The sequence below is a fragment of the Megascapheus bottae genome, chromosome X, assembly GCF_031878675.1.
Source record: "Megascapheus bottae isolate mThoBot1 chromosome X, mThoBot2.hap1, whole genome shotgun sequence".
NCBI lineage: Eukaryota > Metazoa > Chordata > Mammalia > Rodentia > Geomyidae > Megascapheus > Megascapheus bottae.
Window position 1 is genome coordinate 66,916,906 of NC_143547.1, and position 60,948 is coordinate 66,977,853.

Here is a 60,948-nt window from a genome sequence, read left to right on the forward strand (position 1 = left end):
ATCAGCTATAACTATCTGCCTTCCCACTCAGCTTGTCCTCTTCCTAACTCCAGGTTCTGTGAGAGACACAGGTGGCTTTCTTAGCTCAGGCAAGAAGGGAAAAGGCAGTAGGTCCCCGATGCTTACATATAGATACCAGCTCAGGGTATCTATAGGGTTTATGGGACAGGGACAATAAGCCTCTATGCCCAGGCAATATGTGACATGTACAAGTTTGGGAAACTGAGGATTTGGAGGGTTCTGCTGTGGAGTAATGTTAAAGTACTCAGACTGCTGTGCACTGATGATTCAAAAAATCCCATGAATCTCACTCTCATGCCAGTCACAATTTCCAGGAACTAAAATAGACCTTTAGTACTAGGACACAGCAAAGCCTTTAGGTCTGCTCAGAAAAACCAACACAGTCCTAAGAACATGGTGCTATGTTTCAGCAGTCTAGGAACAAGCAAGTATGTGCGCTGACCACAACTGCAGAAAGCACACAAGGCAGAGGACATCTCTAAGAATAAAGATACCATTGTTCTTTTAAATTTTATCTCCCATCCCCCAACATGGTTTTCTTTTCCTTCTCTTTTTCTTTTCCGCCTTAATCTTTCTCTCTTTTTTTTGCCAATCCCAGGGCTTAAACTGAGGGCCTGAACACTATCCTTGGATTTGTTCAAGGCTAGAGCTCTACCACTTGAGCCACAGCACCACTTCTGGCTTTTTCTGTATAAGTGTTACCAAGGAATCAAATCCGGGTCTTCATGCATACTAGGCAAGCACTCTACCACTAGGCCAAAATCCTGGCCCTTTAATCTTTCTTTCCTTTCCATTTCTTCTTCTTCTTCTTCTTCTTCTTCTTCTTCTTCTTCTTCTTCTTCTTCTTCTTCTTCTTCTCCTTCTCCTTCTCCTTCTCCTTCTCCTCCTTCTCCTTCTCCTTCTTCTTCTTCTTCTTCCTTTTTGTCCTCATACTTGGTGGTTAGAGAAAACAGTTTCATGGACCTCCTTTCCTGGGTTAGCTTTAAACCATAATCCTCAGATCTCAGCCTTTTAAGTAGCTAGCATTATACACAGGAGCCAGCAGTGTCCAGCCTTGTTTTTCTTTTTTTCTTTCTGTTTTAAAAGACAGCCTTACTATATATAGTCCATGCTGGCCTCAAACTTGCTAGGTAGTTCAGGCTGGCCTTGAGCTTCTGATCCTCCTAACTGTAACTCCTGTTGAGGTATTAGAATATTCCACTACTCTACTCCTGACTGACAGCATACTTTCAATACTTTTTAAAAAGAAAATTGTCATGCTAGGTCATAGAGACATCTCCCTACCTTATAGCCGACAGAGGAGTTAATTTCAGATAATTTGTTTCACTACCAGACATGAATTGAATACTAAAGAGTTTTGTTTTAAAATGGTCCCAAGTATTCCTCTCTGTATAGCTGCTTACATTCAGAGAACCTACTGGAATGTCACTGACATTTCCATGATGATATGAAAAACTTCTTTGTACCTTAGTTGTATAAGGTGATGGTCACTATGACATTACCACACATGCAATATATCTCAATCAATCTAACCCTTTCTTTCACTCTTTCTCCCCTTCATAAACAACTTCATTGTTCTATTTTCATATATGCAAATAAACTACTTTATCCCCTTTCTTGTTGATACTCAACCCTCACAGAAGATGTTTTACTCTCTTATCATTCATTTTTTAGCATGTATTAGTTGTACCAAGGGATCTCACTATGGAAGTTCAGTTGTTATGCTTTGCTCAGAATAAATCTCTCTGGTGCTTGCTTGCTTCCTTTCTCTGTCTCTGTCTCTGTCTCTGTCTGTGTCTGTCTCTCTCCTGTTGTTCATAGGGCTTGGACTCGGCCTGGGTGCGGTCCTTGAGCTCTTCAGCTCAAGGCTAGTGCCCTACCCCTTGAGCCACAGCACCATTTCCGGTTTTCTGGTGGGTACTAGGATTACAGGCATGAGCCAGCGGGCCCAGCCTAGCTCTGATTTTTGTAGCATTTGCTTTCAACCAGCATGTTTAAGGTTGGGGGGGTATTTTTTTTTCTGGTTCTAGGGTTTGAACTCAGGGCCTAGGTGATGACCCTGAGCTATTTTTGCTACAGGTTAGCAGTTTGCCACTTGAGCTACAGGTCTACCTTCTTCCTTTTTGGTGGTTAACTGAAGATCAGAGTCTCATGAGCTTTCCTGCCTGGGCCAGAAGTTTGGCCCTGTGGTAGAGTGCTTGCCTAGCATGCATGAAGACCCAGTTTTGATTCCTTGGTACCACATATATAGGGGGAAAAAAGCCAGAAGTGGTGCTATGGCTCAAGTGTTAGAGTTCTAGCCTTGAGAAAGCCCAAGGACCTTAGCTCAAGGCCAAGGACTAGCCAAAAAGAAATGCTGTTCTTAGACTGCTGGGCAGTTAGTATTGTAGGCATGAGTCCCAAGCACTCAGCTTGTTTAGAGATTTTAAAATACTGTGCCATGTGTGTGGCCTAGTGGTAGAGAGCTCACCTAGAATGCATGAAGCCCTGTATTCTTGGTATCACATACACAGAAAAAGCTGGAAGTGGTGATGTGGCTCAAGTTGTAGAGAGCTAGTCTTGAGAAGGTCCAAGGACAGTACTCAGGCCCAAGTTCAAGCCCAGGACTGACAAAAAATACATGTAGGCTTTTTCTTCTAACTTTTCATCTTGAAATTGATTTTAAATTATCAAAGGGTTGTAAATGTAGTAAGAATTGTTTATACCCCTACCATCTTAGTACTTATGACATATTGATCAAAACTATCACATTAACATTAACACAAGACTAGCTACTAGATAATTCAGATGTCACCAATTTTTCCAGAAATGCCCTTTCTCTGATCAGGATCACTAAAAACATGGATTTTTTTTTGCCAGTCCTGGATTTTGAACTCTGGCCCTGGGCACTGTATTTGGGCTTTCTCAGGTCTAGCACTCTACCATTTCCAGCCTTTTTTGTGTGGTACTGAGGAATCAAACTCAGGGCTTTGTGCATGCTAGGCAAGCATTCTACCACTAGGCCATGCTCCCATCCCACAACATGGATCTTATGTCTCATTTTTAAACTACCCCATCCAGAAAGATTTCTTGATTGGGTTGAAAGGGCAAGCTAGTAGGTGTAACAAGCAATTTATGGTGCTAAGCTACTACACCCAGAAGGGAACTCCAGCACTCAATACCAAGCCCTTAATCCACGACACTTTGCCATGGTTATTTTCAGGAAACATGTCTTACATTAGCACTTCTCACCATAGTACAAAGGGATTTGACACATGGGTTATTTTTAGCAACCAATATTATGAAGGTGACAAAATGAGAGGGCGGGCCTTCCCTGTCTGTTTTCTATGCTTCTCTCTTTGTCAAACTGTATTTAAACTTTTCACAAGAAGCTGGAACATTTAACTCTAACATAAATGCTGAGAAAACTCCCACACTAACAGGGAAAAGACTTTCCAACATGTGTTGGGTTTCATTTGCTTGAAATTAAGAGTACCAACCTTCAATGGTTTGACTATTTCTCAATTTAATGGTGGGTATAGAAACCATAATTGAACCTGGAATTTAGACTACCTTAGAGGTATGTGTCCCACAGTTTAATAGATACAGGGCAGTTCCAATTCATCCATGCAATGGATCCCAAAGATCAACAAATGATGCTCAACAGTGGTCCATGATGCTAATCTACAGTGCCTACTAAATTAGATGCATTATTTGCATTTTTAATTAGTAATATTTTTCTTGGCCAATTTTCATTATTTTAAACGTGATGTAAGTCAAGTAAAGAGTACATTTCTTTTTGGACAGTATCATCCCTTCCCTCACTGTCTCGCACATTTTCCCTCCTATCCCCACCCAAGAGCTGTATAGTTCATTTTCAACATAGGGTCCAGTGAGTATCACTCCTGCAATGGTTCACCCTCTGTCCCACCATTTTATTTTTCAAATTATGATAGATTTATAGGGAAGGAATTCTATCACAGATTAAAGATCATTTACACTAGCATGACTTCTATTTTATAGGGAGAAAAGAGGGGAATAGAGTAGTGTTGGGAGCAAGAGTGGAATCAAACTGTACTTTGATTTGCATCAGATAATTGCTTGTTTGTCTTATTGTTTTTTGGCCTTCTCCTGTTCAATTGATCTGAGATTTACCATATGAATGTAACCCCCAACAGTTCCCTGATTAACCATCTGGATGTAACACCTGGCAGTGCCCTGGTCTCAAGAAGGGATATAAGCTTTGAGTTGAGAATAAACGGGGCGCGGCAGTTTTTGCCTGGGCTGCAGACCTCCCGGACCCGATGTGTTTGTCTCTCTTCTATTTTTTCCAGTCCCTGCCCCCTATTTCAGGAACCCCAATTTGCTGCCGGTAGGCCCCGGCAGAGTAGAAGAGGGTAAATAACTTGTCCATGGTCATGTAACACCTAACGGAATGATGGAACTAGAATTGCAGCCCAGATCATTGAGTAAGCTGGAGCCTCTATGCACTCCCCTTACAGGTATAAGTGATGACTAAGATTCAGCCCTTATCCTTTCAAGCCCTTTAGTCCAGTGGGAAGGGCTATAATACTGAACACCAAAGTATAATATATCCCTCTCTCATTCAGTACATATACATGGAGATGTCAACACCTTAAATATTTTAAGTTCCCACGTTCAGGTTCTCAGAGTAAATGTCTCTGCCTTCCAGAAATCCTAAGGATCTCTGACAGTTATGAATATTTATACATTGCTCCCTGACAGTAGGCTATATAACATGTTCCATCACAGTATGACTTTGGGACAAAGATAGGCATTGCTCAGTTTTTTTTTTCCCTGTGGAGAAACAAGAGATCTAAAGTGGGAATGTATATACTGATAGAAGATAATCAGCTGGTGGAAGTATTATTAAGTCTCAGACATAATAGTTATATTCCATTTCAAGTGTCCTTTTGCACTTGGATTAATTGGTGAACTTTGAAGAAACATCAAATGGTTCATGACTGCACTTTACAAGCATGCCATTTTGAATTATATTCCTTAGGAAAATGACTAATGATCCTGTAAGTTATAAATTGCAATCTGATCTTAAAGGTGAAGGGTTGGAAGACTTACATCTCAGCAAATGACAATCATTCTCTTCTATTAAACCCCCAAACCATCAACTTGCATTATCACATACTGGAACTCTGTAGGGCTTTTTTTATTTTTATTTTTGCCAGTCCTAGGGCTTGAACTCGGGGCCCAGGCACTGTCCTTGGGTTTTCTCAAGGCTAGTGCTCTATCACTTGAGCCACAGTGCCACTTCTGGCTTTCTCCGGGTATGTGGTACCAAGGAATTGAACCCAGAGCTTCGTGTATACTAGGTAAGCATTCTACCACTAGGACACACTCATAGCCCAACTCTATGGTGTTTAAGCTCAGTTTACCTTGGAAACATCAATGCTCCCTCCCACTCCAAGATCAGAATGATTTAATTGGACTGGCTGTGGACTGGGATTAGGAAAAAATGGAGGACCTAACAGTAAGCAGAACTTCGTGGTCCTTAATCAGAGGAGCACAAATGTGGCAATCCATTCAATCACCCTGGAGATCTTTTAAATTTCCAGACGCTAGCCAGGCACTGATATAATAATCTGAAATTCTCAGATGGCTGAGATGTATGAGTTTTGAGGTTCAAAACCAACCTATACGGAAAAGTCTGTGAGACCTTTTATCTTCAAGTAACCAACAAAAAGCCAGACATGGAGCTATGATTCAAGTAGTAGAGTGCCAGCCTTGAGCAAGAAAACATAAGCAAGAGCACTCAGGCCCTGAGTTCAAGCCTCAGTACTAGCACAAAAAATTCAGTTACTTGGATCATACATTGCACCAATTAAATCAGAACCCTTGGGGGGGCAGTCAGGGCTACAATCCTAGGAACTAGGAGGGGTTCTAAAGCTCCACAAGTAATTCCAATGTGCAGAAATAACCCGTGTGGTGGGTGAAACCCTAAGCCTGAGATAAGAAAAATGGCAAAACTGGGGTTCAGCAGATTTCACAATTTTTCAAGATGGAAGTTTTGCTATATAGCCCAGGGTATTATCAAAACTGAGATCCAGGGCCAGGAGTTTGGCCTAGTGGTAGAGTGCTTGCCTAGCACACACAAAGACTGGGGTTCAATTCCTCATAGAAAAAAAGCCAGAAGTGGTACTGTGGCTCAAGTGGTAGAGTTCTAGCCTTGAGAAACCCCAAGGACAGTACTCAGGCCCTGAGTTCAAGGCCCAGGGCTGGTAAAACAAAACAAAACAAAAACAAAAACTGAGACCCTCCTATCTCAGCCTCACCACTGATGGGATTACAGGTATACATCACAATGCTCAGACTTGTTCAGCAATTTTAAGATGATAAAGTAGCCAGTTATGGAAGACAGGAATTACAATAAGAACAAACCTTTAAAACAGCAATGGTCAACTAGGTGCCAGTGATTCATGTCTGTAATCCTAGCTACTTAGGAGGCTGAGATTTGCAGAACACAGTTCAAAGCCAGCCTGGGCAGCAAAGTCCGTGAGAATCTTGTCTCCAATAAACTATTCAGAAAAAGCCAGTAGTAGAGCTGTGGTTCACGTGGCAGAGCACTAGCCTTGAGTAAAAGAAACTGGGACAGAGTCTAGGCTCACAGTTCAATTCCCAGGACTGGACACTGGAAGTGAAGAAGGAAAGGGAAGGGCAGGAATAGCAACTGGGTTTTCTTTTTGAGAATGTCTAACTATGTAGCCCAAGGTAGTTCATCTCATGACATTCCTGCCTCAGTTTCTTGAGTACTGGGACTACAGCTCTCAATGCCAAATCATATTTTAATAATAAAGAGACTTCACTTTTCCCTGATATATGAGGGTTAACTTTATGGTTGGGCTAGAAGTATAGCAAGTAATGGTATTTATATGTAAGTCTGCTTTCTATCACACCCACCAACTATAGAAGGAATATGAGAATAATACTTTAAAAGGAATAAAAAAAATAACCTTGCAAGAGATTGTAAACCAGTAATTGGAGTGTCTGGTCTAGACAGAAGAGAAAGAAGAAAACAAATTACTTGGCCTACATGTTACCCAATTAGATTATACCTACAATCTGACATACATTTGTATTCATCACACCAACATTGGGCCTTGGAAACAAAAAACTTGAGAGAGTGATTTTCATATTTATCTATGCATCAGTCATCAGAGAAGCTTTTAAAATAATGATGTAAGGGTCACACTAAAATGAATTAAGTAAGAATCTGAAGGCATGATGATCAGGACGGCTCTGTGATTTAACAAGGTCCTCAGGTCATTTGCATGCGCAACCCAAGGCTGACAGTCCTTCTTAAATCAATGTGCTTAAACTTGAATGTACACCAGAATCACCTGTGGGGAGCTGGCACTGTGGTGTAATTGTCTAATCCCAGCCACTAAGGAAGCTAAGTTCACTCCCCAATACCACACACACACACACACACACACACGGGGTGGGGGTACAGAAAGGGAAGGAGAGAAAAAGAGAAGATAAGCACTTCCAAGTAATGTTAACACACATACTGTTGGGAACCAGTGGTTCACACCAGAATCCTAGGTACTCAGGAGGCTGAGATCTGACAATCATAGTTCAAAGCCAACATAGGTAGAAAGTGTATAACACTCTTATCTCCAATTAATGACCAAAAAGCTAGAAGTAGAGCTAAGGCTCAAATGGTAGAGTGACAGTCTTGAGCCAAAAAGCTAAGGGACAACACCCAAGCCCTGAGTTCCAGCCCCAGTACAAGCAAGAGCACACACACTGATCTATATTGCTGGAACACAGGCAACTAAGGCATAGTCCAAAAACTGACATTTCTAAGAAGTTCCCAAGTTTTGCCAAAACTGCTGGTGCAGAGAGCATCATGTTTTGTCAAGTATAGCCTGACCTGTAATGTACTGGTTCTCAACTCTAACTGCACCTTAGCATCACAGGGTTGGTGAATTTTAAGAATAACAATATCTGGCCAGGAGCATAGCCTAGTGGTAGAGTGCTTGACTAGCTTGTACAAAGCCCTGGGATCAATTCCTCAGTACCAAATCTACAGAAAAACATGGAATTTGCACTGTGGCTCAAGTGGCAGATAACTAGACTTCAGCAAAAATTGTCAAAGACAGTACCCAGGCCCTAAGTTCATGCTCTAGGACTGGCAAAAAAATAGCAATACCTGAATCGCTCCCCAAAAGCAATCAATTGCTATATCTAGTGACAAAGCATTAGTAGTTTTTCATTGCTTTCCAGATGATGCTAATGTACATTTAACTTAGCACTCTATTGCCATGGACCTAGATATTTTATAACTAGAAGAGATCATTAGTACGAAGTTTCCTGAGAATTCATAGCTACTTTAGTTATACTGGTCCTCATGTCCTAGCTCCAATTTTTATTATTCCTCTCTAATCTTTAATATGTATTAACTAAGTGACCAATTTAGGGTGAACAATTTGTTTCAGCTCGCCTGAGATACTGAAGTCCCATGTCCCAGGGAAATCAGGACAGTTTTCTCAGAAACTGGAAAACTCTATTTAAAATGTGCTTCTAACTCCCAGATTCCAATTCTTGATTTCTAACTACCATTATCCACTGAAAGAACCAGGGCTCAGGGGAAAGGGCTGAGTCCATGTCTAGGGCAGAGAAAATGTACAATAAGCCTGGGAATTGTGTGCTAGAAATCTAAGGAAGGGATCAGACAGTAATGAAGGTATGCTAAAGGAGGTGAAAGCCAGCCAGAGAAAATTTGAATATCAAAAAGAAAACTATGTGAATTGACTATAAAACATAGAGAAAAACATTAAGTGATATTTTTTTAAAAACTGCTTTGCAATACTGGAAGTAACTATTGTACAACTTCTTGCTCTAAAAATTGGTAAAGGAAGAAATTAAGAAAGGGAAAAATGACATCTTTTTGACTGAGCATAGACCATAAGCAGCAGATGAGGAAAGCTCACTTTTACAGAATTAGGGCAAAAACATACATACCTGAACGATAGCATTAAGAAATAAACATTTTTTATAATCACAAATTAAGTCAGAAAATTAAAAAATTAAAAATTAAGCCAGGCTCTAGTAACTCATGTTTATAGTACTAGTTACTCAGGAAGCTGAGATCTAAGGATCACAGTTTAAAGTCAGTTTGTGTAAGAAACTCCCTGAGGGTCTTTATCTCTAATTAACCACCAAAATGCCAGAAGTAGCACTGTGGTTCAAGTGGTAGAATTAGGCTTGAACAAAAAAGAAAACTCAGATAAAATGCCTAGGCCTTGAGTTCACTGGTATCTCATGCCTATAATCCTAGCTATTCAGGAGGCTGAGATCTGAGGATCACAGGGAAATCAGCCTAGGAAGAAAAGTCCATGTGACTCCTATCTTGAAAAACTACTAAGAAAAACCCAGAATGGCACTGTGGCTCAAGTGATAGAGTGCTAGTTTTGAGCACAACGAGGCTCAGGGACAACACCCAGCCCCTGAGTTCAAGCCTCAGGACCAGTAAAAAATATATGAATGAATATATTAAAATGTCAAGAGGGGCCAGGAGTTTGGCCTAGTTTGGCAAAAAATTCAGATACATCAACAGAGCAATTCTATAGCCAACCAGGAGCCTTGTTACCTCACACTTAGACAAATGTACAATGTAGAAGAGACCTAACCTCCAATAGGTCAGTGCTATGAAAATAAAATGGGGAAACCACTCTACATTAAAAGACTAATAAGATATAATTGTCCCATGTATCATGTGAATTGGCCCTAACAGACCTTTGGGCGGCAATTGAAGAAAATGCTATTCCACAAGTACATAGGTATAAAGGAACAACATCACTAAGTACAATTTAATGTCACCTGCATTTTTTTGACAGTCCTGGGGCTTGAACTCAGGGCCTGGGCACTGTCCTTGAGCTTTCTCAAGGCTAGTGCTCTACTATTTCACAGTACTACTTCTGGCCTTTTTTGTGTATGTGGTACTGAGGAATCAAACCCAGGGCTTCATAAATGTTAAGCAAGCACTCTACCACTAGGTCAGAGTCCCTGCCCCCTGCATTTGTTTTTGTTGTTGTTTTTACATGTTTTTTTTATTGTTGGGGTTGTTTAGAGGGGGTTTCAGTTACATCCGTTAGGTAGTGAGTACATTACTTTTTGAACATTGATACATTTGTTTTTGTAATAAGATTTCTACATAAAGAATGTGGCACTCTGACCCTCATTATACAGTAAGCTTTGTACCTCCATGTGAAACATTAGGTGGCCTGAAAATCATGCTTTTGGAAGCACTGGACTATAGATTAGATGTCATTTGTAATGATTAATTTTCTTTTCTGTGCTTTCAGTATTATAGATTTGTAGGAGAAAAAAATCCTTATGCTTATGTATGCTGTGTATATAAAGGGGAAGTGTCAAAATGTCCACAACTTGACGTTCAAATGGTATATTAAACACACACATAGGTATGGGGTTGTTAGAGTGCTAGACAATGAATGGATGTGTCAAGTATGGAGTTCAAGTCCTGATTCTTGATTTAAAAACAAAAGAAAACATATACACAGGTAAAGCAAGTAAGGCATAATGTTAACATTTATTGAATCTTGGTGGTGAATATATACTGGTATACAATGTTCTAGTCTCTCAATTTTTTTTACATATTGAACTTTTTCATAATAAAAAACATAATTTTAAAAGCATAATTTTCCTCTATTTCTTTTCTTTTTTTGTCAGCTGTGGGACTTGAACTCTGGGCCTGGGTGTTGTCCCCGAGCTCTTCAGCTCAAGGCTACCACCCTACCCCTTGAGCCACAACGCCACTTCCTAAAAGCTTAATTTTAAAATAATATAACAACATATAAGGGTCGAAACTTATAAGAAATCTGACTGTCCACTGTCTATCCTATATGTATCTAGTAGATATTCCCAGAGAGAAGAATACCTAAGTTGAAAACAGAACAATGAACAGTTAACAAGAGGTTGGATGTACAGGTGCAGACCAGAGGATAGAAAGGTTTCCTTTGTGGACGTTGGCCGTCTCCCCTACTTAAAATCTCCATTTGGGTCTGCCAACCCTACAGGTGAATTGCCTGAAGAGCTAGAGTGGTAGTCAATGACAGGTAAGATGCCCAGAGGGGGACAAGCTAAGACAGGCACACCCTCAAGTAAGGCAAGCACCTGCTGATGAAACAAAAAAGGGAGAGATGTGGGGCACGTCATATCAGGGAAATGGAAACCTATGCTGTAGAAAAGCAGGCCTAACTCATGGCCCAGTGCTCACCTCCTGGACTTGGGACCGCACCTGGCTGAGATGGCGCCTGCTACCCAGTTGGAAGGTGTGGCTATGGTTTGTGATGTAAAGTAAAGGCCACCTCTGGGATAGACCCCGAACCCTTCTGCCCTTTCAGACAGCACATGCTTCCCCTTCTTCACATAACTGCTAACTCTCAAGTTTAAGGAGCAGGCAATCTACAAGTTCCTGCCACCACGAAATGGCCTCTCAGCGACACCGCTGCCAGCCGCAGCCAGTTGACCTGAGTTCTGCCTCCACCTTTGCGACCTCACCAGTACAGCCCAGGACACCAACCTATCCAGGAAAACCACCCTGGATGACTGCTCTGCCAAATATGGATTCCACAGACGCTGCCTTTCACTCTCCTCAAAGCTACCTCATCCTATGTCTACCTCGGCCTGGAACCAGAAGAAACAGGAACTGTAGAGGCCCGGAGTAATAAACTTGACTCCCAAGCATGGGACCATGGTAAGATTATGAACAATACAATCAGAGAAACTGCAACCCTATTGCCTTCCCTCAAAGCATGCTGGGGAGGACATGGGGGCTGTGATTCCCGTTTACTCCAATCCCATCTGAAACTCACCTAGCCCTAGTCCTCTTTGGCCCACCAAGCTCATTTCCACAGCAGCAGGACCCATGTTTGCTTTAGCTAAGTTGGTTGAGTTTATCCAGGCTTGCCTGGATGCCATCTAGCTAATGTCTTTGCACACCATTTAGGCCCCATCCTACATTCTGTTATGAGTGTCCATAAACAGAGAAAAAGGGGGAACTGTAGGGACTCCAACTAGTGGTGTAGGAGCCCCACTGCTCGCCACCTGTGCTTCAGCACGTACACACTCAGTGATGCAAGCAGTCTGGAGCCAGAGTGCCCCTGGCCCCTCCCACCTGGAGTAGGAGTTCCTGGATACCCCAGGCAAGCAGGACGTGTCTCAGTACACTATTGCCTGACGGTCGCATTCAGAGAGGTCCCTATTTGCTGATGTGGCGGCCATCGCTAAATTGTATTTAGCAAGCGCATTTTCTAAAATCAAGTTAGATCTGCATCGAGAGGCTGGTCTCCAGAGTCTGTGTTACCAGGATTTTCATGGGCTCTGACACCAGCTTACCTCCCTCCTAGATGTCTGAGAAGGACCCCAACACATTCCAAGCTGAGGAAAAGGAATGAGAAAAGAAGCCAGGTACAGTGGATGTTATTTGTAATTCCAACTTCAAGAAAGGCGATGCTTGAGGAGGGTGGGGCAGATCAGCGGTCTAGGGTATCTCAGGAGAAAACTTTAAAAAACATTTTTTAAATTTTTATTTCTGCCAATCCTGGGGCTTGAACTCAGGGCCTAGGCACTGTCCTTGAGCTTTCTCAAGGCTAGCGCTTGTTTGTTTGTTTTTTTAAATTTTTATTGTTGGGGTAATGTATAGAGGGGTTATAGTTACATTTGCCAGACAGTAAATACATTACTTCTCATACTTTGATATCCCTTCTCATGTTTTTAGTGCTCTACCTCTTGAGCCACAGCACCACTTCTGACCTTTTTTGTTTATGTGGTAGTGGGGAATCAAACCCAGCGTTTTGTATATGCTAGGCACGGATTCTACCACTAGGCCAGGCTTCCGGCCTCCCAGAAGAAAAATTTTCAAGATCCCACTTCAACAGAAAAAACTGCTGTTGTGATAAATGCCTATCATCTCAATTATGGCAGGAAATAGGAGGATCATGGTCCAGAAAGGCTTAGGACAAAATGTAACCCACTAACCCCAAAATGACCAGAATAAGGTGGGATTTGGGAGAGATGAGGGAGAACAATAGAAGAGGTAACACTGATCAAGATGCATTACACAAAAGCATTTGACAAAGCGGGGAAGGGAAATGGGGACCAAGACATGTGAAAGGGTATCAATGTATGGGAATTAATGCACCATTTATCTGGCAAATATCATGTAACACTTCTATTAATTACAATAAAAATATATTTAAAAAAAGCATTTGACAAGATCCAATACTCCTTTATAATAAAAGCCCTGGAGAAGCTAGGGATACATGAATATTCCTCAATATAGTAAAGGCTGTATAAGACAAAGTACAGCTACCATTATACTCATGGTGAAAAGTTAAAGCCATTTCCTCTAAAATCAAGAACAAGGCAAGGATGTCTACCCTCTCCATTTCTCTTCAACATAGTAGTAGAATTCCTAGCTAAAGCAACAAGGCAAAAGGCAAACATGAAGGGTATACAAATAGGCAAAAAAGAAGTAAAACTATTCCTCTTCACAAATGACATGATCCTGTATTTAAAGAACCCCATAGACTCTTCTCCTAAGTTAACTGAGCGGATACAAAACATAGGAAAAAAGTAGCAGGGCATAAAATTAATCCACAAAAACCAGTACCTTGGGGCTGGGAGTTTGGCCTAGTGATAGACTCCTTGCCTGGCATGCACGAAGACCAGTGTTCGATTATTTGGTGCCACATATATAGAAAAGAAAAAGCTGGATGTGGTGCTGTGGCTCAAGTGGTAGAGCTCTAGCCTTGAGAAAGCCCAAGGACAATGCTCAGGCTCTGAGTTCAAGCCCCAGGACTGGCAAACAAACAAACAAAAAAGGAGTACGTTTTCCTCATACCAACAATGAAAAGAGCGAAGATGAAATCAGGAAAATAACTGCTTTTGTAATAGCCTCAAAAAAAAAAAACCCTGGGATTTAACTTAACCAAAGATGTGAAGGACCTCTATGAAGAAAAATCAAATTTAAGGAAGTGGAAAAAACCTCACATGCTCCTATGGATTTGAAGGATTAACACACATATGGCAGTATTGCCCAAAGCTATCTACAAATTCAACACAATACTCATCAAAATTGCAACAACATTCTTCAATGATATAGAAGAAACAATTCTAAATTTCATGTGGAATAGTAGAACCTGAATAGCAAAAACAATGCTTAGCACGGAGAACAGTGCTGGAGGAATATCAAGCTTCAAATTCTATTACAAAGTCATAGTAATAAAAACAGAGTGGTACTGGCACAAAAATAGGCTTGAGGACCAATGGAGTAGGACTGAAGACCTAGAAATGCACCTGCAGACCTATGGCCATCTATTTGATAAGGGAGTCAAAAACACAGGGTTGAAGAAAGACAGCTTCTTCAACAAATGATTCTGGCAGATGTAGCTATACATGTGCATAAAACTGAAGTTACATCCATTTTTTTAATTGGTCATGGGGCTTGAACTCTGGGCCTGGGCACTGTCCCTGAGCATTTCAGCTCAAGGCTACTGCTCTACCACTTGAGCCACAGGGCTACTTCATGATTAATTGAAGATAAGCGTCTCACAGACTTTTGTTTCCGGGCTGGCTTTGAACCATGATCCTTAGAGCTCAACCTCCTGAGTAGCTAGGATTACAGGTGTCAGCCCCCAGAGCCCGGCTGTCTTGATTTTTTCATATATTAAGTTGGTGGGAAACTCAAATTGATAAGGATGAAATATAGGAACCATTACTCTCTAGAATTTATTCTGTGAGATGAAAACTCAACAATTTGGGGGATGATCTACCTATCCAGGTAAACATGGCAGATGGGACCAATGAGGATATCTTTTTAATCCCATAGGTGTTTCTCTTAATCTGTTGCCTTGCGTTTTTCAGTGTTCCTGTCCCTTCTTGATCCAACCTTTCTTCTCTCCCCTAAAGAAGAAAATGGTGTGAACTGTTGGATGAGAAGAACTAAAAGATCCAAACTAAACAAATACAAATTTATTCTTCACAGCAGAATTCAAGGATAAAGGGGAAAAAGCACCACTGTGAGTAGCAATCAAAATTACCTAATATGCTCCAGCCCCGCCTAATCATCCCAAATCTTTTCTACAATTGTCCATCCTTGCCTAGTTCCTTCCTCAGTTCTCAACCTTGTGACCAGTTCTTGAAGCTTCAGTTTGCCCTTAGTCCTTAGGTTGAAACTTCCTAAGTAAAAATCCAGAATCACAACACATCAAAGAAAGACTGGATAAATGGGATTGAATCAAACTGAAGAGTTTCTGCATGGTAAAGGATCTAGCTAGCAAGATAAATAGAAAGCCTATTAAATAGGAGAAGATCTTTACTACCTATGCATCAGACAAGGCTTCATAGCTAAAACATACTTAAAAGCTCAAAAAATTAAGCCCCCAAAAAGCAAATCCTCAAAGAGACAACAGCCCAATTAGTAAATGGACTAAAGACTTAATGATTTCTCAAGAGAAGTATGAATGGGCAATGGATACACGAATCCATGGTCAATATCTCTGGCCATAAAGGAAACGCAAATCAAAACAGCACTGAGATTTCATCTTATCCCAGTTAGAATGGCCTTTATCAAAAGAACTAACAATAACAGAGCTCAATGGTGACATAGCCAAAAGGGAACATTACTACACTGTTGGTGGGAATGTAAATTTGTTCAACCACTCTGGAAAGCAGTATATAGATCCCTAAAAAGACTAAACATAGAGCTCCCCTATGATTTGGCAATCCCACTTCTGGGCATCTATCCAATTGACCATAAACTGGGCTACATTAAAGCTACTAGAACGACCATATTCATTGCAGCATTGTTGACCATAGCCAAGGTATAGAATCAATCCAGATGTCCCTCGTTGGAGAAATGGATCAAGAAAATGTGGTATATATGCACAATGGGATTCTATGCTTCAGAAAGAATGATATTGTCTCATTTGTAAGGAAATGGAAAGGCTTGGAAAAAAATCATACTAAGCAAAGTAAGCCAGACCCAAAGAAACATAGGCTGCATTTCCTTTGTATGTAATCTACAAGCAAATCCAATGGATAGTAAAATACAAATGATATCTGGACTTGATTAATTAAACAGCAATGTGAACATTCACACAAGGAGAATAAAGGACATTCTTAGGAGAGGTTCACAAGGGCTCAATAACTATGTTCAGAAGATCATGTACAAAGGACAAAAGGTATAACAATATAACAGCAATATTCACAAGACAATATGTTGGAAATAAACTTTACAATTTAGGAGGGAGAGGGGGAGGGAAAGTGGGAGAAAAACATGAGAAAGTATAACAATGTTCAAGAAATAATGTACTCACTACCTTACGTAACTATAATCCATCTATACATCACCCTGACAATAAAATAAAATTTTTAAAAATGATGCTTATATGACCAAGACACGAGAAAGGGTATCAATGTTTGTGAAGTAATGCACCTTCTATCTGGTGAATATAATGGAACCCTTCTATTAATTACAATAAAATATATGGAATAATGATGCTTATCGAAACAAACTCCAAGACATGGAAGAGCGTTTTGTTTTTGTTTTTTTGTAGTTTTCAGTTCTCTTTATTTTCTTTTCTCTTTCCTTTGGTTTATTCCCTTCTGTCACTGTCTTTTATTTCTATACCCTTTGTCTTGTATATAAGTTTATCTGGGAAATGGAGCTATGGCTCAAGGGGTAGGGCCATAGATAGTCTTGAGCTGAAGAGCTCAGAGACAGCACCCACACCAGAGTTCAAGTCCCACAACCAACAAAAAATGTACTATAAGTTTGTCTGTTTGAGGGAGGGGAAGGGGAAGCACAGAAACAGTGGTTCAAAGGGTGAACCTGGGCTGGGAATATAGCTTAGTGGTAGAGTGTTTGCCTAGCATGCATGAAGCCCTGAGTTTGATTCCTCAGTACCACATAAAGAGAAAAAGAAGAAGTGGTGCTGGGGTTTAGTAGTACAACACTAGCCTTGAGCAAAAGAAGCTCAGGGACAGTATTTAAGCTCTGAGTTCAAGCCCAAGAACTGGCAAAAAAAAAGAGGTGAACCAATTCAACAGAGAAACCCACTTATACTATGTTGGAAATGATCTATACAAGCTTGGCAGGAGGGGAAGGACTGAGAGAATGAGGGAGTGGATGATAAGTGTTCAGAAAAATACTCATTACCTGCTTCATATAACTATAACCCGTGTGCACATCACCTTTTCAATAAACTTGAAAAACAATATGCATTATAATCATAAACTGACATGATAGGCTGAAATCCCTTTGTACAACAACTTAAATATTTTAAAAGGCTGATTTTCCTCTTCTTTGCCTCTCTCCACCTTCTTCCTCCTCCTTCTCTTCCTTACCCACTTCCCCTATCCTGCCTCAGGGTACAGCAATGGGTGCCCACCCTATCTGAGAACAGCACTTCACTACCCAAGGCCACTTCCAGACTGTAGATGTACCACTCAAACACCTACCCCAGTTCACTACCCAGCACCAGAGCCAAGTACAATATATTATTGCAGAGGCAGCTTGCAATCCCAGCCACCCCAAACAAAATAACTAGAGATTTTGTAGCTTTCTAAGAAAATACAAAACAATTGTGTTGGCATAAAAGGAGGTTCAGGTGTCTAGGGATTGAAAAAAATTGCTTTACTGGAGCTTTTAGAAGGACTGCACAATGGACCTATTGAGCATCATTCACCGTGATAAAGAAGAAGCCCATGTTGCATCTGTATACTGCGCTGCATGTGTAGCTCACGTGTGCTCAGTGTTCTCAAATTACCCATTCTACAAAGATGTTAGCAAGGAACAGTTGAGTGCCTCAAGCCGATAAATCTCATAAGAAAACCATGGGCTCTCAGCACCAGGTGCATACCATTGAGTTTGTTTGCTTAGAAGAAGGTTGTCAAACTAGCCCACTTACATGCTGTGTTTGGAAAGAATATGAAAAATGCCAAGGCCACAGACATTCAATATTGGAACCAGAGGTTAACCCAGATCAGAGCATCAATTTTAGATATGACTCACTGCATAAAGACCTTCACTGAGGAAATCTCAAATTATCCCAGAAAATTACTTGTAATTGAAGGAGAACAAATAGTGGAAGATGGGAGTGGAATGGCTCATACAGAATATTTTCCAGGTACTGTGGGAAAAGCCTGACTACACTTATTCTTTTTATCTATATGAAACTCCATGTCATCAGAAAAAATGGCTCCAGCAGCAAAAAGATATGACTATTTTGTTGTCTCAGGTTTTTAACAGCCTGTCTCCATGGTGAAAAGACTTTACAGCAGGATGATTTTAGAGTTGTCTTGACAAAACAAGAACTTACAAGATTGTTAGAAACATTTCAGAAACAGCATGGACAGTTTATAGAGGATACAGATCATACTCAACTGGATGCCAACATTCCTGTCACTTTTTACCATGACAATAGTGTTCACATTGGACCCCAAAGGAAATCTGAGTTGTTGCACTATGATTAGATGGTGCTGGAAAATCTAATGCTTTTGTTTTTGTTTGGGGGGGCTTTTTTGCCAGTCCTAGGGCTTGAACTCAGGGCCTGGGAACTCTCCCTGAGCTGCTTTTTCTTAAGGCTAGCTAGTGCTCTATTACTTGAGCCATAGTGCCACTTTCAGCTTTTTCTGTTTATGTGTTATGGAGAACTCAAACCCTGGGCTTCATACATGCTAGGCAAACACTCAACCACGAAGCCACATTTCCAGCCCCAAACTACTACTTTAAGTTAAAACAGGGTTTGTTCATGAAGCTCGCTCCTGTAATTTGACTTAATAAGGAATTGCAGAATATAAAAATCTAAAATTCAGGGGCTAGGTGTTTGTCCAATGGTAGAGTGCTTGCCCAGCATGCACGAGGACTCAGGTTTGATTCCTCATACCATATACATAGAAAAAAGCCGGAAGTGGTGCTGTGGCTCAAATGGTAGAATATTAGCCTTGAGGAAAAGCCCAAGGACAGTGCTCAGGCCCTGAGTTCAAGCCCCAGGACTGGCAACAAAATCTAAAATTCAGGAGTCGGGAGTTTGATCTAGTGATAGAGTGCTTGCACAAAGATCGGGGTTTGATTCCTCAGTACCACATTCATAGAAAAAGCCCAAAGTGGTGCTGTGGCTCAAGTGGTAGAACTCTAGCCTTGAGAAAGCCTGAGAACAGTGCTCAGGCCATGACTGAGTTCAAGCCCCAGGACAGGCAAAAAAGAAAAATCTAAAATTCAGAGTTGGTACAGTGCTAACCAATGAGCTAAAGAATCAGGTACAGAGTCTGAGTCCTGGTCTCAGACCTAAAGTCCAAAATTCACTACTTGGAATGATGGTGAAACACTCAGATTAAGACCATCGTGGATACATTATCACCATAATACCCAGGCTGTTGTATTTGTTGCTGACAATGTAGAGACAGAATTAGTGAATGACAGTGAATTTTCAAAGCTATCAATGGAAACAAAAAACTATGGGATGTTTTGCTCCTGATTTTTACTAACCAAAAGGAACATAAAGGATGGGCAGAGAGACTTAAGATATGCCCATTAAACTAATGTACCTTATGAACAAAGCCCTCCACAAAGCCCTCCATCAGTCATCTTGAAAGACAAAGGAAAATAGAGTAATAGACTTAAGAGTCAGACCCTACTTCTGGGTCTTTGCTCCGCAAAGGAATGATGGGAGCAGAGCACAAGGCATGAAGAAGGGTTGAGGATGAAAATGGGTAAATATGAATCAGCACCACAGCTGGACAGTGACAGGTGTCAACACTAGGCTTCCTCTTCGTCATTATGCTCCCTGGTCAGTGTCACGGACAAGAAAGACCAGTACCCTATGCAGGCCATACTCTATTTTCCTTTGGAGGGGAAAGGTACTCTGTATTCGGTCCTTCAACTGTGATAGCAATTGACTGAGGCCATGGTCTGGAATGCTCAAGTTACCTGAGAAGACTGGGAGAAGATGCCAAGTATGGAGATCTAAAGTTATGACCCAGAGCTTGCTTCTTCTACCTACCCTGGAAGTCCCCCCCACCCCCGACACACACACTGAAGTCATCCGCCCGAGAAAAGGTACATCTTGTCCTCCCAAAGTATGGCCAGATGTTTTGTGGTCTGCTAAGGAAATCCAGGGAGGCAGTTTGCTTGACCAAGTTTATCCCATAGCAATCATTCAATGTCAAACTGTTCAGCTACATCACACAGCACAATCTTGCCATCACTGCACATCCATAGAAAACACAAGCAAGGTGGGCACGGTGGCTCACGCCTGTAATCCTAGCTAGTCAGGAAGTTGAGATCTGAAGATCACCGTTCAAAGCCAGCCCGGGGACTAAAGTCCGTGAGAGTCTTACCTCCAATTAGCCACCAGAAAACCGGAAATGGCACTGTGGCTCAAGGGGCAGGGAGCTAGCCTTGAGCTCAGGGACAGTGTCCAGGATCAGATTTCAAGCCCCATGATCGACGACAAAGAAAGAAAAAGGAAAAGAGAGAGAAAGAGAGGTGGGGGAGGGAGGGAGGGAGGGAGGGAGGGAGGGAGGAAGGGAGGGAGGGAGGGAGGGAGGGAGGGAGGGAGGGAGGGAGGGAGGAAGGAAGGAAGGAAGGAAGGAAGGAAGGAAGGAAGGAAGGAAGGAAACACATTTGACCTGGAGAAATGTGCATATGTGCCAAAAGCACACTGAGTCTGCCTAAGAAATGCCCATTCATCACAGGAGCCCAAACTGAATAGAGATCCTTTAACCAAAGCAACTGGGTTCATTTTAGGGACACCACCTCTGCTTGTTTGGTCATCAAGAGAACACTGAAGAACAGGACCAACAATGAAAGATAACCACTGGATCCTTTTCCCTCCAGCTTGTATTCACCATGGCTGCTTTCACTTATTTTTCAGCTCCCCTCCATATTTCCTCGGGTGAAGTACATCTCCTCAAGGTCACCTTGACTCCATCTGCTCATTTCAGGCATGTCAGCTCAAGTATCCTTGTAAACTCCCTCTTGTCCTATCACCTCCACTCAGCTCATCTCAGCTGGACTTTGTATCTTCAGTTTCACCTCTATTCAGTCTCATTCAGGTCACCTTAGCTCCAGTCTATCTCTTTCAGAAGGCCTCAGCTAGACTCTGTCCCCTCCAGGTACCTCAGTTTAATTTGTTTCCTCCATTTCAACTCAACTAGAGGCTTTCTCCTTCAGTTTGCCTCAGCCAATTCTGTCTCCTACAGCTCAATGCAGCCTGAGTCCTTAAACTCCAATTCACTTCCTTCAACTCACGCTGGCTCTAGTTCACCTTTTCCAGCTCAGCTGAGCTTGAGTCTTCCCCCACCTCATCTCAACTTGAATCCATCTCTTCTAGCTTGGAGTCTAAACTCTCTAGCTTACCTTGGCTCCAGTTCATCTCTTTCAGCTCACCTCAGCTTGAGTGCCCTTTTAGCTCAACTCAACTTTAATCTACCTCCTCACATCTCAAGTTATCAGCCTCCCCGACCCTTCTGCCTTGCACAAACTTATCTAAACTCTCAAGCCTATTATTCTAGAATGCTGCAAATAATCATTAATTAATAACAAGAAAACTGACAAGTCATTCCTCCTAAGGTCAAAGCAAAAATGAGGAAATGGCGCTGTGGCTCAAGTGGTAGAGTGCTAGTCTTGAGCTGAAGAGCTCAGGGACAGCATACAGGCTCAGAGTTCAAGACCCACAACAGATCCAAAAAAACATGGCCCAGAAACAACTAAGATGTTAAAAGAAATGAAATTTAGGAATCTTCTGTCCACCCATCTTCACCAAACAATGGAAAGCCAACAGCTGCAAGGCCTCCGATCCCCTTTCCAAGCAAGCTCAGTGTGGTGTGTAACCAACTCTCTAAAACCATTCAATCATTGGTTTTCAGATAGTTCTGAACTGAGCCCTTTTTAAACTGAAGTGAATTCTCTAAAATTTAAAAATAAATAAAATTAAAATAGTTAAAAACCAGATCAAAAAGCCTGGAGATATATGAGTCATGTAGTAGCGTGCCTGCCTACTGAGCAGAAGGCAGAAGAGTTCAAATCCTAGTACTACCAACAAATAAAGAAAAAGAATTTGAAAAAAATCAGAATAAGATGCCAGGGATTTGGCCTAGTGGTAAGAGTGCTTGCCTAGTATGCACGAAGTCCTGGGTTCAATTCCTCGGTTATACATACAAAGAAAAAAAATGGTGCTGCAGAGCTCTAGCCTTGAGAAAGCCCAAGGACAGTGCCCAGGTCCTGAGTTCAAGGCCCAGGACTGGCAAAAAAAAGCATTTGTGACTTCATCTTAAAAGCAGTAAGAAATGGAAGGGCACCAGTGGCTCATGTCTGTAATCCTAGTATCAGGAGGCTGAGATTTGAGGGGTTGGTTCAAAGTCAGCCCACAAAGACATTTCTGTTGACTGTTACATCCAATTTACCATCCAAAATAACCACAGTTGGAGCTGTGACTCAAATGGAAGACTGCTAGCCTTGAGCAAAAGAACTCCAGGACAGATCCCCCAGTCCCTGAGTTCAAACCCCAGGACTGGCACAAAGACAAACAGTAAAAATCCAATGACAAATGTTTACTAGTAGAGAAATAAAATGAAATCTATAATTTAGAAAAAATTTTGGAGGTGGGAGAAACTAAGGGAAATATGAGAATGGATGCAAGCAACTCTACGTGGGAAGATGAGATGATGGCAGCCTGCAGAAATTTGGTGATAAACTATTTGGGACAATAGTACAAGACCACTCAGATTCTGCATAGACTGCTATATTCATTCAGGCTGAGAACAAAGAAAGAACAGGGCAGAGAAAAGATAAAGAGTATCCAGTATTAGATCCAGTGCTTGGAACTTCTATAAACAGGAGTGGGAATCTATTTTCTGCCAAAGGTCATTTGGATCCTTATACTATCATTCAAAGTTCATGCAAAACTACCAATACAGGAAAATGAAGCAGTGAAACATATAGGTCTGTCCTGTCATGTACCAAATGATTTTAAAGGCCTTATACGGCTCTTGGGTGATATTCCTCACCCCTGATTTAGAAGAAATCTAGATGGCTTATACCCCCCTATAGGAAGTTGGACACAGAAAGGACAAAGAACTATCTGTTTTCTAATTTAGGTAACTGATAAATGGTCTTTGTCATCTAATAATGGCAAAACTCCATGTGCCGCAGTGCTACTGCTCCCCTTCCTCAAGCCATTGCTTACCCTGGGGTCTATGGAAGTATTGGAAGGCCCCTTCAGCCTGGCTATCAACAGAACAATGAGTAAGACTATTAGATACAGAGAAATAAAAAGAGGCTATATTTTTCTTTTATTATTGTTATTGTAAAGGTGAGGTACAGAGGGGTTACAGTTACATAAGTCAGGTAATGAGTACATTTCTTTATGGACAGGGTCACCTCTTGTTTTTTTTCTTGTCATAAAAGTGTGTAGAGTATCTTAGTGAGGGCACAGTGTAAGCAGACTCCTTGCAAAGGGATAACCACATGAAACAACTCCCCCTCATCCAGATGTGGAAAAGGGAAAAGCGAGAGGAATGAATGAAAGCTCAGCAGAACACAGACATGGACATGGTTACTCATCTTCAGACACCTTACAAACTATCTACCAAGGATGAAGAGGGTCAAAGCCCCCTTCTTTCTCACCAGTACAGCCCTTCTGAGGAGAAACATCTTTCTAATATTCATGGCAACTTTGACAGACTATTGGCACACTGTTTTTGTTTCAGCCAAACAGTGAACCAACATATAGTGTAGTTGGAAGCAAAGCCCCAAAAGATGATAAAACAACTGCAGAGGAGCAGGCAACCCAAACTGCAGATCTAAAGAGGCATGTGAAGTTCCTTGTTGCTAAGAATGAAAGATTAAGGAAAGAAGATAAACAACTAAAAGCTGAAAAGTCCAGATTTCTAAAAAGTCCAATAGAACAGGAGCTGGATGTAGATGTTGATTTGTAGAAAAGTCAGTTATGGAGCTTGCTACCACAGGACATTCCAATAGCCAGTCTTCCTTCCTTGGATTTTCCATCTTTCAAACTTCCACTGATAGAACTCACTAAAGATATTCTGAAAAGACTTGTGAATAATTAAAATGAAAATCACTAGAGAGGTCAGAGGAAAAAAGTAGCCAGTAACAATTCAGTAACATAATTACTCCAGAAATAAAAAGGGAAAACCACATCTGAGGGTAATCATGGAAATGCATCATCATCTTGCATAGTGTGGGAGAAGAAGTTTGCCAGGACTTAGAAACAGTCACTGTGAAATGTGTTGCATACCTGATTCACTGACTTAAGTTAATGATTCCAACTGGGCAAATACTAAACTTTTTGAGGTTTTCTTCTTATACAAACCAAAAGGAAACGTGGTATGATTTACTACATACAGTTCCTATTCTATTTCATGCTGAAGAACCGCTCTCAGAGCTAGCTCATTTTTGTTTACCATTCCTGGGCCTTGAACTCAGAGCCTGAGCACTGTTCTTAGGCTTTCTCAAGGCTAGAGCTCTACCACTTGAGCCACAGCACCACTTCCAGCTTTTTTTCTAAGTATGTGGTACCGAGGAATCAAACTCGGGTCTCTGGGCATGCTAGGCAAGCACTCTACCATTAGACCAAACTCCCGGCCCCGAGCTAGCTCATTTTTACAGACAGTAGTATATATCCAAAAGATGCACAGTCATCATCTTTTCATTACTGTAAGATATTGATGAAAAACTCAAGGAAAGGTTCATTTAGGATCTTTATTCAGAAGTTTCAGTCCACAGTCATGTGGCTAATTGCTTTTGGGCCTGTGGCAGGGCAGAACATCATGGCAGGGACAGATCACATGGTGAAACAAAGCTGTTCACCTCACCGTGGCTGGGAAACAAAGAACACAAGAGGAATGAACTAGGAACCCAGTATCCCCTTTAAGATCACACTCCAAATGACCTAATCCTTCTACTCAAGTCTACTTCCTTCCAACACCTAGCAACAGCACCACATTTTAAGGTCAAGCTTTCAATACATACCAAAAGCATATTATAACAATGCCTTTGATAAAATTAATTAATTAATTAAATTTAAAAATGAACCAATGCAGAGCCATACCTCCTGTACACACCAGGAGGCAATAACTTCAGCAAGGAAACAACTAAGGATTAGCCACATAGCCCAAAGCGATCCAAAATTTGTCAAACTAGTCAAATCTAAACTTTTTACTCTTCCTTGCCTTTTCTGAGGAAACTCCAAATCAGGCTTACACCCTCCCCCTTGCTCTTGCCTTTGATCACCTGCTGTCTTTTCCACATGACTTACACAGTATTCTGTGAATCATATAACTCAGGTGTGGGGCTGCACCTGCGTGACCATCTCAGAAATGAATACACAGCATTATACAGAAGCCTTTACAGCTACCTTTACTACATGGAGGTTACTCTAGAACTACTTAGGATTAAGGATGAAAAACACCAGTTGATCTGGCAGCATTTTCTAAACCAGGCAATGCTTGTTAAGTTATACATCTTTAGCCTTTTGAAGATTCCAAATATAAGCTACATAGATGCCTGTCGTTCACCACTGCAGTTCCAGCTACTCAGGAGGTTAAAACGTGTATGATATCAAGATTCAAAACCAACCTGGGCAGAAAAGCCTTCAAAACTCCATCTTAAATTAACCAGCAAAAAGCTCAATTGGAGATGTGGTTCAAGTGGTAGAGTGCCAGCCAAACAAGCAAGTTCAGTGTGCATGATGCCTTGAGTACCAACCTCCCTAAAAAAGATTTAAAACATAGTCCAAATTGTTGGACAGGTATTCAGCAAAATTTCCAAAGATTAAGAAATATCATGGTACTGTTAGATCACTGTAAGATTTGGGAACATTCCTTCTCCATACTAAACAGTACAAAAACAGGTACAGTAGTCAGTCTTTTGAAAATCTCCTTTCCCTTGGGATCTGTCCAATAATGAGCTCCCCCTGTATAAGTGACAGTAATATTGTTTCTGGAAAGGTCACATTTTTCAAAGTGCATTCTCAAACCCTAGAAGCCTAGAAAACCCAAAGGAATGGATTTCTATCCATGATCACTTAGTTTCCTGCAATCATGTATACCTTACTCTGCTTTTTCTGAGGCTAGTTCTAATCCTCAGCTACCTCATGAACCTGAAGTACTAAAACCTTTAAGCAGATGCACAGATACAAGTCCATGTAAAAATATTTTACAGTTGCTTAAAAACCCAAGTGGTCAGGTGCCAGCTACTCACACCTATAATTCTAGATTTTCAGGAAGCTGAGATATGAGGATCATGGCTCAAAGCTAGCACAGGTAGGAAAATGTTTGAAACTCATCTCCAATTAATCACCAAAGAGCCAAGTGTGGTTCAAGTTGTCGAATGCTAGCCTTGAGCACAAAAGCACAAGGACAGTGTCCAGGCCCAAGTTCAAGCCTCAACTGGCTCATTGCATATGCACAAACATGTGCTCTTGCTCACACACACACACACACACACACACACACACGATCATCACAGCACAAGCACAATGAGATAGGAAAAATGACACTGTACATTAAGACCATGACAAACATAACAAACAAAAGAGCAGTCTCAATATAGAGCTAATGAGTTAGGAATGGTTGAAACAAGGCGCTCAGACACAATCACAGTGGAGTCTGACAGCTAAGGTTAATGTGGCTCACACAGGAGACCTACTATGTTCTTTTAACACATCATCTTTACACTAGTTTCCTTAGTAAATTTAGATCCCAGGGTCTGAAATGCAACAGTATGGCTAACCTGGAGGTTTTTGAAACTTCAGCTTTAACAGTCTACAGTCTCCTACATGGCTTAGCGTGTGAAGAGGAGCACCAGCTCACAGTGTGGGGTGTGGGGAAACAAATCCACAGGAACAGCTTCTCTTAGGACAAAAGGCTCGCCTAGAAGATTCTTTGCAGAGTCTGGAGGACAGCACAATCTGTAGAAAGAAATCATATTATAGCTTCCTAAAAACAAGACCTACAGAACATAACTATCAAAATGGAAGCTATCCATCCCTCTGCACATCTCCTGGAGCTTCTCATTATAGTTAATGGAATGTTTTTCTCCCCCATCTTCCACAATTTGGCACTAGATGCTCAACTTAGGATAGGGCTCCAATCCTAATAAACTCACACTAGCTGAAAAAAGAAACAAGTAAATGTATTTGTGAATCAGAGTTACAGCTTCATAGCTAAAGCACAACCTTAGCCTCTAAACTATCCTATGTTTCAACCCCAGGACCACAGCATGGGTTTAACAATACTTACTTTCCCAACATTCCAGCTTAGCCGTGTGACAATGCATAATACCGGCATGAATTAATTCATTTATTTATTTCTTCATTCACTCATCCATTTATGCCAGTCCTGGGGCTTGAACTCAGGGAGTATCCTTGGTCCTTAGCTTTTTTGCTCAGGGCTGGAGCTGTACTGCTTAAGCTATAGCTCCACTCTTGCTTTTGGTAGTTAATTAGATGAAATGTTTCATGGACTTTCTCACTTGGGCTTCCTTTGAACTTTGATCCTCAGATCTCAGCTTAGTAGCTAGGCATCCAGTGATAGTTTTTATTCTTGCAAGTGGTGGCTGACAAGGAGTTCTGTCTCACTGTTTCTGACTAGCAACTTGTTGTCTGGCTTCCAAAATTCAAAGTATAGTTTCTACTAAACATGGATTGCTTTCCCATAGTTGCAATGGCAAGAACATAAGCAAAGTCATCAGAAGTTGTGCATAGGAATATGCATTCATATTCATGATAAAAATTCATTCTACTGAAACTTTTCAAAATAGATGACTTTTTCCCTCTCATTTCAAAGATTTATTATAGAAAGTGAAGACAAGCAAAAAGAACAAAGTTCATGGGGTCAGGAGTTTTAACCTAGTGGTAGAGTGCTTGCCTAGCACTCACAAAGACCTGGGTTCAATTCCTCGGTATCATATACATAGGGGAAAAGAAGCCAGAAGTGGTGCTGTGGCTCAAGTGGTAGAGCTCTAGCCTTGAGATAACCCAAGGATAGTGCTCAGGCCCTGAGCCCAAGCCCAGGACTGGCAAAAAATTCACCTACCGGGTCACCTACAATATCACCACTTGAATTACTTTTTGTGTGTATGCCAGTCCTGGGGCTTGAACACAGGACCTACAACTAAGCTTTCTGTTTTGACTCAAAACTAGTGTTTTACTACTTGAGCTATAGATCCACTTTAGGCTTGTTGGCAGTTTATTAGAGATAAGAGACTCATTCATGTCGAAACGGAAATAGTTGGAAAAAAGTTATATTAAGCAAAGTAAGCCAGACCCAAAGAAATACAGGCTACATCACTTCCCTCATTTGTGATAACTAGAATATGTCTAAGATATTCTTAGCAGAGGATGACAATGGCTCAATACCTATGTGCATATGACCATATAAAATAATGTTTATCAAATTATCTCTAAGAAAAGGACACAAATCTTTCAGTTATTTTTTTTCTTTCCTTTGGTTTATTTCCTCTTGACCCTGTATTTGATTTCTGTACCCACTGTCTTGTATATAAGCTTATCTGACTTGGGGAAGGGAAGGAAAATCACAGAAATGTTGGAAAAAAGGTAAACCAATGCAACAGTGATATTCATTAGACACTATGTTGGAAATGAACTTTACAACTTGCGGGAGGAGGAGATGCGGATGGGAAAGTGAGATAAAATTAGAGAGGGGGTAACACTGTTCAAAAAGAAATAGGGCCAGGAGTGTGATCTAGTGGTAGAGTGCTTGCCTAACATGCACAAAGCCCTGGGTTCAATTATTTGGTACCACATACACAGAAAAGCTGAAAGTGGTGCTGTGGCTCAAGTGGTCGATCACTAGACTTGAGAAAGCCCAAGGATAGTGCTCAGGCACTGAGTTCAATCTCTAGGACTGGCAAAAAAAAAGAAAGAAAAATAAATGTACCCATTACCTTACTTATGTAACTGTAACCCCTCTGTACATCACCTTTACAATAAAATTTAAAAAATAAAAAAATTAAGGGACCAGGAATATGGCCTAGTGGAAGAGTACATGCCTAGTAGGCATGAAGCCCTGGGTTGGACTACTCAGTACCACATACACAGAAAAAGCCAGAAGTAGTGCTGTGGCTCAAGTGGTAACGTGCTAGCCTTATGAAAGCTCAAAATAGTACCCAGGCCCTGAGTTCCAAAAAAAAATTAAAAGCCTTCCCATTATCACATATTACACAAATATGTACCTCTAGAGAACCACAAAGAAAATTCTAGAGTAACTGAGTAGATGATACATATATATTTGGATGGAAAAATATTGTAAACTTTATAATTCCCAGCCATGCACTGTAACATTTGTAATCCCAGCTTCATAAGAGGTAGAGGAAGGAAGAATACAAGTTCAAGGCCAGATTGGGCAAAGTCAGAAAAAGGGAGACCCTACCTCAAAAGTAAAAATTTTTTAAAGGCTGGAAGAGTCACTCAAGTGGTAGAGTACTTGGCTAACAAGTGCATGGTACCAAGTTCCCCTAGTACCATTAAAAAAGGGTGTAGTTTTCTTCTAAATTACTTACATATTATTTCCTAGAAGGATTGTAAAAGGATATATTTTGTAAATGACTCTATAGTCCTATTAGAAAATGTGATTATGCAGAGTATCTTCTAATTCCATAATTCCACAGTGAAACTTTACCTAATAATTGCACATACCAATTTGTTACAAATACATATATTTCACATGTATGTGCAAACACACGTGAAAAGTATGGAACATTATAGTAACAACAGAGCAAAATTTCATTCCAGGACAGATCTATTGCCTCACATCCGTAATCTGAGGATGGTAGTTGAAATCCAGCCCAGATAAGAAAGTTCATCTGACTTTTATCTCTAACCAGAGTTGAGTAAAAAGGCTAAGTGTGAGAATGAAAGGCCCTGAGATCAAGCCCAAGTACCAGAGCATGCACATATACATACACAAACTGGATTAACTTAAATTCATTAATGAGTAGTGTGCAATTTCAGTGCATATATATTATGTATAGTGATCAAATAAATGTAATTAATATTTCCATCTCCATATCATTAGTTTATGTCTAGAGTCTTTGAGTTTCTCTCTTCAAGTTATTCATGACATATATAATAGGGGATTATAAACTGTAGTTTCCCCACTGAACTGTAAAACATAGGAACATATTACTTCTAAGCAAACTGTGTTTGGTACCCATTATCCATCCTTTTATCACACCCACTCTCCCCAGCCTCCCAGCATGTCTACAGAATAAAGGAAGAGACAAACTGAGAGAAGAGACCCACCTACAGGATAGGAGAAAATATGTGTAAAGCACTCATCTGGCAAAGAGTCTATATCTAGAATATATATATATATATACATATACATATATATGAATGGATACAAAATAATTTAAATGGACACTCATTGATATCAATAGATAGTTCTCAAAGCAAATTCTCAAATGGCAAAAAATGAAAAACTTCTCACTATCAAGGAAATGCAAGCCAAAATCACAATGAGGAAAAATAATATTTAATTTAAAAACAACTAAAAAACACAGTAAAAAGGCCAAAGGAGAGGATAATGAGGATGAGTATAATTGAATATTTTATATACATGTATGAAATTAGGCCAGTGGCTCACACCTGTGATATTAACTACTCAGGAGGCTGATATCTGAAGGATCAATGTAGGAGGGCCAGCTCAAGCAGATGGTGCTGGTAATGTTGCCTAGTGGTAAAGTGTGTAGCATGCACAAAACACTGGGTTTGATTCCTCGGTACTACATACAGAGAAAAATAAAAAGATATTAACTGAAATAAGGCAGAGAAAGAAAAATATCATATGTTCTCTCACATGTATATCACACTCCTTTAAAAAAAATTAGTATTTGAGCCAGGTACAGTAGTTCACACCTGTAATCCTAGCTGCTCAGGAGGCTGAGATCTGAGGATCATTGCTCAAAGCCAGCTGGGCACTAAAGGCTGTGAGACTCTTATCCCAATTAACCACCAGAAAACCAATAGTGGTGCTGTGGCTCAAGTAGTAGGGTGGTAGCCTTGAGCTGAAGAGCTCAGAGACAGCACAGAGACAGCACAGAGACAGCACCCAGGCCCAAAGTTCAAGCCCTATGACCAACAAAAAAAATATGTAGTATTTGAGGGGATGTCGTAGTTCTATGGTTTGAACTCAAGGCCTTGTGCTATTGCTTAGCTTTTGTTTTCTTTTCTTTTTGAGCTACGAGTGGCCATTTCACTTTGGGTTTTTTTCTGGTTAACTGGAGATAAGAGTCTCATGGCTTCAAAACTCAATCCTCATATCCCACCTGAGTAGCTAGTCTTACAGACATGAGCAACCAGCATCCCACTGAAAATGAGTACTTTGTTCATCATTATTTTGCAGGGTATTTTGATTTTTTTGCCAGTTTGGGGGCTAGAACTCAGGGCCTGAGCACAGTCCTTGGGTTTTCTCAAGGGCAAAACTCTACCACTTGAGCCACAGCACCACTTCCTGCTTTTTCTATGTATGTGATATCGAGGAATCGAACCCAGGGCTTCATGCATCCTAGGCAAGCACCCTACCACTAGGCCAAACTCCCAGCCCATATTTTGATATTTTAAAATATTGTACTAAAAATGTATCTTGAGGACTGTAGAAAGATGACTCAAGTGATAGAATGTTTGCCTAGCAAGCATGAGGCATTGAGTTCAATCCCGTTTCATTTTTAAAAACAAGTATCTTGATCACTGAAATATCTGGTGTCCTCTTACAATGTTGGAGCTGTTAGGTGGGCCTGGAACAACAGACTACTCCCTGATCCTCTTCCTGAAGGACAGCACTAGCCTTAACAGAAATCACCTGCTTGAAACCAAAATCATCTGCAACTGTTTTTCACCTAACTGTCAATTACCTGACTGGGAGTCAGCAAAAGGATGTCCTCCTCTGAAGTCACTTCCACATTTGCTGTGACCACACTTCCTCCTCCACTTTTCCTATATAATGTCTCTGCCATCAGTTGAGCTACACACTGTTCCACACGATACTCTCAAGTGCCACCAGGCACAACTCTCTGGTAAAGGTCAGAAGTTTAGTTCTCCTAATAAACTCTCTTCTGCTTAAACTGCATGGTAGTCTCCTTTAGGCAACCAAGTACCCACAGGGAATGCCTGACCTGCCTCACTCTAAATCTAGTCCTGCAATTAATTCCTGAAAGGGATAGAATTGTTTTGTTTTCCTTTTTCTTTCTTCTTCTGTATACTTTCTAAATTGTGCACACTAAACATGGATTAAAATAGGCATCAGGGGCTCATGCCTATAATCACAGCCACTCAGGTGGCTGATATTCTGAGCATCACGATTCAAAGCTAGCCTGGGCAGAAAATTCCCCATAAGGCTATAAATCCAGTCAACCCCTCAAAAGCTGGAAGTGGAACTCTAGCACTCAAAGTGATAGAGTACAAGTCTTGACCAAAAAATAGTTTAGGTTCTGAGTTCAAACCCCATAACCAACAAAAATACAAACTATGAGCTGGGTGGGGTGGCTCAAGCCTAATCTTAGCTACTAATAATCCTAGCTACTCAAAGAGGCTGAGATCTGAAGATCACAGTTCAAAGCCAGCCCAGGCACTAAAGTCTGTGAGACTCTTATCTCCAATCAATCACCAGAAAACTGGAAGTGGCACTGTGGCTCAAGGGGAAGGGTGGTAGCCTTGAGATGAAAAAACACACAAAAAAATCTATGGATTATTTTGACAACTGAAAAATGGTAATGACAAAAAAAAAAACCTAAAGACTCACTCAATGAGGTTCCTTGTGGTCTCGCCATGAGGCTTGCAGGAAACAAAAATTAGTGTGTGGATATCCTGGCAGTTCCGGATGGCTCGAACCACCTTGTAATCTAAGGGAATAAAAACTGTTATTAATACAGTTAACATATCATGGTCCCCATTATAACATATTCCCAACTAACCCTCACTCAGGGCTGGCTAGGAACATAGGAAAAGTTGGTTCATAGATGGCACACTGGGGGCCCCCATAGCAGAGTGTGGGACTCAGGAAGCAAAGTTCATTAGAAATAATCAATTAACCACTCCTCCTTACGTAGGCCAGCACGGGCTGGGTTCACCACAGCAGTAATTGACTGCCCATCTTTCTTTGACTTTAATAGCTGTGGCAAAATCTGCTCTGCTCTGCCAGCGTGAAATTCACAGTTGGTGATACCTGTGGAAGAGAGGCCCACATTACATATCTTAGCCCAGCAAAGGGATGCTTCAACTATACAGAAACCTACAGATGTCAAGGCTCTGCAATCTTCCCTTTGGTTCTAGCAAATCTCTGAATAATCAGGAAAGAATTACTCTTAGATCTACTTGACTTATCCCTTGGCATATCTCAGTAAGCCCTTCAGGTTTAGAGACATACTAGCGTATGAGTTAACTACACTAAGACAAGAATCTTGAGTTTTCCTCAAGTGGTCTTCCTGCTGTATCAGAAGGTTTCATTCCGTGCCCAAAGAGCTATCTAGAGGTAGGATAGAGATGAGAAGTCATTTACTATAGTGCAATTTAGCATGGTTTTATTTGAAGAAAACGTTCCAAGGCTGAAATTATATATTTGAAACCTTTTGTATTAGGCAGTGATACTTCATGAGCCTAGCTCTTCTATTCTGTCAGAAATTTTAACCTTTCCTCCCTATCAGCTAGGCTTGTTCCTTCTGTTAGGCTTGTCTTTTGAATAGAACAATAAAAGTTATTGGAAGTGGTACACAGGGGCTAAGATCTGAGGATTTAGTTTTTGAAGCCAGAAATGCTTATGTCTTATTAACCAGTAAAAAAAAAATTCAGAAATGGAAGTGTAGCTCAAGTGGTAGAGCACAAGTCTTAAGCAAAACAGGAGTTTGGCCTACTGGTAGAGTTCTTGCCTAGCATGCACATAGACCCAGGTTTGATTCCTCAGTACCACATTGATAGAAAAGGCCAGAAGTGGTGCTGTGGCTCAAATGGTAGAGCTCTAGCCTTGAGAAAGCCCAAGGACAGTGCTCAGGCCTTTAGTTCAATCCCCAGGACAAGCAAAAAATAGTTAAGCAAAAGGAAGAAACCCTGAGTTAAAGTTCCAATATTCTTCTCCCTCCCAATCAAGGTTATTAGAATTTTTTCCAGAAGGCCATCAATTCCAACTCTGACCATTTTAGAACCCAGCCTACCTACTGATCATGGATATAATAGTCCTTCCTTCCTACACAACACTTTCCATGGTACAAAAACAATGGCACCTTCTGTGTGCTTGTTTGTTCACAGGTTATAGTGCTGAAAATGGAACCCAACATATTGTACATGGTAGGCAAGAACTCTTTATCATGCCCCTCAACTATATCTCCTAATTTTTGTCTAGACTGAGTTGTGTACCATTGAAGGCTGCTGTCCACCTAGCATCCTCTACTGCCTGCTCCACCAGCTCAATCCCAAGAACCTGGGAAGCATGCTGAGCCAGAGAAAGGCCAATCACACCTAGAGAAAAGAGAGAGCAGGGTACTTTAGAGCTTTAAGCCAACAATTTTATATGCATACCACTACCACCATCTCCTCCCTCCCAACCAGGCAAGGGTCTTAGTTTCTGGGCAGATGCTAGGTGAGAGCTAGGCAGCATGTAGAATCTTCCATGGGCAGCTACTTGCCAGTTCCACAGCAGATATCAAGGAGAAGCGTATTAGAATTCACTCCAGTCAGCTTCCCAATGGTCTGATAGAGCACCTCGGCACCAGCAGTGTTAATCTGGAAAAAGGCATCTGGAGAAATGCGGACCTTCAAGCCTAGAAGTTCTTCAAAGATGTGGGGTTCCCCAAATAACAGCTGGTAAGGGGACTGCTGATGACTGCAACGGGTCATGGTACTAGAAAAGAAAGCATCTTGGAATGGCAAGCCATTGCATTGCTAGTGTTGACTGGAAGAAGAGGTCCCAGCATCTCAGTTAGAAGACACCACTTCCTTGCCATGGCTCTCAGCTCCATTTGAATTGCCTTTGCAAAAGATGGCAGTATATGCATTCATTCTTTGACATTCTGGCCTGGCTTCAAAGATACAGCGGGTTTAACAAGAGCCAAGGCAAGTTATACCAGAGCTGCCATTGTTAGCAACCCTTCACCAGCAATCCACACACCCAGGCGACCAGCCATAGACTCCTACTTGCTTTCTGACTGCCCCAGGTTTACCTTTCCTGGAAATAAAGGGAAGTCAAGTCGCAGACTGCTCCAGGGCCTTTGATGAAGAATTCCTTTATGGTTTCCTTCTGAACACAGAGCTCCTCCTGTCCAAACCATTAAATCAGGAGTCAAGCATAGATTCATCTCTGATAAATTTTTCTCTGGCCCTGAAGTAGCCAGAGAAGAAGACATATTTCTTCAATTCTATTATGAATAACACTTAACGTAAAGCAACATTTTGTATAACAAAAAATAGGCTATTTTCTCATCTCAGTAGAAGCACAGATTGGCTTTTCAGCTTTTGACAAATCCTATACAATACATTTGGCACTTTTTCTACTTTGAAGCTCTAATAGTTCTCTAAAGGAAGTGCGAGTTTTTCTTGTAAACAAGAAGCTAAACTAAGCTGGCATCCCATCATGCTGAGGCAGTAACCTTTCAGTTCCCTTCACTGCAGCTAGCCCAACCACCTACTCAAACATCACCTCACAAGATGTGATCCTCAGAGAACTCAAACAGGATACACAGAAAAGAATTAGCATGATAGCTTCCTTTTTTTCCTGGAGCTTGAGCTCAAGACCTAGGCACTGTCCATGAGCTTTTTCCAGTTCAAGGCTAGCACTCTACCACTTAAGCCACTCCCCCACTTCCAGCTTTTTTTTTTTTGCCAGTCCTGGGCTTGAGCTCAGGGCCTGAGCACTGTCCTTGGACTTTCTCAAGGCTAGAGCTCTACCACTTGAGCCTCAGCAGCACCACTTCTGACTTTTCTATGTATGTGGTACCAAGGAATCGAACCCGGGTCTCCATGCATGCTAGGCAAGCACTTTAACCACTAGGCCAAACTCCCGGCCTACTTCCAGCTTTTTTTTCTAGTTTAATGGAGATAAAAGTCCCGCACACTTTCCTGCCTAATATGGCTTAGAACCTTGACCCTCAGATCTCAGCCTCCTGAATAGCTAGGATTAAAGGTGTAAGTTAGTGGATCCCATGAAGTAATTCCATTTTTTTAAATTCAGAACTTTAAAAAAATCTTTACATCATCATAGAAAGCCTACACATTAGCTTGGCATACAAATATTGGACAGTTACCCTGAAGATATACAATTAAAATAGCTAGATTCAAGAAGGAAGTAGAACTCAAGGACTTATGCTTGCTTGCCAAAAAGGTACTCTACCACTTGAATCATGTTCCTAATTCCTAGCTTTGCTTCGGTTATTAAATGGCTTTTTTTTTTGCCAGTCCTGGGGCTTGACCTCAGAGCCTGAGCAGAGTCATTGGGCTTTCTCAATGCTAGAACACTTGAGTCACAGCACCATTTCCGGCTTTTTTTTCTTTTTTTCTTTTTTGCCAGTCCTGGGCTTGAGCTCAGGGCTTGATCACTGTCCTTGGACTTTGTCAAGGCTAGAGCTCTACCACTTGAGCCTCAGCACCACTTCCGGCTTTTTCTTTGTATGTGGTACCGAGGAATTGAACCCGGGTCTTCATGCATGCTAGGCAAGCACTTTAACCACTAGGCCAAACTCCCAGCCCGCGGCTTTTTTTTCTATATATGTGGTACCTAGGAATCAAACCAAGGTCTTCATGAATGCTAGGCAAGCACTCTACCAGTAGGCCAAACTCCTGGCCCCTTCTTTTTTGACCAGTACTACAACTTAAACTTGCTCTCATACTCATTCAGCTTGCTTGATAATAGCTGGAACACTATGGCTTGATCCTCATCTCCAGCCAGCTTGTGCTGGTTAATTGGAGATGGGGTCTCATAGACTTTTCTGACATGCTGGCTACAAATCACAGTTCTCCAAGGAGTTCTCAGTGAGCCACTGACACTTGGATTACGTGGTTTTCAAATCTTGTATGTCTCTATCTCCATTTATTTTATCTGAAAAATTAGAGTGACAGCCTAGTGCCTGTTCCTATAAAGATTTTGTGATAATAATACTTGGGAGCCAGGCACCAGTGTTTCACACCTCTAATCCCAGCTAGTCATGAGGGTGAAATCTCAGTATCGGGATTCAAAACCACCTCTGGTAGAAAAGCCTACAACACTATATCTCCAATTAACAAATTGTAGAACTGGAGGCACAGGCAAACGTGGTAGAATTCCAGCAGGCAGCCAGAACGCCGAGCAGTAATATAAGGTTCTGAGTTCAAGTACTAGGACTGGAAAAAATAAAATAAGAAATAATAATTGGGAATACTTATATAATAAACTAACATGATTTAACCAGAAATATGGCTAAATAGTATTCTTACCATCTTCTCCTTCTCCTTCTTCAATATTCACCTCAGTCCACACAAGTATCCTGTGGATGGGTAGTTCCTACCTTCTAGCCAGAAGCTTCTAAAAACCAACTACAAAACAGCAACAGGGCCTCTACAGAAGCTGCACGACCCCATGAAACTCACCTGACTTAATTCTTGGGGATGGAAATTTATGATAGCCATGGTGTGTCCCTGGCTATTGGTTCGAACTGTCAGCTCACGCCAGTATCCACCTTCATGGAACACAAGGCAGGGATCCATCGGAGACTGTCGAAGGAACATTTCATAGTACTAAGAAGAAAACAATAGTATTACACACACATAATTAACAAGCTCCACAGCTGAGTTTTCATACTGGATAATTATTTCAGGCTGTACTGGTATTGTTCAAAATTTATATATTGAAGCCTTTATCCCCAATACCTGAGGATGTGACTATATTTGGAGAGAAGGCTTTTAAAGAGGTGATTAAGCAGTCAAACATGGTACCATAAACCTGTAATTCTAGTCCTAGAGAAATGGAGGGGAATCACATGTTCTAGGCCAGTCTGGGCTACACAGCAAGACCCTATCTAATATAATCTAAATAAAGAAAAGATTCAGTTAAAATTAGGCCATTAAGCAGGCTTTAGTCCAGGCTGACTAAGTGTCCTTAATAAGAAAAGGAAATCTGCAACCCCAGATACTGAGAGAGTAGAGGCAGGAGGATCACCAGTTCAAGACTCTGTCTCAAAAGAAAAAAAAAAACAGGGCCAGGAGTGTGGCCTAGTGGTACAGTGCTTGCCTAGCATGTACCAAGTTCTGAGTACAATTTCTCCATACATATATGGAGAAAAAGCCAGAAGTGGTGCTGTGGCTCAAGTGGTAGAGAGCTAACCTTGAGAAAGCCCAAGGATAGTGCCTAGGATCCTAGTTCAATCCCCAGAACCAGCCAAAAAAAGCACAAAGGGCTGGAGAATAACTCAAAGCTGAACAAAGAGCTTTACTACACAGTTTTACCAGGGATAAATATGCACAAAGGAAAGACCCTGTGGGGAACACAGCAAAAAGATGGCCATCTACACCAGAAAGCAAGGTTGCCAACATTCTGGTCTTTGACATCTAGCCTCTTGACAGTCACGAAATAAAGTCAGGTCAATGAGCCACCCAGAGTATAGTATTTGCTGTAGTATTCCAAGAAAACAACACCAATAGGCAATATGTCCTGTGACCTTATAAAAAATACTATCTACTGTATTCTGACTTAGAAGCTCCATGAAGCTCTAGCACTGCAAAAAGATAATGTCCAGTACTTGTGAAACATGGTATGAATACATGAAAAAGAAGTAGAACCTGTTTTCTCTATACACAATGAGGAGGAATACAATCAGCTTTCATTTCTGTGAAATCTTCCTGGCAGGAATTCCTAATGTCTTACTAAGCTACCATGAGTCATTCTTACTTATAACTTCCTGACATAATCTTGTCATTTCTATATCGTATAACCAGGTGCCAACTACACTATACCTTAGTCAGATCCTACATTTCCTTCAGGGAAATAAACAATCTCGCAAATGCAATCCCAATTTAATTGTGATCTCAACTATCTTTAAACCCAGGAAGAGTAGGGTAGGGGAGAGTCATAGAGGGGGTGGAGATTTATTGAAATAGATTATGTACATGCAAAGAAATGTCAACATGAAATTCCCTCTTGTACAGCTAATGTATGCAAATAAAAAACATAAAAAATCTTTAAGACCAAATCCTTCAAGCAAAAGCCATTCTATTGAACAATATGCAGTCAGATTTACAAGGTCTTATTGTTTTTGTTTTTCGCCATTCCTGGGACTTGAACTCAATGCCTGGACAGTGTCTCTAAACTTCTTTTGCTCAAGGCTAGCACTCTACCACTTGTGCCACAGCACCACTTCCAAGTCTTTTCTGTTTATGTGGTACTAAAGAATCAAACCCAGGGCTTCATTTATGCTAGGCAAGCACTCTTCCACTAAGCCACATTCCCAGCCCCTCCTTTTGTTTTCATAATGTGTACAATCTAAGTATTTAGGGTTTTTTTTTTAATTACTGCTTGGGGAGAAAAGTAAATAGAGAAATAACATCGTCCTGAAAAAGAAATGTATTTATTACTTGACTTATGAAATAGTAACCCCACTATACAACACCTTAATAATAACAATAAAATTATACTAATTTTTTTTGCCGGTCCTGAGCTTGAGCTCAGGGCCTGAGCACTGTCTTTGGGCTTTTTCAAGGCTAGAGCTCTACTACTTGAGCCAAAGCACCACTTCAGGCTTTTTTCTATGTATGTGGTACTAAGGAATGGAATCTGGGTCTTTGTGCATGCTAGGCAAGTACTCTACCACTAGGCCAAACTCTCAGCCCTCTTCTTCTTTTTTTTTTTTTTAAATAAAACAAGTACACGGCAAAATAATAAGTATAATTTTATACTAGCACAAAAAAGGTTTTGAAGAAATATACTGTCTACACTTTATGACCAAAAGCCTTGGTTTCTTCACTTTTAAATGGAGGCAGACACATAACCCCCTTGGTGAGCTATCCCCAGGATTTCAATTTTAAATAAATAACATCTATACACTAACAATGCCTACTCTGTGAATTTCTCTCTCTTTTGTTTAACCAGTCCTGGAGCTTGAACCAAGGGCCTGAGCACTGTCCTTGAGTTTGTTTGTTTGTTTGTTTGTTTTTCTCAAGGCTAGAGCTCTACCATTTGTGCCATAGTACCACTTTTCTGTGTATGTGGTACTAAGGAATGAAACCTGAGTTTTCATACATACTAGGTAAGCACTCTATAGTAGGTCAAACTCCCAGCCCAAACTTATTGTTGTTGTTGTTGTTGTTTTGCCGGTCCTAGGGCTTTAACTCAGGGCCTGAGCACAGTCCTTGAGCTTTTCAAGGCTAGAGCTCTACTACTTGAGCCAAAGCACCACATCTGGCTTTTTCTATGTATATTGTACTGAGGAATGGAATCTGGGTCTTTGTGCATGCTAGCCAAGTACTCTATTACTAGGCCAAACTCCTGGTCCTAAATTTCTTTCTTCAACACTCCTTCTCTCCATATTATCTCAGTCATGTGCCACATAGTATCTAGGTCAACCACTGTTATGAGGAAGCTGAAACATTACTATTGTTTAATGATGTCATAGCCATCATCAGTATACTGTAATATCATAATGTATTACTCCCATATTTGTAGTGATGCTGGTATAAACAAATCAACTAGGTTTCTAGTCATACAGATGTATAGCACATATGGTAGGGGCCAATGGCTCATGTCTATAATCCTAGTAACTCAGGAGGCTCAGATCCTGAGGATCAAGTTTTGGCCTAAGTCTCAGCAGAAGTCTGAGTGATTCCATCTCCAATTAACCACAAAAATGTCAGACTGAAGACATGACTCAAACAAAGCACAAGGCTCTGAGTTTAAACCCTAGTGACCATCAAAGAAAATAAAGCACAGCAATACAATTATGAATAATATATAATGCTTGATAATGACAATAAGCAACCATTACTGTCATACATATTTACAGACTATACTTATTATTTTGGCGTGTACTTCTTTTATTTAAAAAAAAAAGGAGAGGGCTGAGAGTTTGGCCTAGTGGTAAGAGTGCTTGCCAAGCGTTCACGAAGACCTGGGTTCAATTCCTTGGTACCACATACATAGAAAAAGCTGGAAGTAGTGTTATGGCTAAAGTGGTAGGGCACTAGCCTTGAGAAAGCCCAAGGAAAGTGCTTAGGCCCTGAGTTCAAGCACCAGGACTGGCAAAAAAAAGAAAGAAAGAAAAGAAAGAAAGAAAGCTAACCAGATCCAGTAGATCACACCTATAATCCTAGCTATTGGGGAGGCAGAGATTGGAAGGATTATTGCTTGAGACAAGACCTAGTTTTAAAAAAAGGCCGGGGGGGGTGCCGGGAGTTTTGCCTAGTGGTAGAGTGCTTGCCTAGCATGCACGAAGACCCAGGTTTGATTCTTCGGTACCCCACATACATAGCAAAAAGCCGGAAGTGGTGCTGTGGCTCAAGTGGTAGAGTTCTAGCCTTGAAAAAGTCCAAGGACAGTGCTCAGGCCCTGAGCTCAAGGACCAACGACTGGTCCAAAAAAAAGTTAGCAAGACCCCATCCCAATGTTCAGGATTGAAGTTCAATCAAGAAAAGTAAGCAAGAAAAGTAAGACTCTATATGAAAAACAATTAAAGCAAAAGGGGTTGAGGATGTGGCAGAACTTGTAGAGCACGTCTTAGTGAATAGGATGTCCACCATTGAAAACCTTGTACTGCCATTTGTAAAAAAGAGAAATTTTTGTCAATTGCCAGTAGCTCATATCTGTAATCCTAGTTACTTAGGAGGCTGAGATCTGAGGACTGCAAATTTAAAGCCAGCTTGAGTATACAAATCTGAGTGACTTCTTCTCCACTAAATTAGCAAAATGTCATAAGGAGAGGTATGGCTCAAGTTAGCAGAGTACCAGTTTTGAGGGCAAAGTTCAAGCAAGGGTGTAAAGCATTGACTATACTAGCACAAACACATATGGAAGTTTACTGTCAATGTGTTGACCTACATTGGCAGCAGCCTCATTTCTTGATTGTAGGTAGCATTATCCCTTCTGTTTGATTTAAACTTGTTGTTTACCCTAGCCTATAAACAGTAGATCACATCATAAATCTATACCACATACTATAGGTGCTTAGTAGACTATGTCATAGAAGTTTGAGCACGCACATTCTGATGTTTTATCAACAATAAATTCACCTAGAAGGCATTCTCCATAGGTAACCCTGTCATTAAATGACCCATGACTGTATTACCAGATAACTACTTCACATAGTTACTCAGACAACTAACATATATCTCAAATGCAGTATGCCCAAAACTAAAGTTAAAACAACTCTAACATAAATCTTCTGTGCCAGCCTTTCCCATCTCAGCGAGGACTAACTCTTTAATTCCACTTGCTCCACTCAAGCATTTGTAACCTGTCTACTCCTCTTTCTCCATTGTCCTACCTTTAAGATATTCCACACTGCTACCACTAGTCTAAATCATCACTCACCTGGATTACTGTAACTGCCTCATAACTGCTCTCCCAGCTTCAATGGTCCTCCTTCATTATTCTATTTTCAACATTACAATCTGAGTAAACTGTGTGTTGGTTGATCACATCTGTAATCCTAACTACTCAGAGAGCTGAGATCTGAGGATTGTACTTTAAATCCAGTAGAAAAGTCTATAAGACCCTTATTGCCAATAAACTACTCAGAAAGAGCCAGAAGTGGTGCTATGGCTCAAATGCCTTGAGCACAAAGCAGTTCAGGGACAGTACCCAGGCCCTGAGTTCAAGCCCCAGGACTAAGAAAAAAATACAAAAATAGAGAAATTTTCAATTACAAGGAAGAAGAACAGATGGATAAAAACATAGATATTGGTAATATATTAGTAAAAAATGAATGGTATATAAAAGGAACAAATAAGGAAAGGGTTCTGTAATTAAAGACAGTATAAGAAAACATCAATAAAGATGTTAGTATTTGTCACAGGAAACTAAGCATGGTTACACACCCTTGTAATACCAGCTACTTGGGAGACAAAGATAAGAAGACACAACTTTTAGGACAGCCTGGTTAAAAAGTGTAAGATCCTCTCTGAAAAACTAAAATTAAAATGGTTGGGTGGTGGTGGCTTAAGGGATAGGCAAGTGCATAGCCCTGAATGCAATACCGTGTATAACACACACACACACACACACACACACACACACACACACACACACAAATATAAAAGGAAAACAAAAAAGCTATGATATTGAAAAATAGGAGGAAGGAATGAGTAGATTATAAAAGCAATCCATGAAATCCAAGATCTAAATAGTAAGAGGCCCAAAAGAACATAGACAATGGGATAGAGGGGTGGGTTATGAAAAAAAGGCAGAGCCAGCACCGGTAGCTCACGTCTGTAATACTACCCACTCAGGAGGCTGAGATATGAGCATCAAGGTACAAAGCCAGCCCAGGCACAAAAGGACCTGTTATTCTTATCTCCAATTAACCTCTAGAAAACGGGAAGTGGGGCTTGGCTCAAGGGTAGGGTGGTAGCCTAGAGCTGAAGAGCTCAGGAATGACACTCAGGTCCAGTGCTAGGGCGATAGCCTTGAGCTGAAGAGATCAGGGACAGTGCCCAGGCAAAGATCAAGCCCCAAGACCCACAAAGAAAACCAAAAAAAATGCAGAAAATTTTCCCATATTTGAAGGTATTCATTTCCAGGTGGACAAGCCCTACCAAGTGCCCACTACAATGAAAAGTCCCATGGGATCAAGATGTTTCAGGGATAAAGACTGACACCCTACAGGCTGGGAATTTGGCCTAGTGGTAGAGTGCTTGCCTAGCATGCACAAAGCCCTGGGTTCTATTTCTTGGTATCACATACATAGAAAAAGCCAGAAGTGGTGCTGTGGCTCAAGTGGTAGAGCACTAGCCTTGATAAAGCCCAAAGACAATGGCTCAGGCCCTGGGCCCAAGCCGAGTACTGCCCCCCCAAAAAAAGATTGACACCCTAAAAACTTGTGGAGAAAAAGAGGACACACTGCAAACAGTCAGAACTTCAAGTAGCATGTAGACTAATACATCCAGAAGCCAAATCTCAATGAAATAGTGTCTTTAAATGTATAAAAACAAATGATGTCAAACCAGGAACTTTAAATCTAGAAAATGACTAGTCCTTTCTTGGAGAGGAAAAAAGTTGTTTAAAGACGTTTGAAGACTAAAAATTGTCCTTCAAAGCACTCTTTCTCAGGAAGCTAATGTGCTGTACTCTAGCTAAATAAAGGTGTAAATCAAGAAGGAACCCAGGGAACCTAAGAACAGGAAAGTAAGTCTGTGAAACAGCAACAACTGTCAGGACAAAAATGGCCTAGTAATCTAGTATGACCAACTCTAGCAACTACATCATGGTCCAGGCCAGCACATGTTATTATAAGGAGGAGCTGGGGGCATGGTTCAGCATTAGGGCACCTGCCTAACAAACACAATGAAAAGTACAAAAAAATCCAAAGAAAAAGACCAGGATGTACCAGCATGGTATGAAGAGAACAGTCATGGGAGGAGAAAGGGATAAACAAGTGTAGTAGTGGAGCTCACTGGACATTGTGATAAAAGTCCTTAACTCTTGAGTGGAAATGGGAGGGATTGGAAAAAGAACTGACGAGAGAAAGATATCATACAAAAGAAAATGTACTCATTACCAGACTCTTTTTTTTGCCAATCCTGGGACTTGAAGACAGGGCCTGAACACTATCCTTGGGCTATCTCAAGGCTAGTACTCTACCACTTGAGCCACAGCACCACTCCCAGCTTTTTTCTATGTATGTGGTACCGAGGAATCAAACCCGGGTCTTTGTACATGCTAGGCAAGCACTCTACCACTCGGCCAAACTCCTGGCCCCTCATTACCAGACTCATGTAATTATTCTTATCACACTTATAACAATAAAGTAAATTAAAAAAAAGTAAAGAAAACCATCAGGGAACACCTTCAGCCATCAAAGACATATGTCAGGAGGAATAGAAAAATAAGGTAACAAGCAGAAAACAAGAGAAAATTCAAACTAGGGTCAAAAGTTTCTATTCCATTTGTAGCTACTCAGAAAGCAGGGATCTGAGGATTGAGGTTTGAACCCAGCTTGTACAGGAAGAAGCCATGAGACATTTATCTCTACTTAACCAATAAAAAAGTCAAAAGTAGAGCTGGCTCAAGTGCCAACCCTAAGTGGGAAAAGAGAAGTGAAGAGTGAGAACCCTAGGGCTAGGAATGTACAACACTTGCTTGACTAGCATGCATAAAGCCCTGGGTTGGATTCCTTAGGACCACATACAGAGAAAAATCCAGAAGTGGTGCTGTGGCTCAAGTGACAGAGCTCTAACCTTGCAAAAAATGTGTCCAAGGACAGTGCCAAAGCCCTGAGTTCAAGCCCAGGACTGTCCAGGAGTGTGGCCTAGTGGTAGAGTGCTTGCCTAGCATGCACAAAGCCCTGGATTTGATTCCCCAGTACCACATACACAGAAAAAGCTGGAAATGATGTGGTGGCTCAAGTGGTAGAATGATAGCTTTGAGAAAGCCCAAAGACAGTGCCTTAGGCTTGAGTTCAAGCCCCAAGACTGACAAAAAAAAACAAGTTTTGAGAAGTGTGAGACCCTGAGATCAGTCCCAAAACTAAGATCTTGGGGGCCGAGTGTGGGGTCAGAGTGACCTTGGACCTGCACAGCTGAGTACACAAGGAAATAAGCTGTTATCATGACTTTGGGCTCACTTCTTTAACTCATCTGAGACTTGATTGCTGTTTTGTACAAATGTAACACCTGGCAGTTTCCTGGTTTTAAGAGACGTATTTAAGATTGGAACTAGAAATAAACTAGGCTACAGTCTTAAGCTTACAGCCTTAGGCTATAGTCTTGGGCTGCTGACTTAAGCTGTAGACCTCCCGACCCCATCTGTTTGTTTCTTGTCTTCTTCTTTTCCAAGTCCTCACCCCCTAAATCAGGAATTCCAGTTCGCTGCCAGCTGGCTCCAGCACTTACCAAAAAAAAAATGAAGTCAACTGTCAGCTTGTACAAGACCTAGATCTATGAAGTGTTGGAAGGAGAAGCACTACCACCCCTTTTTCTGAGAGCTGAGTAAGATTTCGGTAATATCTGTAGATAATTAAAGAGAAATCTCAGTCAATAGCTCTCTTTTCTCAATGAAGAGGCAGGATTGGTTGTTTCCCAAAAGCAAAGGTAAAAGCAATGGGGTGGGAAGTGTAAGGAGAGATTAAGAGTTTAAAAAATCCCAGATGATGGGGCCGGGAGTTTGGCCTAGTGGTTAAAGTGCTTGCCTAGCATGCATGAAGACCTGGGTTCAATTCCTCGGTACCACATACATAGAAAAAAGCCAGAAGTGGTGCTGAGCCTCAAGTGGTAGAGCTCTGGCCTTGAGAAGGTCCAAGGACAGTGCTCAGGCCCTGAGCTCAAGCCCAGGACTGGCAAAAAAAAATCCCAGATGAGGTCCATGGAAGTAATACTTTTCCAAAATGATCCTCTATCAGGAGAATTCTGGATGTGTGTTATCTAAAGGAAGACCACAGTGTCAGAAAGTACAATCAAATTAGGATAATAGGAGCTGACAAGAATTAACAGGGATTGCCAGGGGTCAGTGGCTCATACCTATAATACTAGCTACTAAAGAGGCTGAGCTCTGAGAGGATCATGGTTCAAAGCCAACCTGGACAGGAAAATCCAGGAGTGGAGCTGGGTTCAAGTGGTAGAATGCTACTCTTGGAAAAAAAAAACCTCAGGCACACTCACAAAAAAGGAATTAACAGGAATCAAGAGAGCCAGTTGGGAGTCTTGTTCAATTCTCACTATCAAGACTGGCTTTCTGCTGTGGTTAAGTTCTATAAGAACAGGCGCCACATCTACTGCCTGGGTGAGTCACCATCCAAGCCCCAACCAGCACAGTGCCTCACACAGTAGCACTCAATCAAATGTACCTATGAATCAGAGGGACTTAAAAATGTCTCAAAGGTTAACGTCATGACGTACATATCTTACCAGCACACCTACATCTCTCATGGGAGTTTTTTTTCAATTTTGTTCTGCTCCAAACATAGCCTTCTCAATACTTCAAACAACTGATAGTTGCTATAGTTTCTCGGCGGTGCTTCTTTCCTAACATTTTCCTGTTATTAAAGACCTTGGACATCTGACATTTTCAATAAGGGAAACAGTCCTGCCCCTTTCTCTTCGCTCATCTCTGACATGACACACTGGCAATATCTGTCCACATTATATGGGCAGCATAGCTCAAGTAGTAGAGTTTTTGCTTAGCAAGTGCAAGGCCTGGATTGCAATCCACAATAATACACACAAAGACAAATAGGTAAGCTTTCAGTACTCAAAGCAGGTCTGATATGAAAATGTCAGGGACAACATAGTTCTAAACTACAGTGCCTCGGGCCATCTTCAACCAGCTCTTTCCTTACCTGAGCCACTTGATCATGCTTCTCAGGGATGTTTTTCAGATGGTTAGACCGTACACACACAATGTTCCCATCTATAAAAAGGACACAATTTAATTTATATGGTGCTCACCTAAAAGATGATTTAAAAGAAAGCATCTCACAAAATTGTCTCTTTCAGAGGTATATGTAGATATAAAGAGTCAAAGTATCTGGTGTAAATGGGTGGATATTTTTCAGAGAAAACCTAATCTTTTCCTGGTTTAGCCATTAAACAGCTACTTTTTAATGGAGCTAGTCTTCAGTATTTTCTCTCATATCACAAATGTGCCTTATGAAACATCTGCTTTCAGCTCAGATTTCTAAAGAGGGAAATAAAATGTAATGAACTTTGTTTTGCTATTACTGAATAATAGAACACTGACGTCATATACTCATTTAATTCAGCACACGAAGGGAAAAGGCAAATGTCTGCCCTAATGAACTGTAGTTTAAAGCATATGGATATTAAACAGTGTGACTAATATAAAATGATAGTGTTTCAAGTGGATTTATGGAATATGGGCAGATAGAAAGCTCAGAAATGGAATCTAGGAATGGATACTGGAATTAAGCCCCAGAAATACAACCATGATTTCTTTTACCAGTATTCAGTTCTTTTTCCAATCCTCTTAAAGCACATTTATTACAGAAAGCTCTAGTTTTTAGGGACACAATGAAGTGAAATAGATGTAACTATGACAAAGATGACAATTTCCCAGTATGGACAGCAGCATAAAGGAGGACAGTAGTGACAATGACAAAGACATGGCACAGCAGTGCTAGCAAACAGTCATATTTTAGAAAATTGCTTATTTTTTGTGCAAGTACTGGGGCTTGAATTCAGGTGCTTAGATCTTTCTCAGCTTACTTGCTCATTGCTCAGGTTATTCCACTGAGCCAAAGCTCCACTTCCAGCTTTTTCCTGCTTATTTGGAGATAAGTGTCTGTGGAGATGCTTGAAATGTGGCTTAATCATAGAGTGCTTGCCTAGCATGCATAAAGCACTGGGTTTGATTCTACAGTACCACATAAACAGAAAAAGCCAGAAGTGGTGCTGTGACTCTAATGGTAGAATGCTAGCCTTGAGCAAAAAAAGCTCAGGGACAGTGAAAAGGCCGTGAGTTCAATCCCCAGGAAGAGCAAAAATGTCTCATGGACTTTTATGCCCAAATCTATTGACACTGTTCCTTAACTAGTCCCTTCCCTTCCTTGTTTTGTTTTGTTTTTATTTCTACTAGTCACAGCTTTCAGTTGACCTTTCCAAGTTCCCAGGTAGTATCCCACGGTCTTTGGATTGCCATCTGGGCCTCGGTTCACAGAGAAGGTGGACTTATTTCGGTAGCCAATGATGACAGGCTGGAGAGGGCAAAAGACAGAAAGGGGAAAAGAGGTTAAAAAAGTGAGTACAATGATAAGAACATAAGGAATTTTCTCTGGATGAGAACAAAACATGTTTCCTTGGAAAGTCTAGTATATATGAATGTCTGCAATCAAAAAAAGGATACTCTAGATAGGGACTGGTAGCTCACACCTCTAATCCTAGCTACTCAAGAGGCTGAGATCAGAGAGTTGTGGTTCAAAGCTAGCCAGCAAGAAAGTCCTTGAGACTCTTATCTCCAACCAGCCACTCAGAAAAAGCTGGAAGTAGCATGTGATTCAAGTGGTAGAGTGCTAGATTTGAGCAAAAGAAGCTCAGGGGCAATGCCCAGGCCCTGCTTTCACACTCCAAGACCAGAAAAATAAAAAAGGACACTTTATGGTAGAAAGAAGTTTCAATCTTTTCTATAAAGCAGTAGTCACCAAACTTATTCTGTCAGGGACTTGGGTACTGTTTAGGTTTTGTGGGCTATCCATGTATCCCGACTCCACTACTCAAATCTGCCACTTTAGCACAAACAAAATGCTATACATAAACAAATGAGCTTGGCTGTTTTCCAGTAAAACTTTATTTAAAAATTCAAGCAGCAGGACAATAGAATCTAAGGGTAAAGTTTGATATCTCCTGTAATACTTTAAATTCTGCATCTCTGAAGCTTCTCAAGCATAGACTCTGAGGAGGTGGTACTACAGGGCTTAATAAAGTGATGTCACTACATGAGCCAGCCTTGAATAAAAGAATTCAAGTACCTCATAGGGAATCTAATTATATACTGAGCACATATTACACACTAGAACTTCCTTGTCACATTTATGACAAACATGAAGACTGTGAATTTCAGCTTTGACACTTTCCTGGGCAAATTCCTTGCTTTCTCTGAGCCTTAATATTTTCATCTATAAAATGAGAGTACCTGTGATGAATGAAAATCACCTATGCTAGGTTCCCAGCAAGTACACAGTAGATAATGGCTGATATCATTAGCTATTAAGGAGCCTTAATAAATAAGGAATAGGGAGGTGGTGGCTTACAGATGGTATAATAGGATGCAGAAGACAAGAGAGACCCTCTGATTGGGGTGTGGTTACTATGCCATTGACTCCATTGAGCATTTGCAGGTCCAAGTCTAATCTTTGTAAAAGTTTCTTCTGAGCTTCAAATTTCACCTGTAAAAGAATGCAAGTAAAAAAAAAAGAATGCAAGCAATGAGCAAAGGCTTTTGTAGTTTTTCCTAAAAAATGGAAAACAAGATATTTTTAATTGAATAATTTCTTTTCTTCCTCTCTGCTTTTATTTTTTAGTATAACATTAGTGTTTTAATTACGATGTTGTACAGAGGGATTACTATTTCATAAGTCAGGTAATTAATACATTTCTTTTTAGACAATGTCAGCCCTTTCTTCACTTTCCTTCAATTTCCCCATCCCTGACACAAGTTACATAGTTCATTTTCCACATAGTATATACTGAATAGCATGATTGCCTTTGTTCACCCTTCCTCCCGCCCTTTCTGTGCCCTTTTTGTGACCCTAAGGGGAAAAAAAATAGGACCGAGAGTGTAGCCTAGTGGTAGAGTGCACGAAGCCCTGGGTTCGATTCCTCAGTACGACATACACAGAAAAGGCTGGAAATAATGCTATGGCTCAAATGGTAGAGCACTAGCCTTGAAAAAGCTCAAGGACAGTGTCCAGGCCCTGAGTTCAAGCCCTAGAACTGGCGGGGAAAAAATAAAGAAATGAGCATCTGAATCTATGGATCTAGGATATACACTCTGACCTAAAGTTCACATTTCAGAATCATGTGAACAGTGAATTTAAATACTTGTGGAGCATCTGTGTAGAACTGCCCATTCAGGCTTGGCATGTCTTTCACAGCATCCCACTGCTGGAAAAAAGAAGAGAAATAAAGCTAGGCACCTACCTTGAGTTGTTCTTCATAGCTCAGCCTCCAGAGAGGTGTCACAACATCAGCTAGCCTTGAAGAAATAATTCAGGCACTTCATTATTTATTGAAATTTTCACTAAGTACCTACCATGCATAAGTACAGCTTGCCACCACTTTCTCTGGTGCTTTACTTATTATTCAGAAGACCCAACTCTCACGCCCCAAGGGAGATGAAGTCTGGGAGAAGAGCCCATTTTGGTGGCATTTACTTAACAAAACACAACAGATGGGCAAACCTAATATAAGAAAAATCCACATCTATCAGGTGGTAATTAATCATATTTTTAAAAGCTTCACTGTTGGGTTCCTTTAAATAGCTTATCTCCCTAATGCACTTAAAATATAATTTGATTTAGAAAATGTGTTTGTTGCATAAAATGAGGCATATTTGTGTTTGTATGGCTGCAATGGGACTATTCATTTCTAATGCATTCAATATTATTCTGGATCCTTGGACTTCAGCATGGGTCTGATTTAGAGATGAGGTCCTAGTGTAAAACCTTCTTTCTGATAAACACATTCAAAGACAAGGAAAATGTTTTCTGCCATCCCAGAGAAGCTCTATCAATATCTTTCAGATATATTCATTTGCCCTATATATCTGACCTCATGTGCCCTCCAGAACCATGGCAATGCCATATTAGTTAGGTGAGCAACATGGAATTTCAGGAGATAGACAGATTCAAACTCACTAGAGAAAAAGGACATTAGCTTGATTTTTACCTTTCCTGCCAAGAACCATCAAACAATCCAAGATGGCTTTGTTTCTTCTCACTTTTTTGTCCTCTTGGATACTTCTTGGCAGTCACATTGGTGAAATTCCCCTTATATGCTATCCCCCAAAATGGTTGAGACCAATCTGGTGGTTTCCTGGTACACCAGAGAAGCAGGCTTGGTTTGGAGAAGAGACCTACCCTGGAAAGTGTCAGGCCACGCATTAGCACCCTCCTCTTGATGCCTGTCAAGCAAATACACACACTAATTTACGTACTGAAGGACTGAGGAAATGAAGCACAACTTGTAAACACAATTACAAACCCTTATTGAACACAACACATAGTACTGGCATGGAGCAGACATTCCATACAGAGGGCCTCTTCAGTATTCAAGGTAGGGTTGTAAGGTCCCAAAATATAGAGATGAAGAAAGTATGTGTACTTCAAGAATGACCTAACATGATAACATGTCTTAAGGCAATTTCTTTCCCTCCCAATCAACAGCAACTGATCAACCAACACACTTCGTAAGCGATTACTATGTGTAAGGCACCATGTCACACTAGTACTGAAGGGGTTACAAAGGTTACATCCTGGCTGAAGAGAATGAAGGTGGATCCAATAAAAAGTGAGTAATTAATACAATATTATTGGTTCCTGCTGTGGGCTCAGAAAAGTTTTCCTAGAGCAAGTAGGATTGGCACCAAGCCACAAAGAATTGGTCAAGTAGTTCTGTAAGGACAAACTGAAATAAAATTAGAGCTTTGAGTAAAGAGAAGATTAAAATGCCAATGGAGAACAAAATGCCAACTACTAAATCTAAAAGAAAGGTAATATCTGGAAAGCAACACACGATTCCGGTGACTCAGAGGAGAATCATGATTATGTAGAGCTGTAGACGCTAAGGGGTTGCTTTGATGCATGCACTGACACAGTCAGAGACTAGGAGGCAGAGGAAAAAAATGAGAGAACAATGACGGAGGTGGCAGGCACTAAGGCGAAATGAAAACTCTGAAATATCAAGAGTGTAGACCCTAGAGTCAAAAGACCTGAACTGGACAAAGTAGATAGATTCAAGCAGTTAACCATTCAGCAGACCTTATTTTTATATCACCCATAAAACAGATGCTAGTGGCTCATGCCTATAATCCTAGCAACTCAGGAGGCTGAGATCTGAGAATTATGGTTCACAAGAGCAGGCCTGGTCCTGCCCAAGAGATTCTTATCTCCAATTAGTTACAAAGCCAGAAGTGGAACTGTGGCTCTAGTGGTAGGCTGCTAGCCTTGAGCCAAAGATATCAGGGACAGTGTTTGTTCAAAACCCCAGGACAAGCATGTATGCCCTGGTTGGAGCATGCACAGACGTGCAAACACACACACAATATAAATAACAGTAGCTATCTCATACTGTGGTTGTAAAAGGAGAAGACACTTAACAAAATGTACTATTAGGGGTGTAATATTTGGGGTAGTAAAGCACTTGTGTAGCATGTGTGAGCCTCTTGATTTAAGTTCCATACTACAATCTTTTTTTTGTCAGTCTTGGTACTTGAACACAGGGCCTGGGCACTGTCCCTGAGCTTTTTTGCTCAAGTTTAGCACTCTACCACTTGAGCCACAGCACCACATCTGGCATTTTTTGTTTATGTGGTTAACGAGGAATCAAACCCAATGTTTCATGAATGCTAGGTAAGCACTCTACCACTATGCCACATTCCCAGTCCCCAGCAATAATCTTTAAAAAGCACTTAGCATCTAGGCACAGGTGGTTCATTCCTATAATCCCACCTACTCTGAAGGCTGAGATATGAGGATTGTGGCTCAAAGCCAGCCCAGGCAGAAAAGTCTGTATGGGACTCTCATGTCCAATTAACCACCAAAAAAACACAGAAGTAGAGCTGTGACTCAAGTCACAGCTGTGCTAGCTATAAGGAGGAAAAAAAAAACCCTCAGGGACAGTGCCTAGGTCTGAAGTTCAAGCCCTAGTACCAGCATATAAACAAAAGTGTACTTAGCAGATTAATTATAGATAATACTTATAAAGCTCTAAGCACAGTGCCTAGCACCTAGAAAAAAATTCTCCAGTGTTAGTAACTGTCTATTTCTAAGTCAGGTCTGGGGGCCGGGAGTTTGGCCTAGTGGTAGAGTGCTTGCCTAGCATGCACCAAGTCCCGGGTTCAATTCCTCAGTACAAACTTACATAGGAAAGGCTAGAAGTGGTGCTGTGGCTCAAGTGGTAGAGCTCTAGCCTTAAGAAAGCCCAAAGGCAGTTCTCAGGCCGTGAGTTCATGCCCCAAAACTGGCAAAAAAAAAAAGGCAGGTCTGGACAGCCAGGATGTGGAGGCTCACATCTGTTATGCTAACTATTCAGGAAGCTGCAATGTGAGGATTGAAGCCAGCCTGGTCAGAAGAATAAGCAGCAAAAAGCTGAAAGTGGAGATGTGGCATAAGTGGTTGAGCACCAGCCTTAAAAAGAAAATGCCTAGGGAGCATAAAGTCCTGTGTTCAAGCCCCAATACTAGTAAAACCTAAAGACTAGGAACATGGCTCAAGTGACAAGTGTGCCTGCCTAACAAAGCAGGAGGTCCCTAGTTAAAACCTAGTACTTACAAAAAATACATACATGAGCCCCGCGTGGTGGCTCATGCCTGTAATCCTAGCTACTCTACTCAGGAGATGGAGCTGAGGATCTAGGTTTAAAGCCTGCCTGGGCACAAAAGGACCTGAGACTCTTATCTCCAGTCAACCTCTAGAAAACGGGAAGTGGGGCTTGGCTCCAGGGTAGGGCGGCATTGCTCAAGGGTAGGGTGGTAGTAGCCTTGAGCCGAGGAGCTCACAGACAGCACACAGGCCTAGTTCAAGCCCCATGACCCACCAAAAAATACATACATAATAATATATTTAAAGACAGTATGAAGCTTATTTGGGAAGGCAATATTTAAGGAGGAGGGTAGCAAAATAAAAGAATTATAGGAATAAATCTGAGACAAAAGCAGGAAGAGTTAAAACTGGTGGCTGAGAACACAAATGAAAGGTTTCACTTTGGAAAAAATAGAGCTGTGTACTTGAAACTATTTATGCTAGGGTACAGGCCCATTGCTCTGTGAGCTCCTTTCTTAAATGTCCTTGAACACAAGTGAAAGGATTTGGCTTGACAACCTACTCATTACCATTTAACCACCAACTTCTGCCTAGATTTTAAGCCCAATGTTAAATCATTGCTTAATTCAGAAAGACATGTAAGTATTTAAAAGTCCAATATATGCAGGGCATGGTGGCTCATGCTTGTAATCCTAGCTACTCAGGAGGCTGAGATCTGAGGATCACAGTTCAAAGGCAGCATGGGCACTAAAGACCGTGCTACTCATCTCCATTTAACCACCAGAAAACTGGAATGGCGCTGTGCCTCAGTGGTATGGTGGTAGTCTTGAGCTGAAGAGCTCAGGGACAGTGCCAGGCCCACACTTCAAGTGCCACAATCGACCTAAAAATGAAAGTCCAATATATGCAAGAGGTTTTATTAACCAATACTCCTCCTTGGTGATCCTACTGCTAAATTGGTTTGTCATAATCAAAAGGTCCTCAAGGTGCTGATAGAGGTGCTTTGGTATTAGCCTATATACCATTTGGTATGATTACAAAGGCCTAAAGGAAAGGCCTCATCATGTCATTACTGTTGGGGGGATGATTTCAAATTAATAACAGTACATATTTAATCTGCCCATAGTTCAGTTGTTGACAACAGCCTTCTCCCTTAAATTCCCCCCATAAGCCTCAAAAGTTGTCTTGATTAAGAACACAGCTTAAAAGGCAATGTGTTTTTCTGTCCAAAACAAAGTGTACTCATTACCTAACTTATGTAACTTTTTTCTACATGACCTTTATAATAACAATTTTTAAAAATATTTCAAAGGCTATGAATATTGGAGAAACAAGAGGCCTGAAGAATTGGAAGACAACTCTCCACATTTCCACATTCAAACATTTTTGAGTGTGTGGTTCCTCCGATGAGTTGCCACCATCACTGTGGCACTCGTGCCCTATACCCAGCAGGAGGTTTCTTGTCATCTAAGTCTCTTTCTCCAAACAGCAATTAAAGTCTACTTTCATGTGCCAATCAGCCCTTATTCCTGGCAAGGTACATACTGTGGTATTTAGTAATTTGTGTGACTAAATGTATTTTTCAAGGCAGGACAGTAATGAGTCAGAAGTGACTTCTACTTCCTTGTTGATGTCAGAAGAGACATTTATCTCCCCCCCCCAAAAAAAACTACTTTCTTGTTATAGTTTTCCTGTTTCAAATAAGTGCTTGGAATGTTTCTCTTAATAAATGAAAGACATTTGTGATACAGTGCCTGTGTACCAAGCAGGAAGCCCTGAATTCAAATTCCATCACTGCCAAAAAAAAATAAAATAAAATAAATGCAAGGGGAAAAAAAAGACATGGGTGATAACTATGCGACTTCTGCCTCAAGAAATGATCATTGGCCAGAAAAGGGACCAGAGTCCAGCACAGTCAGGCTTAATCCTCCTCAAATGCTAGGAGGTTGAACTGAAAGTTTGTAAAAAGTCTGATGCACATTTGGACAAGGATTCCCTTGAAGCAAAATATCCACCATCAGATAAGAGTCCATCAGTTCAAAATCTGATCACCTGACTCAGTTGTATCGGCCTAGGCCACGATTATTCGCTAAAGCCTAAGGGCAGATAGGGTTAATGCTGCTGTCTGACTGCAAAGCACAGCCCTGGTCTTCCTCCCCTTCCTCAGCCCCATTCCCACCTCCTTTATTCACGTCATCTTTGGACAACTTCTGCTGTTGAATGTCTATGAGAAAGGTTAAGAGAGGCAAGGAATCCAGGCAATGGTGGCTCATTGCTGTAATTCTAGGTACTCATGAGAGTGAGATGTGAGGATCCTAGTTTGAAGCCAGCCCGGGCAGGAATGGCCTAGAGTCTCCAATTAACTATCAGAAAACCAGAAGTGGAGTTGTAGCTCAAAGTGATAGCGCGTTAGCCTTGAAGGAAGTGCCCAGGCCGCGTGTTCAGGCCCTAAACTGGGGAAGGAAAAAAAAAAAAAGAGCAAGAAAAACGGAAGGAAACTGTATTATGCAACGTGGCCTAGGGAGGCCTGGGAATAGGGTAAAGAAGCGAAGGAGTTAAGAGTATCAGCAGGTCAGGCCGCGACCTCGGGCGGTCACCTTCGGTAGCGTCCACAGCTCCGCCTACCTCTTTAAATTGCCCGCCCAAAGGCAGTTCGGCAAGGCGAGCAGTCAAAGCTTCAACTGGGGTTTCCGACTTTTTTAGCCCCTTACCTTCCTCCGTAACAAATAAGCTTGCGGTGGCACACCAAAAAGCTGGCAGATGAACAGATTTTTCTGGAGGGAGGGCACTTCCTGGTGCACAGGGCGCCCTGTTCCCACGTACGCGGGACCCTGGGCTCCTCCTAGTGGGCGGGGAACTGACTCCCCTTGGGGAGTGCTCTCAGAGACTTTCCTCTAAAGTCCCAAGCTATTGGAGTTTTCTAAGTTCGCTTGTTCATTTCTCCCTGTCCCATTGGTGGATCAGGGCAAGCCCCCCCCCCCGCGGGAGGGCGGGCGGGGTATGAGGGGAAGCTGGGATGGAGAGAGGACGAATAAAAAGAAATCTGCATCAGAATGTTAACGCTGCCAATCGATATGTCTTCTTTTCTTTTCTTTCTTTCTTTCTTTCTTTTTTTTTTTTTTGGTTGGTGGTGGGGTATTGAACTATCGGCCAAGGCACTTTCCCTGACGTGTTTTTTTGTTTTTTATTTTTGCTCAAGGCTAATGCTCAAACACTTCTGAGCCACAGCTCCACTCCCAGTTTTTGATTGATAATGTAAAATAAGAATCACACAGGGCCGGGAGTTTGGCCTAGTGGTTAAAGTGCTTGCCTAGCATGCATGAAGACCCGGGTTCGATTCCTCGGTACCACATACATAGAAAAAAGCCGGAAGTGGTGCTGAGACTCAAGTGGTAGAGCTCTAGTCTTGAGAAAGTCCAAGGACAGTGCTCAGGCCCTGAGCTCAAGCCCAGGACTGGCAAAAAAAAAAAAAAGAATCACACACAAACTTCCCAGGCTAGCTTCGAACTGCGATCCTCAGGTCTCAGGCTTCTGAGTAACTAAGATTACAGGCTTCAGCCACCAGCGCTCAGCTAAACTATTTTTCTTAATCCACTTTTTTGTTGTTTTACCTTTTTTTTCCCCTCAAGGCTTATGATTTATCACTTGACCTACTGGCTCCACTCACAAGTATAGCTCAGGTGGGTCTGAAAAAACTGATAGCATCTGCCTCATTCTTGTTGATTAGCAGCCCACCGTGTGGTAGGCCAGACTGTTAGCTACTAAAGATGCTGAAATATGATGATTGAAGTTTAAAGCCAGCACTGACAGAAAAATCCATGAAAATGGATGCACCACCAAAAATGCATTAACCATCAGAACACTGAAAATAGAACTGTGGCTCAAGTGGTTCAAGAGCATCAGCCTCAAGCAAAACAGCTAAGGGACAATCCTGAGACCCTGTGTTTAATTGCTTCAAGAGAACAAAAGTCACAGTAAAGTCCAGGGGCTTGAATTCAGAACCTGGGCACCTTACTTGGGCTTTCTCCAGGCTAGAGCTCTACCACTTGAGCCACAGCACCACTTCTGGCTTTTTCTATATATGTGGTACTGAAGAATCGAGCCCAGGTCTTAGTGCATGCTAGGCAAGCACTCTACCACTAGGCCATACTCCTGGCCCCAAGCAAAATTTTTTTTGCCACTTCGTGCTTCTTCTGTGTATGTGGTTCCAAGGAATCCACTAGGCCATACTCCCAGTCCCAGAAAGTAACTTTTATTTTTTTTGCCAGGTTGAGCTTGAACTCAGGGCCTGAGCACTGCCCTTGGGCTTTCTCAAGACTGGAGCTCTACCATTTGAGCCACAGCACCACTTCCATCCTATTTTTTTCTATGTATGTGGTACAGAGGTATTGAACCCCGGTCTTCATGCATGCTGGGCAAGCACTTCACCACTAGGTCACACTCGCAGCCCCCAGCAAGTAACTTTTTTTAGATAAGCTTTTGCCGTATATTCCAGACTGGCCTCAAAGTCATGATTCTCCTGCCTCAGGCATCTTAGTGCTAGGATTGCAAAGGAGAACTGCCACAACTGCTAATTATTCTGTTTAATAGTGATTGGATTTAAATAGAAAATATTTTGTAGTCAACTTTTTATTTCTTCAAAAAATAGCATGTGCATTAGGTCCTAAGTTAAACAAAACCAATACCTTAAATAATAACAAACATTGACCTAGCCTGGTCATAGTTCAAAGGCTACATCTTCCTCTTATAAATCATAGGCACTTTAGTGACTAACCTATCTTGCCTGTTTCCTCATCTTAAAAAAATTTTCATAATAATTGTACCTCCCTCACATAATTGTGATAAAGATTAAATGAAATAATAAATGTAAAGTGCTTCAGCTAAAATAGTACACAATAAATATTATCTATTATCACTCAATTTTTAAGGAAAGGCATAGTGTACATACCTCTAATTTTAGCACGCAGGAGGCTGAAGTGAGAGGATCATGAGTTTGAAACTAGCCTAGGCTACACAGAGAGATCTTGTCTTAAGAGTAGGAGTTTGGTATTTATCTCAGCGGTAATTGCCCAGCATGTTGCAAGGGCCTGGGATATAAAATAATAATTTTATATACTGCATATGTATACACAATTCACATGCACTTTGTATATATTCTTTCTAAAGAATTGAACAACCTCAAACAGGTAAATTTAATTGAAATTTTGTCCACTCTAATCACTTTAGGCACAATTCAAATTCAAACCAATGATTCAGGTTATTAGACCCTAATGATACAATCTGGTTAAACTAGACCAGAGAATACACCTTGAATTCCTTCCCTTTGTCTTCTATGTGGATTGTCAGCTAATTTCCTCTTCCCCTGTCTTTTTCTTCCTAGGCATTTCTGCTCCTTATCCTTTCTCATCTTGGAATTATCAGTGGTATCAGGCACCAAGCTGGGGAATCCATAGGAATTACATAAATATTTGATGAACAGAACCACCCTAACTTCTAAAAGAGAAATGCCATTTCTTCTTGCATCCCCACCAATTCTAACCATCCCAGCAAATCTAAAGCAGGTCTGTTATTTAGTGAGGCAGACACTTGAGGGATAAAGAGGAAAAGGAGATTAAGAAAACCAAATGCAATTATTTCGCTATTAACTCCTTTATATTTATTTACTCTGACAAGGCATGCTTTCTAAAAAAGAGCAACCCTTACATTTGTGTTTGGAGAATGAAATATGCCTTATTATAGAACATGTTCGACTCTTCAAACTGAAAGACGGTAAGTGGACATGTCATAGGTGATAAGCAATACTGCTCAATTAAATGAGAGCTGAAATCAAGATAACCTTCTTTAACTTTGTAACCAGGAAATCAAATCACAACAAAGTAAAATTTTGAAATATCTATCAAGCATTCTAATTTTGGTGCAAGGGAAGATATCTGAAATACTACAGAAAATCATTTCTATGAAAATGATTTATCAGTTAGGGCTGGTTTAGTTCTATTGAACAGATACTTACAAGTGCTTTGTTTACACTGAGGACTAAGATGGAGGCTGAGAGGATAGATATACAGACCACACTCCAAAAGGTTGTGTGACATGGTGTGTGACATGTTGTGTGACTCACTGGGTAAGAAAATGTAGCCATAAGGCTCTGAATGTGGCTTAATGGTAGAGTGCTTGTTTAGCATGCAAGAAACCCTGGGTTCAATTTCTCAGTATCACATACACAGAAAAAGTGGGAAGTGGTGCTGTGGCTCCAGTGTAGAGTGCTAGCCTTGAGGAAAAGAAGCGCACAGACAGTGCCCAGGCCCCAAGTTCAAGCCCCAGGACTGGCATTAAAAAAAAGAAAGAAAAAGGAAAGAAAACGCACTAATCTGAGCATGGGTAAGTCTAGGAAAATGGCCATTCTCTTTACTATGGGAAGGGAAAATGAAAATAATGTGAGAACTGGGTTGAATGCCTAAGATTCAACCCCAGGTGGGGGGCAGAGGGGGGGGAGACAGTGAAGGCTGCCATATGAGAACAACTTGTTCCAGGTAGGCCTTGAGAAGGCAGGCCTGGCTAAGTGGAAGTGAGCTAAGGAACTCATCTGCTGATTAGATAATAGGTCCTAGGAGATAAAGGAACACTTGAAGGGCTAGAATGTAGAGTTTTAGATACTTCCTATAACAATAGGAAGCTCTTGAAGAGGGTTTTCATGAAATGTTTCTGAAAGAACACTTTGGTAGGTTAGTGATTGCCATGGCTGCAGCATA

The 60,948-nt window shown here is 41.1% G+C and overlaps 1 protein-coding gene and 2 pseudogenes across 7 annotated transcripts; 2 read left to right on the top strand and 1 right to left on the bottom strand.

The window, feature by feature from the left end:
- The first annotated feature begins 11,486 nt into the window (after positions 1–11,486).
- On the top strand, positions 11,487–18,605 carry LOC150041218 (E3 ubiquitin-protein ligase TRIM23-like; annotated as a pseudogene).
- Positions 18,606–23,262: 4,657 nt separating this feature from the next.
- LOC150041219 (nuclear receptor-binding factor 2 pseudogene) lies at positions 23,263–24,135 on the top strand (annotated as a pseudogene).
- On the bottom strand, positions 23,708–57,013 carry Trmt2b (tRNA methyltransferase 2B). Of its 7 annotated transcripts, none has more exons than XR_016533725.1 (15): positions 56,911–57,013; positions 51,606–51,840; positions 50,859–50,913; positions 49,970–50,104; positions 48,817–48,916; positions 47,543–47,613; positions 37,656–37,802; positions 35,258–35,352; positions 34,724–34,938; positions 34,455–34,556; positions 33,151–33,270; positions 32,848–32,947; positions 26,899–26,996; positions 25,664–25,796; positions 23,708–24,905 (listed from the first exon to the last, which is right to left on the bottom strand). XR_016533725.1 is itself a non-coding variant. In XM_090325729.1 (14 exons), exons 2-14 carry the CDS (start codon positions 51,818–51,820, stop codon positions 25,714–25,716), a joined length of 1,536 nt encoding a protein of 511 aa, XP_090181855.1. In that variant the 5' UTR covers positions 51,821–51,840; positions 56,911–56,991; the 3' UTR covers positions 25,375–25,713. The 7 variants fall into 7 exon arrangements, 3 of the variants coding, with proteins under 3 accessions (XP_090181855.1, XP_090181856.1, XP_090181857.1); XR_016533724.1 differs by having other exon boundaries at positions 51,797–51,840; positions 56,911–56,951; XR_016533723.1 differs by lacking the exon at positions 25,664–25,796 and having other exon boundaries at positions 26,819–26,996; positions 56,911–56,991.
- Positions 57,014–60,948: the final 3,935 nt, after the last annotated feature.

Bases quoted from the DNA above. Each gene is read 5' to 3' on its own strand.
- Trmt2b (XM_090325729.1), bottom strand. From the start codon at position 51,820: ATGCGTGGCCTGACACTTTCCAGGGTAGGTCTCTTCTCCAAACCAAGC. The intron at 48,917-49,969 runs GTAAGCCACCAC...TGCCCTCTCCAG, and splicing joins TGCATCCTATTATACCATCT to CCTGTCATCATTGGCTACCG. The intron at 32,948-33,150 runs GTAAGGAGGAGT...TTATTCCCTTAG, and splicing joins CCCAGCCCGTGCTGGCCTAC to ATTACAAGGTGGTTCGAGCC.